At 48.6% G+C, this 70,508-nt stretch overlaps 3 protein-coding genes and 1 non-coding gene across 6 annotated transcripts in view; 3 read left to right on the forward strand and 1 right to left on the reverse strand.

Moving 5' to 3' along the window:
• The first annotated feature begins 8,022 nt into the window (after positions 1-8,022).
• LOC149858415 (uncharacterized) lies at positions 8,023-28,830 on the forward strand. Of its 2 annotated transcripts, none has more exons than XM_090061694.1 (7): positions 8,023-8,741; positions 20,629-20,791; positions 21,809-21,952; positions 23,007-23,129; positions 25,467-25,703; positions 26,055-26,180; positions 27,787-28,830. In XM_090061694.1, the coding sequence occupies exons 1-7, from the start codon at positions 8,605-8,607 to the stop codon at positions 28,078-28,080; spliced, it is 1,224 nt and encodes a 407-aa protein (XP_089917820.1). In that variant the 5' UTR covers positions 8,023-8,604; the 3' UTR covers positions 28,081-28,830. The 2 variants fall into 2 exon arrangements, with proteins under 2 accessions (XP_089917820.1, XP_089917821.1); XM_090061695.1 differs by having other exon boundaries at positions 8,615-8,741; positions 9,765-20,791.
• Positions 28,831-34,248: 5,418 nt separating this feature from the next.
• Positions 34,249-54,813, reverse strand: LOC149858416 (ras-related GTP-binding protein A). Its single transcript, XM_090061696.1, has 10 exons — positions 54,572-54,813; positions 53,970-54,003; positions 50,572-50,671; positions 47,782-47,848; positions 46,823-47,045; positions 42,579-42,674; positions 41,060-41,182; positions 38,610-38,701; positions 37,068-37,183; positions 34,249-35,510 (listed from the first exon to the last, which is right to left on the reverse strand). Exons 2-10 carry the CDS (start codon positions 53,994-53,996, stop codon positions 35,413-35,415), a joined length of 942 nt encoding a protein of 313 aa, XP_089917822.1. The 5' UTR covers positions 53,997-54,003; positions 54,572-54,813; the 3' UTR covers positions 34,249-35,412.
• A 315-nt stretch (positions 54,814-55,128) lies between these two features.
• On the forward strand, positions 55,129-55,200 carry TRNAE-UUC (transfer RNA glutamic acid (anticodon UUC)). The gene has a single exon. It is a non-coding gene; the product is annotated as a tRNA-Glu (tRNA).
• Positions 55,201-70,110: 14,910 nt separating this feature from the next.
• Positions 70,111-70,508, forward strand: part of LOC149858418 (regulator of cell cycle RGCC-like) — a 10,684-nt gene continuing 10,286 nt past the window's right edge. The window contains exon 1 of one of the 2 annotated variants that reach the window (XM_090059984.1): positions 70,111-70,304. In XM_090059984.1, the coding sequence (XP_089916110.1) occupies positions 70,274-70,304 (31 nt within the window). In that variant the 5' untranslated portion in view covers positions 70,111-70,273. The remainder of the gene's footprint in view (positions 70,305-70,508) is intronic. The other variant, XM_090059983.1, reaches the window with a different exon arrangement.

The raw sequence follows: 70,508 nt of genomic DNA on the forward strand, positions 1-70,508 counted from the left end.
GCTCATTGAACCAGGCCTATAATAACTGAAACTCTCTTCCCGGGGAAAGCTGCCAAGATGAGAGCAAAACCATTGCCCACCTCCTATAGCTCTGCCCATACACCAAGGGAGTGTGGAATAAGGTAAGCCAGCTCCTTGAAGAAGTGACCAGAGTCCGGCTGATGACATGGGAGGCGGCACTGTATGGACACCTGACTAAACATCAGGGGTCTGCAACAACCTGCTTCAACCAGTCTGTGTCCTGTGTCAGAAGTGCCCTATGGCAATGCAGGAACCTCCTGTTGTACAGAGACACTGAGCTCAAGGAAACAGACTGTTAAAATGTTTCTGAGCGAACTCCAGTCCTACTACCAGAAAGTGGTGGGAGAAGATGACAGTGCTAAAACAGAGCATGGGGGGAAGGAAAAGTCCCCCACTTGAGGGAATCCCCAGCAGAGATTTACTTGTACTCCAAGAAAGGCAGTTTTCTGTCTGAGCCCAATGCAATTGCTGTGGTGACCTGCAGGGAAATTACCTATATTTTAAAATCTCATTATATTGGTTTTACATAATCCAGCTGAATTTGTCCCCTATCCCCATGCAGCATCCAGTTGCTGCTTTCCTCCAGGCTCCTGTTACCAGTGCTTTTAGACAGCTCTCAGTGGCAGGGCCTGGTCTGGATTTACTATGTTATCTGCACTGACTGTGACCTAGTGGTACCAGTCTGGAATCTGATCACAGCTGGTCCATACCCAAGTTTCTGTGAGGGTCTGTCACGGAGGCACTGGGGTGCTCCGTGCCTAAGAGAGAGATAAGGTGAGCTGTCGGTCACCAGGGCAGCTCAGGTGCGGGTTGCTAGGGCAACCAGGTGGGTCAGGTGGCCAGAAGGGGGCAGGGCCAGGCCTTTATAAACAGCCCAGGCCAGTGCCTGAAGAGCAGTTTCCTTCTGTCTGCTGCAGGAGTGGGAGCTCTGTAGCAGAGCTGAGCAGCCTGAGCTGGTGGATGCTGCTGTTGTTGCGCTGGCTGGCTGCGATGATGCTGGGAACAAGAACACCCTAAAAGGAGGTAGGATTGAGAGCCCTGGTGGGGGCTTGGAGTTTATGGTTTGGAGTACAGGGATTTGGTGTTTGTTACAGCCAGATGGCTTGAGTCTCAGTTATAGTTTACACTGGAGGACCGGGTGAGGCTGTAGGGGAGCAAGGAGACCTCAGGGGAGCTCCCCAGCAGCTTGGGGGTCCCTAGTGCCCAGTAAGGGCACAGTGCCAGCAGGGCACGACAGTTGCACTGGAGAGGCATGGGTTGTGCCAGAGAGGTGCAGTGTTTGCCCAGAAAGCAAAAGACCCAGAGAAGGGTCAAGGGGCCCAGGCATGGCTGCAGCCACCTGAGCCCCAAGAGCGCGATATGAGCCCAGAGGCTGGGCAATGGCCGCAGGAAGTGCAGCGGGCGCCCTAGAGAGGGCCAGGCCCCAGAGGGGGCAAAGTGGGCGCTTGCCAGGCGGGTGGGGGTTGGAGCCCCGGGCGCTTGCCAGGCGGGTGGGGGTTGGAGCCCCGGGCGCTTGCCAGGCAGTATCGGCCTAGAGAAGGCACAGGCTCCGGAGCGGGGCAGCGGGCGCAAGAGGCGCGGCACAGGCCCCGGAGTGGGGCAGCGGTGGAGAGTCAGGCCCACAGACGGGTAAGGAGCCCGGGGTGATAGAGAGGGCATGCATAGCCCTAAGGCGGGGACATAAGACGGAGTAGGGGCAGGACACACTTACCAGTCACCGGGCGGGTAAAGGCAGCCTCCCATTTAACAGCAAAGTCATGGCAGGCGAGATTCGAGGGTGCTTGGACCACCTGAAGTGACGGTAGAGGGGTGCTAGGAAGTTCACGGCCACTCCTAGGCCCCACCCGCTCACAGGGTCACATCACTGTAGTGTCTGAGCACCTCAGTTGCTAACAGATCTATCAGTATCCCTATGAAGTAGGGGAAGAGCATCCCAATAATACAGGTGAAGCAGAGGACAGATTAAGTGATTTGCACAAAGTAATGCCCTGGGACTGCGAGTGCCCTCCCAACATTTTCTGATGAGAACTAGGGAACAGCCAAAATAAGATTCTGGCTGTTGCCCCATGGTTTTCACTTAGTTTAATACAGAGTGAGCTGGGAGGTGGAGCGTACAGTCTCTGTGGTGTGGCTGCCCTGTGTGATACAGATGTGATCAGTAAAGCTCAAAACAAATGTAACGCTCGTGAAAGGAAATAATTTTGGACAGTTACAAATTACCCATGGCACTTGCTGCTCTGAGGTCTGCTGGAGGCTAAATGATGCCTTCATGTAAAGATTTTCTCCTAGATGGTGATCCACCCATATGAGACTGGAAAGGGGAAGCCCCAAGGGAGACCCCGGTATGCTGGATGATGTCTTGGTGATCTAGAAAAAGATGTTTTTTCTTCTGCATTCATGCTGATCTCTCATTCTACAATGAGAACTCGCACATCCTCTCCAACGAGGGAGTATGTCCTATTCTCACGTCACCCATCTTCTAAAAGGCATTGAGTTCAGGGCATTGCCTTGCAACGATCACCCTTTAGCTTCTTGCCGCTTGTTAACAAAGACCTGTACGCACTCTCCACTGGGGCTGTTCCAGAGGAGCCCACATGCAGCTGTGCAGAGCCTGACACTGCATCACATGCTGTGGGGGGAACTTGGCAACCATTTGTTCTGGTGTGGTGCAGCTGAGCCCAGTTCTGCTATGCCAGGAACCTTGCCTTTTGGCTTCAAGGTGAACAGTCACTTCCCTGTTTGCATGCGACTGGGAGGTTCTGTGGGGTGGCTTTTAGTGCACAGCTGGATTTCCTTTGGAGTCCCCCCTCCCATGCACTTAAGTGCAGTCCAGAATCCCCACTGCCTCTTGGAAGCAGGGTTTGATAAGGCCCATCCAGGGCTGGTGGTAGGAGAAGACCATGTTACAAGGAAAACTGTAGTGTCCAAGAGGATCCAGAGCAGAGTGCCTGCTGTAAGTAAAGGACCTACTCATAAGCACCTCTGAGAACCAGGCTCTGGCTGCTATGTTAGGATGGCCTGCACTGAGATCATGTCTGCTTGCATATTCATACGACATGCTCACATCAGGGGGCACATCCTGTCAATGGTGCTGCTGTAACACAGCCTCGCAAAACCTCATTGGCAACATCAGAACCAAGGAGGCTAGAGGAGGGGCAGGGGACAGATCCATGAAATGTGGAACAGGGCTCTAAACAGCAGCTGAGGTGATAGCTCCAGGGAGATGGAGTCATGGGTGGGAACAGCTCAATTCTCAGTCAGGAGGCATCCCTTTGGAGCAGCCACTCTGGCAGTGTAAGGAGACCTGAAAAATAGGCAGAGATGGCTCCCTGAGCATACCCCGGGAGTTTGCCCAGCCAGCACAGGGCATGCATAAAGACGCAGCACCAATTCTTGGGACAGCAAGGGGCTAAGGAGCATGGGCAGAGAACATGACCCTGTGGCTGCCACTATTCTTTCCTCTATATAGAGTTTTTATAGAGGACCATGGAAAACTGAGGTGGTGGTGGGGGTTTTGTGGGGGAGGGGTTTGCAATCTATATCTATGTATAGATATAACTGTACCTCTAGCAAGCCAGCAAATTATTTCAGTCCCATTACAAAGTTTGCACTGCACACCCATGCACCCACAAGCCTGCACACCCATCCCCATTCCAGTGCTTTCACTTGTCATTGTTGTATTTGTCGTCATCATCATCCTCATCACTGTACTCACCATTGTCTTCATTCTCTTTTTCCACAAGGACCTACAAAAGGACCACAGAGACTTCACCTGGCTAATAGCACACCACGCTCTCCCAATGGGGGTGTGGAGAGACAGAGAGGGACGAAGGACTGACCCAACCATCCCAGGAAAACCTGCCAAGATGATAGAGAGACCATCAACCACCTCCTATGGCTCTGCCCCTATGCCAAGGGAGTGTGGAAAAAGGTAAGCCGACTCCTTCAAGTGATGGCGGGAGTCAGGCTGATGACAAGGGAGGCAGCACTGTATGGACACCTGACTAAACAGCAGGGGTTCCTAACAGCTCGTTTCAACCTGTTTGAGAAAATTGGGAAGTTAGATCAGCATTGACACTGCCCTAAATTGCACCACCACTTGGGTAGCATGAGGCGGACTCAAAACGACTGCTCCCAACCACACAAGGGTGGGATAACTCAGAATTAGGCCCACGTGGGGCAGGGTCTGGATTTCCCCCATGCTCCAAAAAAGCAGTTGTCTTCTCCTTTAAGAAGTGGGGCCCAAACACATGTTCATTGTTTTTTGTCCTGTTCCTCCACAAGGTGCAAAGCATGTCTGAAAAACCAAAGCCAGGGCACTTCCATCCTTCCCTCTGTTGCATGGCTAGAAGGCAGGGGGAGGGATATAACCCTCCCCACAGCTGACACAAAGGAACAAGTGAGGCTGATCTATTTATGGGCTGCCTATACATGGGGGAGTATTTGGGGAGAGAAGTTGCATAATAAACCTTGATCTTGCCCCACTCTGCCTGCTCACAAGGGTCTGTGGGCTGCAGAGACCTAGACCCTCAGCGTCATTCTCCAGCCCCTTCATGGCACAAGATTATTTACCATCACAGGCTGTCACGGGGCAGCAGGCACCAGGAAATAACATGACAAGACTGTTGTTCAGCAATTGGCTAGTGCGCTGGGGGCTGACGGGCTGGAAATTCCCAGCCAGGGCTGCTTGAGTGATGCAAACCCTCATGCTTGTGCCTGGGCGGCTGAGGAGGGAGAAAAGAGAATATTCTCACAGCAGAAGCTGGTGATCTGCCAACCTCTGCAGCACCACTGAGGGCAGAAACACCTGGCAGCAACACCACTGAGCCAACACCTGAATGAGTCACAGAAATGTAGGGCTGGAAGGTACCTCAAGGTCATCTAGTTTGACTCCCTTGCTCAAGGGAGGATCATCCCTGATTAAGCCATCCAAACCACATGTTTGTACAACGGGATCTTGAAAACTTCAGGACCTGTATCACTAACCCCAGATTGGGGTTCTATTGTGCTCAGTACTATCTAGTGACATAGTGAGTGAGAGACTCTCCCTGCCCTGAAGAAGCAGGGTGGTGCTCTGCTCAGGGCTGGCTTTGGAAGTGGGAGAGCTGAGGTCCATTATCTCTGCCACAGACTTCCTGCATGGCCTTAGGCAAATTCTTTAGACTCACATCCTCAAAGGGGCTTGACCAATAGGATACTGGCTAGTCTGGGATGTGGTGCTTTGTTTTCCTGGTGGAGCTGTTCTTTTTTGCATAAATTATTCAATATTCATTGGAGGAGGGATTTATGCTTTGTCTCTGTGGGGTGTTGACTGCTGGCTCTTCTCTCTGGCCCAGGGCATACATAATGGTCCATACAACATGGTGCAGCTCCATCTGGGGAAACAGAAAGAGCCACTCTGGAGCCAGCAATAACCCAGTGACTAGAGCACTCATGTGGGATGTGGGTTCAAGCTCCAGCTCCAAATCTGGTAGGGTGGGGGTGAGCTGAACCCAGGTTTTCCATGCCTGTGAGCACTAGCCACTGGCTATTTTGGAGCTGTCTGTCTCTGTGTGTGTCTGTCTGTCTCGCTGGCTCCTCCTGCATGGAGGGAGGTATCTATTAGCCCAAGACAGGCAACCTTGCACAAGTATGTTGCCCGAGACTTGGCCCTTTTTCCCCCTGGCTCCCTACACAGCTCCCTGAAAGTCCCCTCCTTGGGTACCCAACTCTCCTCATACACTGTCTAGGCTCTGGACACCTACCCTGAGCCCAGGACCAAGGGTTCCCTGAGGCAGCAGGGCACCACGCAGTCTGTACTGCAGCCCCTACTGCATCCTGGGAACAATCACCCAGCCCTACATCAGAGGGGTGAATAAATTACAGGCTCGGCTCAGTGGGTGTTGTGAAGACTGGGTAAGCATGTGGACTGAGGAGCCTACAGGGCCTACTAAGTAACCTACAGGGAAAGGATCAGAGCTTAGGAGGGTCATTAATTATTACTGTCCCCAGTGTCTTGAGGGGTAGTCTCAGCCTTCTGTTACTGTGGGGGTGTAATGTTGTCCTCTTCTTGGGCTGCTGGAATCCCTCATCAGCCACTGCATTACTGGGGATTTGCACCAACATCCTGGCAGAGAAAACCCTCTGTGCACCATTTCCTCGAGCCCTCTGGCCTGACACGTGTCTCTGCTCCATGGAAGCAGGACTCTCTTTCTTTGAGCAGTTCTGCAATCTGTGAAGAGAAGCTTTATCAGCATCAGTAGCTCACAAAAGGGAGGGCTTATTGGAGGACTCCACAAAGCTGCCTCCCTGCCCCTGCCATGAGGAGCAGTGGTGACAGCAATGGGGAAGCAGGGAGCCCCCTTATATATTTTTCCAAAAAAAAAAAAAAGTCTCTCTCTCTCGCTCTCATATATATAGAGATATAGCATCCCAGGTAAGCATTTTTATACAAAGCTTAAAACGCATTTAAAACCCACGCATCCATTATAATGGTCACCCGCATGCATCCACGCCCCCACACACCTGTTCACAGTCCTTTCCCTAACACAGTCTCTTAGTTTTCATCCTGCTGTTGGGGTTTACATTGTCTGCTTGTTCCCTGTCTTGGTTGTTTTCACTCTCACTGTTGCTTCCACTACTGCTGACACTACTATTGTCATCATTGCTGTGTCAAGGTCCGGTTGTGTTACTGTCGTCTTCATTATTGCTGACCAGTCAACCTCTCTGAGTGTCTTTGAATAGCCTTTGCCAAGAGTCCCTTTGCCAAGTGGAGTTGGCTGCTTCTTCTTCATCCTCTCCCACCACTTTCTGGTAGTAGGATTGGAGTTCACTCAGAAACATTTTGACACAGTCTGTTTCCTCGAGCTCTGTGTCTATACACCAGTAGGTTCCTTCATTGCCACCGGGCGCTCCTGACGCAGGACACAAACTGGTTGAAGTGAGCTGTTGGGGCACCTGCTATTTAGTCAGTGCCCATATAGTGCTGCCTCCCTTGTCATCAGCCGGACTCCTGTCACTTCTTCCAGGAGCCGGCTTACTTTTTTCCACACTCCCTTGGCATAGGGACAGAGCCATAGGAGGTGGTCAATGGTCTCTCTATCATCTTGGCAGGTTTCTCTGAGGTGGTCGAGTCCCTTGTTCCTCTCTGTGTGTCCACACTGGGAGAGCGCGGTACACTATTAGCCAGGTCAAGTCTCTGTGGTCCTTTTGTAGGTCCTTGTGGAAGAAGAGAATGAGGACAATGGTGAGTACAGTGATGAGGATAATGGTGATGATGATGACGAGTATGACAATGGGAAAGCAGGGAGCCTTACAACTTAACACAGGGATATGGCATAGAGAGCTCCCCCGCCAACCCCAACCCTGGGGGCATCAGAAGAGCTCTCCCCAGTGAGATAGCTGTAGCTCCCCCTCCGCTTTCAACCTTTTTTAACCCTTTCTAGTACCTACCCCTAGCACTGGGCAGTAGGGTTCTCATACAAACAGGCTGAGCCCTGTGTGTGACTGGTTTCATGATCCTCTCTGGCTGCTATGCTGCAGATAAGTTCATGTATGATCCTTGGAAACCCACTATCCCACTTTGCTGTGCAGTTGACTTCCCTGTGACAGACTTGGGAACTTAACGTTATTTCCAGGTGCTCACCTCATCTCAAAACTCCTTGTGTCATTGCTTGTTCTAGGGATTTGCAGAAAGTGTGTGTGTGGGGGGGGGGTGCATGTGTGTCAATCAAGAGTATGCCTCATTCTTCATGAGGTATAAGCTAAGGGTGTTTGTGGATCTAGTTTATAAATCAGTGGATCTCAACCTTTTTGGATTTAAGGCGCCCTACACTGGACTCAGGGCTGCTCTCTATAACTTTTGTGAATTGAGTGGCAACCAGTTAAAAACTGCCTTCTACATTACAGCGCTCATGCCCTCGCAGAGCTGCAGGATCTACTTATCTCCTCACAGCTCACTAATCTCCTCACACCTTGGCGCACCCTTCCAAAGATCTTCAGGGACCTGAGTTCAGAGTCACTGACACAGACGGTGTGCTTCTGTGTCTAGATTGTGTGTGGACCTGCACACCTGTAAGGCAAGTCTGCTCTCAGGTGGACGGATCACGCCCGACGCCAGGGGCGGATCCAGGGGGTGCACTGGTGCCCTTGCACCTCCCTTTGATTCCTGCTCCACCCAAAGTTTAAAACCAACTGCCTGGCAGTGGCAGCAGCATTTGTAGTCAGGCTGCCTGAGGGAGTCACTTGACTTCACGGCTCATTAAATTCTAGCTGATTCTTGAAAGAAAGGGGCATCAGTAGCTATTGCACGTGGGGGCGAGGGGCGCAGCCAGTGACCGAGAGCCTCCTCGACCTCCAGCGGCGGGGGCTGCCAGCGAGAGAGGGCAGCGGAAGAGACCCGGGCTGGGGCGCGCTCGCTCCCCGCCGCTGACAGGAGCCGGGGCAAGAGCGGCTCCGGCTCTTCCGTTGTGAAACGTCCTGTCTGGGTGTGGGCGACCCCCGCGCCGCGCCCCGCCCCCTCACGCCCGCCCGGCGAAACTCCCGCGGCGGCGCGGCGCGGCTCGGCGCACTTCCCGCTAGCGAGCGGCGGGGACCGGCGCTGCCATGGACGCGGGCGTCTTCCTAGCGCTGCCCCCGAGCAAAGCGGAGCTGCTGGGCGGCCCGGAGCCCGCCCCGGGCCCGGGCCTCGCCGCCCTGTGCCTGCAGCAGCTCGGCCGGCCCCAGGACGCGCCTTTCCCCAGGTAGGGCCGGGTGTCGGCGGGGCCGGGCGGGACGCCGGGGCCGGAAGGGCAAACCGAGCCCGGCGCGGGGCTGCCAGCGGGCGGCGGGGCTGGCCCGGCCAGCGCGGACTCGGCTCCCGCAGCGGAGACGCGCCTCAGCTCCGCTCGGGAAGGGACACGGCCCGTTTTCCTTTCGGGGCCTCTACCTGCTTCAGCCTCAGAGCTGCCCTTTGCTTGGCCAGGGGCACAGGCCTGTCTGGGAGAGGGAACTGCTTCTGCCATGAGGCTTTTCTGCTCTTCCTGCAGCCTGCAGCATTTAAGGTGCAGGGCTGTAGCCTGCCCTCCCAGGCTCACTAGCTACTGCTGCCCCTTTCCTCCAGGCATTTCCTCCATCCCTTTCTGAATCTAGCCAAACCAGCAGCTCTCCCCGTGCTCCTGGTGTCAGCTTTAAACTGATGGCCTGCCCCACTCATTGTGTGACCCCTCATTCTTGTAGCCCAAGAGGGAGTAAATGATGCATCCCCACTGACTCTTCAGCGTTTAGTACTTTGGAAACACTCCTTATATGCCCCCTCAGGCTTCTCCTTTCTAAACTGAACAGGCCCAACCTCTTCAGTGTCTCCTATGGAAGCTCATCATCCCCGCCGCTCTTCTCTGGCCCTTCTCTAGCTCCTTTCTGAGGTGTGGGACCAAAACTGTGAACAGTAGTCAACGTGCGGACACACCATGGATTTGTAAAGGGACATAAGGATACTTTCAGTTTTGTCTGTAATTCCATTTTTAATAATCACAAACATTTTGCTTGTCCTTGTGATGGATGCTTTCCCCCAGTCCCTCCTGAAAAATAGGTAGGTCCCTTTCAAACAGAAACAGAGCCTTTCATTCTGAAAACACAGAAATGAAGTGTTTGAGCGTCTCTGAAATCCCCCCAGCCTTTTGTCTTCCAAGAAGCCAAATGTGGTTACTGCTTTCATTGCAGTGATTTCACTCACCCCAAAACTGCATTTTGCACTGTCAGAACAAAGCCTTCTCCCCATTTCACAGATAAGGAAACTGAGGCACAGGGGGTCAAGAGCCTTGCTCAAGGGCACCCAAGAGACCAGTGGTGGAGCTGGGAAGAGGCATCCAGCCCAAAGATGCAGTTTAGACCACTTCACAATAGACTCTGCCTCACTATCCAGGTAGGATGCAGCCTATTTCTCCACCCCTAGAAACTGGTGTAGCTGCATTGGTTTCAGTGAAGCTACTGTAATTGGCACCAGTTGCAGATCTGGCCCACGGAGTTTTGGACACACCTTGTGCTGCTGTTGAAATAAGCCTGCTGGCCTGTACTGTGCCCGCTACTGACTTCATTCAGAACTCAAACAAAAAATGATCAGCCAAACGCATCTGGGATGACTGCACCAGCATGTTTTGCATAGCAGCAGCAGTCAAGTGATTTACATATCCATGCTGTGAAATACAGACCAGTGACTGTCTGTCTGTGGGCACATCCCAAGTTCTGCAGGCCTTGCCTTGTTCAGCTAGGTTGCTATTGTGGCAGGACACATGGGCTGGTCGCAATGATCTCGTGAGGTCCCTTCCTGCCCTAAACTTCTCTGAATCTGTGACACTGTGCAGATGGCCATATTTTCCTCAGCATATAAAGTCACCATGGATTTGTATCTATTTTGCTATTGTCAGGACTCTAGGCTGTAGAGACCATTGTGTCTGAGCAAGAGTGAGCTCTCTCAGAGGGTGGTCTAAAGCTGGGAAGTTAATTCCTACAGGAACAAAAGACTGTCAAAACCTCCTCACTGTCTGCTCTAAATACAAGACATCTTTCAGCCTCCTGCCTTCTTTCACTCCTCACTTAAATGGAGGCTGCAAGTGAGAGGAACAGTGGAAAAAACCTGGTCATGCCCAGTTCATTCTCCTTTTCAGCATCCACTCTCTGCCACTGTGTGACCCAGCTAACTGGGCAAGTTGAACCTGTGGTCTGACCCAGTACGGTAAACGGCAGTTCTTACGTTCTCCTGCTCCACACTCTCCCTCTTCCAAAACAAAACAACCTCTACCAAGCCAAACCACTCCATGGCTTTACACCCACAGGTTTCAGGTTGGATCCCTGTTACTGACAGCTCACACATTTTGAAAGAGAACCTTTTATCCTAGTGTAAGGAGATCCTTAGGAATGACAAGGGATTTGTCTACATGGGCAAAAAAGGCATTTGTGAGCCTCTGTGTTTGGCAGAAAGAATCAATGTGAGTTATTGTGAGAGACCCTACAACCATATCCAGGTCTCATGTAATATCATATAATCCTAGAACTCGCCACGCAAATCCCTGTTGATCTGTTTCATATTATAGGCACCAATATTTCTTACCATCACTGTTTTGGCTGAATCCTGTAGACATGGAAGTCATTTTTTAAGACTCTTGCCTACAGCCTGAACCGAACCTCACAACCAATCCAAACTCAGTGGGCTTATTTAGCACCAGAATCACTGGCCCACATAAAGGGTCCGGTTCCCAAATTGGATCAATTGATCCATGGTCAAAGGGGTTGTAGATAACCTACAGAACATGGTTAAAGATATAGTGCTAGCTACTCGTAAGCTAAGCCTGAATGCTTCGGGTAGTACTCCAAGTTACACAGCTACAACGAGATCACTGCAATTAGACTGCTGGCTCTGGCAATGGGAATTTCCCAGCTCTGGTTTCTGAGCCCGCTTGCTTCTAAACACAACAGGGATTCATTCACACAGGTGCATGCTTACCTGAAACTAGCGATTTTTTTTTTTTTTAGTTCCTTCTACTCCTTGGTTCCAGGCTGATGCATGCTGAAACTGATGGTTCCTGAACTCAATGGTAGTAGCAACACTTAGCACCGATACTGTGCTATGTTGCACATCTTCAAAATATGAAATGCCTCTAAATCTGGTACGGCAGAAACTCCTGAATACTAGTCATGTCCTCCTGATCATATGCAGTTTATCACACCACACTTCAGGTCAGACCCTGCAAACTTATGCACAGCAGTTGTATTTATATAAATGGAACTGTTTGTATGAAGGATGGTTACTCACTTGAGTAAGTAGTACTAGGCTGGTCCCAGGACATCACAAGAGTAGCTGATATTTAATGAACTGACACAAGATAAATGCTCTACATCATCTGAAAACTGAGAACTTCTGGGGGATATACAGAATTAAGTCAAAATTTTCACAAGTAAGCTAGCGTACAGGTGACTTGCTTGAGAGACCTTTGGCTCAGTCTTAACAAATGCTAAATACCCACAGTGCTAATCATAGTCACTGGGAGCTAGGCTGCTAAGCACTTTTGAACATTTGGTCCAAGGGCAATCAAACAACAAGCCTATGTCTAAGATGAGTTTAAATTCAGTGGTAGCTCAAAAGGGTTTAAGTTGGCCAGTTAATGTGATCAGAAAGATAGATAAAAACCTGATTTAAATTAAATTATTTTACCAAGACACAATTTAATTGCAAACAAGTTACCTAAGTTCGGGAAACTTAACATAAAGCCCTACATTTACTGTAATCTATTAAATTAATTCACATTAAAATAAAACAATATTCTAACAGTATGTGTTTAGAGATAAAATGTTAAAGAAAGTCAAATCACAACTGGTATATGCCCCTGAATAAACATTTAGCACCAGAATTCAGTAAAGTGAGACACTGGGTTTTGACTTCAGGAGTGTCTTTTGCAGGCCTAGAGGAAATATTTCATAGATTTCATAGACATTAGGGCTGGAAGGGACCCTGGAAGATAATCGAGTCCAGCCACCCACCCAAAGGGCAGGAAGTCAGCTGGGGTCACAGGATCCCAGCAAGACAAGCGTCCAGTTTTCTCTTGAAGGCGTTCAATGTAGGTGCTTGAACCACCTCCGATAACAGGCTGTTCCAGACCTTGAGGGCTCGGACAGTAAAGAAATTCTTCCTTATGTCCAGCCTGAAACAGTCTTGCAGTAGTTTATGACCGTTCAACCTCATAATCACTTGGGGTGCTCTGGTGAACAAACATTCCCCCAGGTACTGGTGCTCACCTGATAAACTTTTAGATGGCCCTCAGATCACCCTGAGCCTGCGCTTATCCAGGCTAAAAATCCCCATGGCTCTCAGCCTCTCATCATAAGGTCTGTTTTCCTGACCTCTGATCATTCGTGTGGCTCTTCTCTGGACTCTCTCAAGCTTCTCCACATCCTTTCTGAATTGTGGAGCCCAAAACTGGACGCAGTACTCCAGCTGCAGCCTCACCAAGGCCGAGTACATGGGGAGAATGACATCCCAGGATTTGCTCGAGAAGCATCTATGGATGCAGGCCAGCGTTTTGGTTGCTTTACTAGCTGCAGCATCGCATTGCAGGCTCATGTTCATCTTGTGGTCAATGATGACCCCCAAGTCTCTTTCTTCCGTAGTGCTAGCCAGCGTAGCACTGCCGAGCCTATAAGGATGCTGCAGGTTTTTCCTTCCCAGGTGGAGAACCTTGTATTTTTCGGTGTTAAACACCATCAGGTTCTCGTCCACCCATTTGCTGAGCTTGTCCAGGTCAGCCTGGATCACCCACCTGTCTTCTGGTGTGGATGCTTTGCCCCAAAGCTTGGTGTCATCGGTGAACTTGGCCAGTCCACTTCTGACTCCAAAGTCCACAGCATTAATGAAGATGTTGAACAATATTGTTCCAAGGGCAGAGCCTTGGGGGCCCCCACTGGTCACAGGGCACCATGATGATTGACTTCCATCAATTACCACCCTCTGGGTCAGACAACAGAGCCAATTTCCCAGCCAGCGGATCATGGTCAACCCAACACCACAATTGGCCAGTTTTGTCAAGAGGTGATCATGGGATACGAGATTGAAGGCTTTTTTGAAGTCAATATATGACATCAATCTCTTCTTCCTTGTCCAGGTGATAGGTCACCTGGTCATAAAAGGAAATGAGATCGGTCAAGTAAGACCTACCCACAACAAACCCGTGCTGGCTATCCCTCAGGATGTTGGCGTTGGCCAGTCCATTAAGGATGGCCTCTTTAATAAACTTTTCTAAGACTTTCCCCGGGATAGAGGTCAGGCTAATAGGAATATAGTTTGCCAGATCCACTTTCCTCCCTTTCTTGAAGATAGGCATGACATTGGCCTTCTGCCAGTCTTCGCACACTTCACTAGAGCACCAGGAGTTCTCGAAGATCCGTGCCAGGGGCTGGGCTATGATGCTCACCAGCTTCTTGAGTACCCTGGGGTGCAGATTGTCTGGGCCGGCTGACTTGAAGGTGTCCAGCCTCTCCAGGTGTTCCTTCATGAGGTCAGCATTGATGGAGGGCAGGGGATCTCCCTCACCCGGACCTGCCTGTCCCATAGCAGGCACGGGTGTCCCATGGGACTGATGAAAGACTGATGCAAAGTACCCATGTAATAGGTTGGCTTTTTCCTGGGTGTCAGTTGTCAGTTGTCCCACCTGGTTTAGCAGGGGTCCAATGTTGCCCTTGCTTTTCCTTCGGCTCCCCACATATCTTCATTTGCTCCATTTCAGTCCATTTACCTGGTTCATCAAAATTAAGCAATTGACTGGGTAATGAAAGAGCAAGAAGGCTGCTTTTCCTCTTCCAACATATTCGTTAAAATGAGTTATTAGAGGATGCGCTGTACTGCTTTTAAAATCTTGAAGGACAAGGTGACATTAAAATATCACTACAGTCACTAACTACAGATAATACTTTGTTTGCTATATAATTACTTATTGTGTACAGATACAGTATATTTTCATGGCTAGCATGAAGAATTTAGTGTGTTTAGTTATAAAACAACATGTTTTAACCAATGAGAACCAACCTTTCTTCCCACTTACCCACATCTGAGTTTGAACCCAGCTTAAGAAACTTCACTGCTGTACTGTATGTAGGCTGAATGCCTTGTATCTTCTTACACACAGCTAGAACACTGGCTACTCTCTGCAGAGATAGACTCAGGATACCAATCCTTTAAGCATCTGAACTGATTTCCAAAACCCCTAGGAGTAACACTTGGTTAGGAATGGAAATCAAATATAAGGCCTTGGCTGTGCTCATAAAATAGCCTATCTAGACAAACTAGGGCAAACCCCTAATGCAAGTGGTTTCCCTTTGCATCAGTAAGTTCTTGACTTGAGCTAAACTGTTATAACTAAGGAGTCCAATGGTCCAAGTGTGTCTAAAATAGGAATTTGTTCTGGTTTGACTAGATCAACATTTAAATATCACTGTATTTGGAGTGAATCATCCAGGAACTATACAGAGCTAATGAGGGTGTAAAGTTTCCCAGCAGTGTGAAGCTTCTTAGGTTCAACACTGGGATTCTCATGCCATGGATACTATCAATGTCACAGCTGGAGGAGAGGAGGAGAATATGGTATAAATATGGAAGCAGCAAGTTGGGTGAGAAATACATCGTTAAAAGAGGTTCCCCATACTGGCTTTATAACCCTTTGGGTGCTGAGCTTAAAGTATATGTGTACTTCTGAGCCACCTACTCCAACAAGTATCTGAAGCAAAACCCTGTCTGTCCAATCTATCCCTGTTAGAGTAACAGCATGTTCAGAAGTACAGTCCCCATTAGGCTGTCCTCTGTGGATTGTAATAGAGAGGCCATGAGCAAGGCAGTGTGAGTTGGTTTGGGTGAAATTAGAACCTCCCCTCAGCCTCTGAGCTCTGGTAAGAAGGGATGGCGAAGTTCAGTTCAAAATCCTGGTGGAATCCTGGATGTACTGAAGTCAATAGCAAAACTACCACTGAAAGTGGCAGGACTTGGACTTCACTCCCTATGTTTCCACAAGCAAGTGTACCACTTGCCCCGCCTTTGATGGCTGGAAACACCAGAATGTAAAGATCCAGCTTCCTTTCTGGCCCCTCAGTGCCTCTCTCTGCATGTCCTCCCTTTGGCTAACAATCTCCCAGGCTCCTCCAGGATTTATCTTTTTCAAAACCAACAGGCTGCACTTTTCACTTTACCCTTTCCCACCCTGGGTCCAACTCCCACCTACAGTTTATTGCTGGGAATAAAAAGAGAGGAACCGAACTAGGGTTTCCTGGCCATCTGGAATAGCCTATGCTTTCCACCCCGTTTGTAAACCCAGGATCCCATGGACCCATTATAGCAACAGACTGACAGATGATGAGAATGAACATGCGTGGCACTCCCACCACCCATGAAAGGCCATGGGAAAGCACATCACATTAGCAATCAGGGTGAGAAACTCACACCACCCACCAGATAAAACAAATTCACATCTCAGGTCCTTTGACTTCAGGACGGCTCTGTCACGTTCTCCCTGTTGGTATCACACACTGCAGGGGAGCAGCCACTGCTTTGGGAATGGTATCAGCCTCTGCACTCATTGCACTGAACAAGAAGTGCTCAGCCATCTCTCTGCTTTGCTCCTCTCCCAACCCCAGTCAGGACATCAGAGTCTAGTACTGAACACCCACCCATGAAGCTTGGAGATCTGGGCATAGTTTGCACTGAAGATTTGCCACCCCTAGCTGGCATAGCTAGACTGGAACACCTTTAGTATTGATGCAATCTGACCACCTACATCTCTTTCACTGGGAGAGATGCTGGGGAAGACAGGGCTGCTTACGAAGGAATGCTGCATCTCCACTAGGTGCTTTGCTGGGGTAGATGTCTCCACACCACTACTTCAGCCTAAGCCCTGGCATACAGAGAAACTCCTAATGATGGAGCATGCCACCAATCATTCCTGCCAAGTGAGAGTCTTGTCAGGCAGAGGCCTCCATGCAGACCATGAGCTGCCCAAACTATATGCTATAAGGGCTGATCTGGCAACTGGACAGAGTGTAGAACTCCCTCCTCCCTCTTGCATTTCTACACACTTTGTAAGAAACAAGCTGTCATGAAAAGGCAGTCCTGAGTCTAGAGTGCCCCCGCATAGAGACAGGGCTGCATGAGGAAGTTAGCTGGGGACTTCCCCCAGTGTGAGATCAGTGTAGAAGCTAGAAGGGGGCTGTGGGTGAGCTATCCAGGTAACCAATGAACCAGTCCATTTAGCAGCTCGTCCATTTACCCAGTGACCTTTCCATCCCAGTGGACTTTTCCCACCCACTTGCCAAGTCGGCCTTTAGCAACAGCTCTTCTAAATGCCTCTTACTGGAAAGGCAGTGAGAAGGTGCGCAGGGGGAGGGGGCGTTCTGCACCCCCCTGGGGGAAACACACCACCGCTCAGGTAACCAAGAGCAGGGTGGGTTTTTCAAGCTCGTCTCATGTCAGAATTTCCTGCCATCAGAGCCTACACTTCCTGCATCAACATCATCACTTCCTGCCTTAACACTGCTTGCCTTGTGAGGAAACTGCTGCCTCAGAGGCAGTCTTGGGCAGGGGAGGCTGAGACTCCCCCTAACAGTCTTCTCTGGGGCACAGGAGTGTGCAAAGACATGGGAAGATGTGGTTTATATTTCAGAGCTATCCAAGTACCTGCTTGCAAAGGATTTAGTGATCCTGGAGACTGTTTTGGCAGGGGCAGAGGGGGTCTTTTACAGTGCTGCCTCTCAGTGTGCCCAGAGGATCCAAGTTACGACAAGCCCCCTGCTACCAAATCCAGGCATCCATATGCTGGTAGACCAATCCCAAGCTCTGACTGCTGGCTGCTTTCCAGTTGCAAAATTGACCCTGGAAAGAAATGAAAGGCCAGGTAAATTTGTAGTTGTCAAAGATGCGATGTAAATGCTGTTTGGGTCTTAGCTGAAATGAAAAGAGGGCAGAAGGAAGCCTCAAAGAGCCTATACAGCATTTCAAAGTTCTCCAACGCTACCAAAGGAACCAGGAGAAAACTTTGCCTGACCAGCTGAGTGGTGGGACTTCAACAAACTAGCGTAAGGATGGAGGGGCTCAGATGTACCACACTCAGCTCATGCTGGTCAGCCAAGGAGCCTCACAGCAAACACAAAAGGTCAGTGGAAGCAGTGATAGGTGAGGTGACTTTCACACACAGGAGCTGCGCATAGTTGTAACTGTGTCAATGGACCGACTCAGTGAAAGTCCCTCTGAATCAATTTAGACTTTCTAGTTTGCATACTGCCAGGGGAGATGCTGTCCACACTCTTGTGTTATTCCAGTGAAGATAATATATGCTTTTTGGAAAGGCTGGGCTGGTATAAAGGGCAGCTGCAAATGGGAGGGAGATGGATATCCCACAGGGTAGCTCTGTCCATGAGGCATGAGGCAATAAGTCAAAGGGCTGTTCAGTTCCATTGAATCTGGCTCAAATATAAAGGGTGGTGCTCCAGGCACAGGAAACAGTGGAGGCTTCTTGGGTGGCATGCAAGAGTGATAACTTGTATTGGTGATCACAAGATAAACTGAAACACTGATGTGTTCTGGACCCTTTGCTCTGGTAGGCTGTTGCTCTTGTATGCTGGGGCCATTGGAAATTCCCCAACTCTCCTAGCTCTGGATATCAGAAAGCGTGTGATACAGATTCGTGTCTGGACAGTGGATGTCACCGGGGGAAAACCTCTCCCTGGGCTGAGGTCATCTGACCTGGCAAAACACCTGGCTAGGAAACCAGAGACAGCAAAAACCATCTTAGCAGCACCTAAGGTGTGGACGTGATACGTATGTCCCTGGGTCCTCCCATCCGTTTGCCTGCTTCAGAGTGATCCAAGGGGCAGGCTGTGATGACAGAGTGGTTGTGCTAGCTATTGGGCAACAAAGTCTCTTTACAGGAGGGTCTGTGCTTGATACTGTTGGGAGAACTGTACCTTTGCAGCTTGACCTAGGGTCTTGTGGGCCAGACTTATTACTGAAACAATGTTACAAGGCATTACTCCATGAACACCTAGGTGATACCCAATCAAGTAATGAGCTCCAAAGCCTGGAACGTGGTCTAGGATGTGAGCACAACCCAGAAAGCCCAAAGGTCCAATGACGGTTTCAACCTACTGCAACAAATGACGAAGAGCATGGAGAGAGAGGTGTGAGAGAATAGCCAGTCCCCACCAGTGAGCTGCTGGCATTCCTGGCTTTGTGGTGGTACTTAGCAGTCTCTTTCACATCAGATCAGTTGTGGGATAGCAAACTATAAAAATACCATCTCACTTTTCCTTTCAGACTTGGTGTCAGAGATCTGTAGATCTGCTCCGGAACCTGAATTAGAACCTCTCAGTGTTTCCACAAGATACAAATGCCCCTTTTTTATCTTCACTCTGCTTCCCCTTTCCAGTGAATGCAAGGGGGCTGTCTGAATCCCATGAGCCTGCTGCTGTCCTAGGCAGTTCTTGTTTCAGCCAAAGTAAAAGCAGCTAAGATAACTCAGTGAAGTAGGAAGAAAAGAAGAGGGAGGGGAGAAAGTGGGAAGAAGAAGAGCATGGCTATAAGGCCGGCAGTGATCACAGCTCCATCAACCGAACTGCTCAGAAAGAGGTTTAAAGCCCTTTGGTAGAAGCTATTGTAGATCAAATCCAAAACCGACAACATGCTCTTGAGGAAAAGCCTCCTTTTTTTTTTTTTTTAGCTAGTTACTTGCAAGTCTGGTAATTTAACAGAGCTATGAAATGACTGTGGTTTGAAATCCCTATGCTTGCGTGGGTGTGTGGATGCTGTTCTGGCCTGTTTGGCTTTGTTCAGCATTGTAAAACCGCATGGTAGAAAGCAACCCAGATCCAAGGGTGTTGGGTCTAAGATCAGGCGTAACGCAAGGCATCTGAATTCCCATGCCTTTTGGTCTGGGAGCTGCACATAGGACAACAACTTGGTAGGAAAAAAAAAAGGCAACATGGGAATTGCTAGATATTTTGCTTCTGGATTTCACTTGGCTATTGGGATGTGGACAGGGATGCAAGTTTGTGATTTGGATTAATCTGGACAAGAAACTAAGCTGAGATACAGTAAACACACAAACACCACCCTGGAGGTGTAGTCATCGTGGCTGAAATCAGGTACCATGGTTTGACAAAATAAGCTCCAGTCACTTCATAAAACAAAGTCTGCTCAGAATTTGGCTGTTTATGCTGACACCTCACAGCACAATTGCAAAGGCTTGGCTGTGGTACAGGTGGTGAAAGCTGCAGTAAGACTAGACTTTACCACAGCTACAGCCCCTGCTGAGAAGCAGGGCAGAAGCGCAAAGCTGCATCTAGTTTGCAGATTGGTGAGAAGAAATGTTGTATACCAAGGAGCATGTATTTTCTCTCTGGGGATCATTCAGCTCCACTCGTGAAAAGTCTCAGGAATAACACTTTCTGGTACCATACTGTCTGCTTGGCTTGACAAGCTGCTCAGTGGGGTCACTAAGAGACAAGAGGATTGGGTCCCTCACAGATCTGCTGTTAGGAGCTTGTTTAGGGTTCAAAGGCTTTTGGTTTCACATGCATATGCACTTTTCTAGCCAAAATCCCCTTCAAACCCCCTTTCAATGAAGTTGCTTATGCAAATCTGGTGTATGAAAATACACTTACCAAGAACTTCCCCAATTGGGTGAGATCTAGGCAGCTTATCTGCAGAGCTCTCCTCAGCAAGACAGCTGGGCTCTTGGCATTAAGTGGGAGCCTTAGAGGGCTTTTACTTCCAGCCTGCTAGGTGTGAATGGGTCATAGCCTGATATGTTGACTGCCAAGTAAAAGCAAGATCTCTTTCAGCATCAGTTCTGTACCAGCTGTGCTCTTCAGCTGCCACTCCTAGGGTAGCTGTCTATAGAGCAAGGGGCCACAGGCTAAGGCCATCCAGTGGATATGGCATTAATTGCGAGCACAGTGCATGTCCAGGCCTGGATGAGGAAAGTAGCTAAAGGATAGGTCTTCACAGAAGCATAAATTTTCTTGTTATAAGGTCCATCTGCATGAGGTGGCTTGGCATTAAGAGTGGAGCTGTGCCCTTGTGTTCCTCTGTCCTTGACTCCTTCTCTTCTGATGGCTGAGCAGGGAGAATGCTCCTGGAGTGCTGAGTGAGCCTGCCATCTCTGACAGGAATGACTCAGAGGAAGTTGTCACCTACATCTCAGAGAGCATGACGGTGACCTCAGCTGATGAGGAGAAGCTGATGCTGCTCAACAAGAACACAGAGCTGCGGCGCATCAACAAGGAGGTAAGCAAAGCCTGTACTGGGGATTTCTCCCCACCCAGCATGTAGGTGGTTCCTCCACCCCAGGGGAAGAGGGGTGGGAAAGGAATGTGCACCCCCATTCCTGCCATCTCCGCCACTGCTGCCCAGAAAGATCAGCACTCAGGCCCTACTCTCCATCTTCCTGTCCTGCTCCTGCATAGCTCCAGGCCACCAGCAGGTGAATTCTCTTGTCCCTTAAGGTTCAAGCTCCCTTCAACTCATTGTGTAGCAAAAGGGCAGGGCACACAGCACAGGGCCCACTGCTTACTCTCATCCCTTCCCGACCAGGCTCAGAACAGTCCTGCCCCATCGTGCTGACTGCGCTGGGTTGCCATGTCATCCCCTGCCATGCACATATTTGATTGCATTGCATCTATCCCTTCACTTGTAATCCAAGGAGCTAAGAGGCTAGTGCCTGGGGGGTGGAGGAGCAGTTGTACACTGTACTTGAAGGAGGGAGGCTAAAGCAGCATTTGCAAAATCAGGAGAGGGTCAGTATGGAAAGATGCTTTCTCTGATCAGGCTGTGGTCCTACCTGCCAGCTGGGTCACCACCTGAGCCTAACCAGAGTTGCCTAGCATGACAACCACAGCTTCTCCTACCATACCTTGTTTGACGTGGTGGTAGCTAGTGCAACTTAGTCACATGCTAATGGACAAGAGTCTTTCGTGAAGAGCAGCCCACAAGATCGCTACAGGTGCACAACTGAGCCCTGAGAACATGATGCCTCTTGAGCAGATGTGACCACTGAAGTGGCACAGTCCTATAATCAATCACAGTGAGTGGTTCCCTAGTTCTGGCCATGGTAGGGTTTTAGGCATAGAGAACTCTGGGCTGAGAACTCTGAGGCTGACTATCCCAGATCCCCAGCAACGTATCCCTCCCTTGGGCTGGGCTGGAACAGAAAGCAGCCTCTCACAGGAGGCTGGAAGCACAGCCACTACACCCCTGGGCACCAGCCTCCCACCAGCCCCTCACTGGCTTGTCTCTTCCTTGCAGCTGATGAAGCTGAATCAAGAGTGGGACCAGATTTACCACACCACATCCCTGGGGCTGCAGCAGAAGATCAGGGCCCTGCAGCAGGAGGTGCTCACCCTCAAGCAGCAAACAGAGAGGTTCTCCATAAAGTTGGAGCATGAACAGGTGAAAAAATAGCCACCCAATACTTTCTAAGCATGAGAGAAGGGGGGGGGGGTCATGCAGGGAGGAGCCTGAGGGCCAGGCCAGAGGTTTTGATAATAACCCAAGTTTACTTGTGGCTCTAACCTCAGAACCAATAGATCATACAGGAAAGATGAGCCTGATTTAGTGTCACCTCACAGCTAACTGGGCTGGAAGTGTCACTTGTAAGGTCAGTTTTTCAGTTCTTTAGCAATAGTCACTCTGGGGATCCTCCCAGCTTCCCTGAAACACAGCATTGCTGCACCACTTCACACATGCATACACCACTGGGAGGTAGAAATGAAGCACACCAAGTAGCAGGAGCAGCTTCATCTGGTAGGTGACAACACAGATTAAGTTCATTTGTCTTTTACCTGTGGAAACCCCTGGTTCAAGTCTGTTGCAGTTCACAACTGAGGTAAATTCTGATGGGCTAGAAGGAGAAAGGATACTTACTGCCCAGATCATTTTCCAAAGCTCCTCTCCTCACTTTGAACACTGAGTGGCTTTGGGGTGTATGGGGAAGCCACTCGAAAGAAAGAGCATGCTAGAGTCATGGTGACAAATCATTTGTATATAAACCCCTGGCCTGTAGCTCTACAAACACTTAAAAAAAAAAAAAAAAAAAAAAAAAAAAAGAAGTACCATTAGTCCCATTTCACAGATGAGGAAGCTGAGGTAGTTGATGCAACTTGCATGGGGTCGCAGCAGGTTGGTGGCAGGGCCAGGAACAGGATTCAGGTCTCCTCAATCCCAGATCAATGCTCTCCCCACTATACTGTATATTTCCACCAATTTAGCTCCTGGTAAAGGACATGGTGAAACAACAGAAAGAGTTGCAAGGCTTAGCACTTGCAGACACATTACAGCTCACCCTTTAGAGCTGGGTCTCCATGGTGTTTCTCAATAAGGCTCAATAAGTGGAAAAAGCTTTCATTTCCTGGATCCTGTTCTATGGACAAGTTTATCATCCAGGCCCTGCCTGTTCCGTTTAGGTAGTAAATGCCTCTTCTGATTGTCTGCCTGCCTGTTTCAGAACAAGAGGGAGTACTACGAACAAACCCTGATCCAGGAGCTCAAGAAGAACCAGCGTTTACAGGAGTATGTAAGGCAGTTAGAAGGCAATCAACACCATAGCAGGGAGAAAAGGACCTCAGCTGTAAGTCTGTTACAAACCCTCCTCCCTCTTACATTAGAATACAGGATTTTGGCTTGCATCCAAAGGCTATAGTGTTACAAACAGAGGGCTATGATTCATTGGGCTTCAAGAGCATAGCTTGGTTGCTGCTCAGAAAACAGACACCTCGGTCGTCGCTCGGGGTGGGAGAGGAGCCCTGTTATCTCCAGAACAGTTCCTGAGTTTTGGAAAGGCACCTATCCTGGTCATCAGCCTGCTGATTTGGGATGAAAGACAGCATCAGCAGCTTAGTGCAGATGCAGACAAGGGTTTTAGAATGTCCTAAGCCGTGCAAGCATAGGGAGCTGGCTACCATGGTCAGGTATCAGCAGCAAAACAGACCTACTCCCCAAAGACCACTGCTGCAGTTCAGGATGCACATGTTAAATGTGGATCTGGAGCAGGTTTTTTGAATTTGGGTGTCTATCTTAGACTCCAGCAAAGCCTTCTACACCAGGAATTGTTCTGGAAGAGTTATTCAGGCAAAGCTGTTCCAGAATAGCCATGTGTACCCATATACTCTGGAAATAGTGTGTACAAGGGAGTTATTTGGGAATCACTAGGATGCTTTAGATCAGCAGTTCTTAACACATGGGTCACAAGAACCTATGGAAGGGTTGTGAACAAACTTTAAAAATGGATTCCCCATTAAAGGATAAAACAAGTGGGAAACCGTGGCTTTTTCCTTGCAGTCTGGCAAGAGTTCCAGCCTGCAAAGGGCTGCTTGCACCCCCACCCATGCCCCACACACTGGGGAGCTGGGGCCAGTGGGCTGGGAGCAAGGGGCACTGGGGTCAGGACTGGTCAATGTTTACAAATGGGTCCTGGTGCAAAAAAAGGTTGAAAACCACTACTTTAGATTACATCTCACCTTAATCCTAATTCATCTTTAAGTGTAGACAAGCCATTAGAAGGGTATGGGACCTTGTCTGAGCAGGGTTAGACAGCACACAAAGAACTCACCACCTGCAGCACAGGGGATAGAACAGAACAGCAGAACAACTGCTGTCTCAGTGAAAACCAAATTGTAGTCTTAGGTCATATGACCTTGCCAGGCAATCAGCACTCAGTCCTCTTTCCACTGTACCTCCCAAGGTCTTCCTGGTTGATGTTGACTTTGAAGAGTGACACAGCTTGGTTACAATTGTACTCTTTGGGCTGTCCAATAAGCACTCCACTGTCCTTTGTTCTTAATAGGAACCTATACTGGAGCCTTGATCCAGCTTAAGTCAGTCCCACTCTCCAGCAGCCAGTTGCACAGTGCTGGAGAATCATTTCAGTGCAACCATACTGAAAGCACAGGTTTCAAAACAGGGTGACAGTCACAATAACCACCACACTGTTACCTGTATTACAGCAACATCTAAATGCCCCAGAATGATATAGGGTTCCTGTTGTGTAGCAAGCACCTCTACTCTTAGGATCTTACAGCTGAAGCAGACTAGATAAATAAAGGGTGGTAAGAAGAAAAGCTAATACTTAAACAGGAAGATGCTTGATTGATGTCATATAATGGGTTGTCTCAGAGGCAGGAACAACCCATGTTTCCTAAGTGCCCAGTGCTTAATCACTGGACCATGCTGTCATATCAAGACAAAAGTCCTAGAACTGTTGTTCCTCCTATCTTGTTGCTATCAGCCACTCAGACTTGAGTGAATTGAGTACCCTCCTTACAGTAATCATGACTCAAAATTACCCCAAATAAACTGGTGCAGAAGATACCCAATTTTACTGTAATGAGACAGCCAGGATATCTGCTGTAGTCTCTTCAGTGGCAGAGTACTCCCTTGAGAGCAGTTTGGGTACCATGACTCCTTAGTTTTGTCTTTACACTTTTCCTACCTGCTGCCTCAGGCACGGTCCAGTCTTCTATCCCAAGTCCCATGCCAACAATACAGGCATGACTCAGGACTTCCATCGACTAATACACTGTTCAGGCACTCAGAACTGGCCTGTCCTGCTGCATTCCAGCAGGTTGTGAGCTGGTTCCTGCAGTGTTGCCTGGGAGATGCTGTGGAACAGCTACAGTGGCCAGTGGGACCATTCCTCTACCCAAAAAGATCCAGGTTACAAACAACAGGTTCAACAGCAGATATTTCCCACACAGAATCCCTAACTCTGGCTGGTAACAGCAAAATGGGACTGTTACTTTGACATGGAACTGCAGTTAGCAGTGTACACAGTATCAGGGAAAGGAAACAGCAACCCACGGGACCAGTGTTAAATTGACCAGCTTTTCTAAGATACTAGTCATTTTTGAGAAGTGATGATGCTGCTGGAGGATGCTAAGAGCTGACCTTCAAGAATTGCTTTCCTTAGGGTGCAGATGTGTTTTCATCCATGCCCTGGGAGGAATTCCCAGATTTCCAGTTCCCACTTCAGAAGAATGTGAAGGAGAATTCTCCAAAGAAACATGAAGCAGCTGGTCCAAAAGTGCAAGGCAGTGACAGCTGCAAGCCCAGGAAGTGTCAGCACTTCCCACATTTTAATAGCAGCTCAGACCCTGAAAAAGAGGTGACAGACCTGAAGGACCAGCTGGAAGCCCTGAAGTGCCAGGTAACTCAGTACAGGTCACCTGAGGTGCAGGTGCTCCAGGGGAAAGTGACTGGGGAGTGGGGAGAGGAGAGAATCATGCTTAGATATTTGCTGTGGCTGACACCTGAGGAAGAAAGGGCCTGGCTAATGTCCATTTGCTGTGAACTTCAGTGCCCCACAGGAAGAGCCGAGTGGTGATCCATATGCCGCCAGCCCAGGGCAGCCCTGCAGCATTCCTCTAACACTATCATTATACATGGAACTGTCAGGGGGAAAAGGGGGCCCTGACCCTGCATGAGAATTGCTTTGCAGCCTTCCTTACCAGGGAAGGTCAGGCAGACTCCTGATAGACACCTCTTCCTGCTTTCACAGACAGAAATTTATGAGGCAGATTACAGGACAGAACACAAAGACCGGGAGCGCATCAAGGCAGAGAACGAGAAGCTGCGAAAGAAGGAGGAGGAGATGAGGCAGCAGATGGCACTTCTGCAGGAGCAGGTGGGTCCCTCTCTGGATGGCCTCCCTGCCAATGCCACCAACCTGCAGAAGAATGGAACAGCTGAACAAGATGTGCATGAGTGTCCCAATCAGTGCAGAACAGTAGGGCTGTGCAGAATGGTACCGTTCCATTTCGCCTTGAATTCTGAGGTTTCAATGGAACAGCATTGTTTCAAATTTCATTTCGATTCGAAACAGCTGTTCCGTTTTGCTTCATCAAAACAGTGAGGCTGCTTCGACATTTAGCCAGATCAGGCTGGGGCCAGGGAGTCACCCAGCTGGGCTGACTCCCTGCGCCCTGCCCCATCTAACACTGGGGGGATGGGAAGTCAGCCCAGCTGGACTGACTTCCCATCCGCAACGTTATGGTCTAAACATTTCGACTAGCCTCGTTTTGTTTGAGGCTGTATCGACGCCCTTTGTTTTGTTTTGATTTTGCTGCTTCAACCTCAAAATGTGGTGTCAAAATGAAACAGTGTCAAAATGAAACAGCCAGTGAAATGTTGCACAGCCCTACAGAACAGATCTAGGAGAGCAGGTTTGCCTTGCTAGATCAAAACAGCCCAAGCTAGTTTTGGCACTGACCAATTCCCAGTGCTTCTGAAAAAGAGGGAAAGACCTGCCTAAGTGCTCTGTACAAGTTACATAGCACATGAACTGAGGGGGGCATGTAGGGGAGTTCTTTCTGGATCCTTTGTGAAGTATCCCAACTATGACATTGGATTCTTCATAGGATTGGGGTTTGCAGAGTTACAGCCATTAGCTCCCTACTCTGACCTGCTTCAACAGCCAACTGCTGGACATTACGGCAATAGGCTCTTTAAAAGAATTGAGAAATTAGATCCAATTTTAATGACAAAATATTTTGCTACAGGCTCTGCAAAGCCAGCACAGCCTGACCCCCACACCTCAGCAGCATGTTTAAGGAAGACCAGTGGCACATTCTGCCTTCAGTTTACAGCAGTGAGCACAAACAACAGGTTCAGGGAAGAACAGTGCCCGACTTCCCAGTCCCAAGAGAAGGTCATTGAACTGGCAATTCAAAAAACATCCCGCTCTTGTGATCCCAGTCAAACACAGCTGGCCAGCATCCAACAGCCACAAGCTATTTAAAAGAGCATTGCTTTTTGAAAGCAATGCAAGACACATTCCAGGCAGTCATGCCCAGCTTGTGTAAACTCCCTGATCTCCAGGCATACCAAGTTAATTTCCACCCCTGCAATAGGTTCCTGGTCTCCAAGTAGATGGCACAAGGGTCCCTACCCTCAACATCCCAGAACACTTGCTCTGCAAAGTCTGAGGATTCACACTAGTCACGTATTGGGCTCAAACACTTAGCCTCTTCCCATCCTGTGTTCCTATTTATAAAGGCAGCTAATTGCCAGGCTGAGGACTAGATAGGTGAACAGCTGAAACTTTTTCTCCTGCTCTTCTATAGAAAGCCCTGGCCTTATAGAGAAGAGGAAATCAGGGCAGGAGATAGGAATGAGTCCCAGATGGGCCCGGATAGGGTTTGGGCCATGTTCAAAGCTGGCTTAATGTCTCAGTTGCACAGACCTGCCTTGAGATCCCTGCATCAGTTCTCTTTTTATTTGCTTCCCCATAGCTCAAGATTTTTGAGGACGACTTCAGGAAGGAAAGGTCAGATAAGCAGCTGCTTCAGCGCCTCTTGAAGAGCAAGTCTCACCCCAAAGAGCCCATCCTGGTTCATCGCTGCAACAGCCATGAGAAGCCACCAGCACCCATTTCCTCTGCACACAGCACTTCTTCCTCCACACCCAAGCAAGGCACCTGCAACAAGCACTGTGAGAAGCATGGCCCCAAGACAGGGGAGCAGACCAAGCATCACCAGCCCCTAGATGCTCAAGCACAGGCCTCCCCTTTCAACAGAGACTACTAGGAAGGAAAGACACAGAAACAGCAGACACAGAACTCCAGGGCAGTCTCTTTTAAGCTAATACATCATCTTCTGCCATCATTTCCAGCTGGGTCCATGTTTCTAATGCAACTAGGAACTAGTTGTAGTGCTGTTCTGCACCAAGCAGGCAAATCACCACAGATGCTTTCAGCTGTCACTACTGGTTACAGCTCAGACCAAATCAGGGCTTGAGGGCTGATCCAGTTCCAATGCAGCAGAAGCCCAGATGAACTGCCTTGCTTCCTCTCCTGCCTTTTGTCCACACCACTGAAATAACAATGGAGTGTTTGTGAGCAGGCCTTGATGTGAACCCAGCTCCAAAGGCAGTTCATGCTCCCTTGCTCCTAGACCACCTCCAGCTTCAGGCTAACTTCCAACATACTCTAGGGAGATAAAGCTTGAAGAAGCACATTGTCCCACACATCAAGAAGGGCACTGAGAAAAAGGATGCCTCAAGGTAAAATTAGGTGACGCTTCTGTTTGCATCTGAAAAGGGGTCATTGCTCCTGTCGCTGTAAAAGGACTTCAGGCTCCTTTGCTATATTTTGTCCTCAATTAACAGTGTCTTCATTAAGTCTTGGAGAACTTCAGCTCTGCTATAGCAGCTCTCACTTGCACCAGAAACTCAGCCAGAGAAAATCAGGGACAACTCGTTTTTATTTATTTTAACCTTTTCCCCTAGATTTTATTGATGTGGAGCTTTGCACAATCTATTAAAAGTACATACAAATACCTTGGTTTCTAAGCGCCTATCAGACAGGCAGCAATATGTTCTTTTCTTCATTAGAAACCAATGGCAGCTGACCCGGTAGCTCTGGAGATAAGTAAAGGTTTCTGTCTTCAAGGGGGTGGGGAAAGGTATAATGTCTGGCCTGCAAGAGAGGAAACTTCCTTATATTTCTCCATCTGTGCCCCAAGAATGGGGTGAGGAGCTCATTCTCATGGCCTCAGGAGCAGTTCCATTAGTTGGTTGTGGCAACACCAGCCAATTTGTAATGTAGACTGTTGTCCATTAGGAACTGGGCTGAATGCAACTAGTCACAGGTTGGACCCTCGCTGCATTCAGACAGTGACCTAGAGCTGAAAGCCCCCAGATCCAAGCAAAACCAACCTCCTCAGTAGGTAACTGTTAACAACAAAACTGTGTTGCTTTGAAAGGCAACCTAGAAGTGGGCTGGATACCCACTTTGTTAAGCATCTGTGGGAGGATATGTTACGTTTTATCTGATGCATGATAGACACATGAGCTTGTGTGGTTAGCCAATGCTTCTGCAGGCATCAGTGCTCAGACACCAAAGTTGTGTGGCATAAATACCTAGAGCACAGATAACCAGCTCAGAAATACCAACATACTAAGGTTACAGCCACCTCAGAAATCCAGAGTCATTCTGGCATGAAGAGCTTCTACATAGAGATTTATGAATCCCTAGGTTTGGCAGGTTAGTAACTGGGTCATGAAACTCTGAACACTTACTCATAGGAGAAATGGGAAAAGTCTTACAACCAAAGTCTGCCTTTAAACTCCAGTAAAAAGTCTCCAAATAAGGAAATTTTACTGCCTTCCATACCAAGGGGAAATACCAAACACCCAGTCAGCAATACTGTCCCTCAAAGGTTTACAACAAACCCAAAAGAAAAAGACTCAGCGTTAGAACACTCTCCTTAAAAGAGGTCTCATGTCCCACAATTTTATACCCAAAGACTACACCAGGGGATCTCAAAGCAGAGGTTCTTCCAGGCAACACATTTCGCAAGCATTAAGGCTCACAACACTGCTAGAAGGCAAGTTTTCCCCAGACAACAGATGTGGTAAAAGAGGTCATGTGATTGGTATGTCGTCACACAGCAAGACAGTATCGCTGGGAAATGGAATCCCAGACTGACCCCAAGGCCTATAGCAGATGTTTATAATGGTACTCTACCACGCAGTTCCTACCAACATCCCCATCCAGACCCCACACTTACTGTGGAAAGGATAATGCTTGGTTATATGAGGCAGTTGCATTAGAAGACTTGAGAGCCCACAAATGAACATGCATCAATCTGTAGACTCAAAAAATATAAAGCAGGTGTCAAAGATAGGGCCCCATCATCCAGCCCCTGGTGCTGGCCCTGGGTCTTGAGTGGACCCACATGCAAGTCTTCTAATGTAACTGCTTCGTATAACTAAGCATTATCCTTTCCACAGCAACAGTGTGTGGTCTGGATGGGAATACTGCTAGGAACTGCAAGTCACACATGGCATCCCATCTGGACATTAGCTGTACGTGGCACCTGTTCCAGGACCCGTGCTGCATGCAGCACCCACACGAGGCCAGTTTGAGAGGTGGGGCAGAAGTTGTCGAGCAAGGGTACCAAAAAGCCTTATAAGAACTCCATTAAAGTCACAAACCATGCAGAGCGTGGAACTCCAGGAAAGACCAAGGACTGGATCAATTTCAGTGGGATTTCAGTGCTTTCAAATGTAATTCTAACCATCAACCAAGCTCTGATCCACCCAATTCTTAGCCCATGAATCCAGTGGTGATCAACAAGAGCATTGTGGCTTTTAAATAAAAGATGTACAGGGAAACAATCAGCTCAGAGAGAAGAGCAGCCTATAGCAAGTGTTGCTGCAGGGGACACTGCTAGTAGCAATTAATCCAACAAACACAGCAAGTTGCATGCAAATCTCCCATGTTGAACTGTTGACACACCAGCATATATCCACCAATATTAATCCTTCTCTACTAACCTAGCATCTCTCTCAAGTGCTTCTGGGACACGAGCTTTTCCTTCATATTGCTATTATCTTGGACTTATAGTCAAACCTTCAAGTAAGACATGCAGCAGCACTAACATACCATCTAAATACAGAATAACTGGTGTACTGTATATTGGTCGTGCCAAGGATTTGCCCTTTCATTAGAGTAAGGCTGGTTAAAATTAACCTTGATTAATGCTGTTTACCTGTGATCTCATATGATGTCTGACAGTCTGTGTAGACCATGAGTTAAGGGCATTTAGCATCAGGTCAGTTAGAATGACTCCTGACAGTCATGGGCCTCACACTATACTGAAAACAAGGCCAGAGTAGACAGGGTTAATGATTTGAGTTCTTCTGTAAGCAAACACAATTACAGGATTTCAATCCTCAAAAACCTTTTATATAAAACACCTGACAGTCCTTTTGCTCTTCTGTCAATTCATCACTAAAACAGCAGCTTGAATTTCCCCCCTACCTATACAGATGCCACTGCAATGTTCAGCAACAAGATGCTTCCATGGTTATTGATTTAGGCCCAAGAGTTCCTGGCACAAGTATGAATGAGATTCAGTACTAGGACAAGCAGCCATGATTGCTCAGAAGCAAGTGTCCTGGGCAAGATCTCGATAGAATTAATGTGTAAGCACTCCATTTTCCAATGTGCCAATCAAATAGATGCTAGTCTTTTGGGGAGTGAGGGAACAATGCACACAGATTTTCTAATCTCACACTCCAATCAGTAGAGGAAAGGGAGTGGAGACACCCAAGAAACTTTTCAGTAGGCCTTTGAAAAGGGTGGTTGTATTAGGAAACAGGAACCCCATACTTCAAAGTTGTTTTTGATATGTTATGCCTTAAATCTGAAAGGCGGCAGAGGAATTAAAACAAGCAGGTTAGATTTCTAAGTGAAATGCTAGCAGAAAAGCATTTCAACTGCGCATGCCACAATTCAAGAAATGTGTCCAGCCCTCAGCTGCTTAGCATGTACTGCCCAAAGCTCCTTACCATGCAGAAGATAGGGGACTGCAACTTTATAAAAGGACTTCAAATGCCAGTAGGCTGCAGTTATGAACAGTTGACCTCAATATTCCTCAAGGAAGTGAAGATCCATTTAATAAATCAACCTTTAAAAAGGGGAACAGTTCTCATTTTAAGACCAACAGTAGTCTCTTTCCTCCATGCTGCAGCTTCATTCAAACAGCAGGAAGGAAGGAAATGGTTACAGAACCCCCCCAGGAGCAAAGGGCAACAGAACAGACTGGCACTGGGAGGCCATTACAACCCGTCTTCATAAATTTACAGATGCAGTGGTGAGCTAGCAACATACCCCACCACCTCTGCCCTGGCAGAACTGAAAATATTATGGGTACATTGCATTAAAGCAGAAAGATTATTTGGGAAGAAGAGACAGTGATGGGAACTTAGCCAGCAAGGTATGCTGGGGATGTAAAGTGAAGATTAAGAGTGTTTTCATTTGGCCACTGTTGGAGTGGTTAAGACAAGTAGCGTGGCATTCACCTCAACACTTGTTCCTTGCAGATGCAAACATTATGGTACATCACAGTAACATTAATCCTGCATGTCTTTGGGAGACAAAAGAACACAACAGGACCCCGTTAAAATTTAGTTCTTGCAACATGAAATTACATTTACATCTTGCCCCTAAATCTTAAGCTCCATTGACAGAAGATCGAGATATGGCTGTAATAAGTAATTAAAACGTAGATTTCTCCAAACCAGCCAAAAATAGGACTTGCTTCACATCCCATTCCCTGCTGCTTGATGATGAATATCAACAGGACTTCTCTCAGGGCTGCAGGAACAACCCTGTTAGCACTGGTCTGTAAAACACTGCTGGTGCTAAAGCAAATCCTGTGGTGGAATGTTGATCTCGCATGCCAAGGCTTCTTTGATGCCAAAACTAAACACTGCCCTCTAATGGCAATGCCACTCTGCAGCTTTAGATCAATCTGCTACTTCAAATAAATACCAAGCAACAAACTATAGCAAGGAGCACAATTCCATTACAAGCTTGTCTTTGAAAGCAACCAAAACAATGCTCCATTCAGAACAGTGAAGAAAAACAGTTTAAATCTTTCATCACAATGCTGTGCACCAAGTTAAACAGCTGGTAAACTGACACAAGGGCTGTTCTAGCAGACTCATCACATGGGGAGGGATACTCATCTCACGCTGGAGGCTGTGTATTATAAACAGCCAAGGACCTGCTTGAAAAGTACCCAAAACAGGTGAGCACCTAAGATACTAGGTGCAGCTGTAATATACATACTAGTTACAGCAGCCCAGCTAACATGCTTTATTAGCCCATGAAATTGGGGAAGTTTAGACCATGAAAAGACACAATGAAAGAGTGAACTTCAAGTTACTACACCAACGTGCTCCACAGAAGACACAAGTGGGATGAAGAAAGTCTACATCACACAACAATTTCCATGGTAAGTAATATTTTCAGCATTATTCTGCTTTGCATCTTAGCTACTGAAATTTTACTTCGAGGACATAGCAGCTTGCAAACTGCTCCAAGCTGCTTCCCTTTCTCTCAACACATGGTATTAGAAAATTCATTTTTGCATCCTGCAACAGTAATGTACATCTTCCTACTTCTATGCCTCATTTAATCATCTAGCATCCTACAGGTAAAGCATTCAAACCTGCTCCAAACTGCAGCTGTCATAGGATGGTGAAATTAAAACCAAAATTGCAAAAAGAGGAATGGATGCTCAGAATGTGGAGGGACAGGACATTTTCTGTTTTCCCCAGCAGTATTTGAGGTTTGAGAAAGCATGGATGACAAGAGCAGAGGGCCAAGAATCTTTCCTGGTAATTGCCTGGATGCTTCTATAATTGAAGTCCCCTAGATTCAAGCAGCACACTGGAGAGTTGCACTTGGAGATTAAAAAAACAAAACAAAAAAACCTTAAGATTTCTATGGACTGAACTTCAGAACAGGAGCTCCAATGGACAGGGATTACTTGAGGGGAGCTTTTGTTGTTTCACTCCCCCTTGTTCCTGTATGGGATTGATTTGGGTTGGTAGCAGAGGCTGGCCATACTGGCGTATCCCATGCCATAGCATGCACCACACTAGTCACCTCGGGAGCACTAGAAGTCTCATTGGCTTATATAATCCACTCAAAAAACCTTCCATGTGATGAAATGTCTGCATTTTTAGTGCACCTGGGTAACAGGAAATTTCACTCCTGCTGAAATGCTGACTCCACAACTCTAGGTTTCAAAATAACCCTGACAGCAAAGAATATAGATGTGCCCTGTGAACAGGCTTCATGAGGCACTGATGTTCAATAACGTATAAATTTAGAAATGCTGGACAATTCTGGGGGTATTGTGTTGGGCTAAGTAAAGACAAGCACTTCACACTTCAGACCCTGTGAAAAATTTGCTTTTTACTAGTTTGTCTTGGAAGTAAAGTGATAGGTTGAGGGAAACATGAGGAAAGAACAAGTCAAAAGTGCTGGACTTTTTAGACTCAGTACCATCTCACTCTGCAAACACCAACACTAACCCCATCCAGTTCATCACCTTAGAGAGTTCCCTTAACAACAGCGCTTTTCATTTTTCCCATGTTTAATGGAGAAGCGAGACAAGTCCAGTAAAAATAAATTAGACAGTAATGTAGAGTCACAATGGTGTGCAATACTGTCAGACTGGCTTTTTGCAAACACAGCTAACTTAGCTCATGCACACATGATCCAGTCAATGGGACAGACATTGTTTCTCCTTTCCCTCTGCAGCACCTCGTATGGATGGAGACCTGGAGCACAAGGACCATTAAGAGGAAGCAGTACTTTCTACTCTTTGCCTTTAAGAAGGATGATCTTTTCCCCACACTGTGGCAAGTTTCAATCACAGCAAAAACATTAAAATGACTGAAAATGGCTTTATGGCTAAAATGCCCTTTGATCAAGTGAATTCTGACACAATTAAAAAAAATCCCTCTCAAATGAGGATCTGGAAGTGTCTGATTAAAAAAAAAAAAGACCCAAACATTAAGAAAAGAGAAATGCAGCTACTAAATTTCTTTGCCTATCCCAATGGCAAAGCTGCCTCAATACAGAACAAGAAAACCACTTCCAGAGCTCTGGGAACTGAAATCCCTGGTAGCAAAAATTTATTTTCACGACTGAAGACAAGGAGAAATTTATAAATGTATTCTAGCAACTTGCTGATAAAATAGTAAGTATTCCATCCTTGTGATTTATGTGGTCATCTGGAATACAGCAAAACACCAAAAGGCTTCGTTGTGTGTGACTATGGCAACCAGCCTTATCAGACCACGTGCACATCACCTGCCCTCACATCTTCCCAATCCCTAATATGCCAGGAAGTCTCTTTTGAAGGTCCACAGTATATCCAGACGTCATCTGAGCGACTAGTGTCCAACGTTAAAAGGAGAAAAAAAAAACGAAGATTGCAGTGGTAAGCAGCACACTCATTTCAAAGCCCACAAAGACACCCACACTGTTAGATTCTCCTAGAAAATGTAGTTCCAACTTTTTCCCCACAAGGATCATACGACTTGGCCAATGTTCAACGCATAAGCAGACTGTGCTTTGGTCCATCCACTCTCTCCAGCTTCTCAAAGTGCTTTCTGGCATTGCGGATGTTGATCAGTGTAGCTGCAGAAGCTGGCAAGGAGAAGAGGGAAGAGAGAGGTTTGGGGAGGAAAAAAAAACCCAGAAGGTATGTAGGTATGGAGAGGATCGTAAGTTAAGAACTGCCTGGAAAGGTCAACAAAGAAGTCTCCCTGCTGTAGTTCTGGCTCGCAGCAGCAGGACAGATGCTACAACATTCTGAGTGGCTTGGTTCACATATTCACTAATGCTTTGCATCTCTGGGTTTCGCTCTGTGAAACATGGCAGCAGATAAGGGACTATCCTACAGGCTTCACCATGCCACAATGAGTGACAGATTCTTTACTGACCAGATTTTTGGGAAGGTGACTTAAAGGATAGAATTTCTCTGCCTAAAAAGCATTACCTGTAGGAAAATGTATCAATACTCTGGAAAGTGATCTGCCCTCAATTAGCTCTGCTCTTGATATGTGGAAGCAATAAGTAGATCTGGGCTCGCTGATCAAAGAATAACTGTCAGAGTCAGAGGCAGCTGCAGTGAAGCAAGGTTTGCTAATGGGTTGGAATTATGGAAGGAAGTTGCTTTAGCTTCTCAACTCCCCTATGTCAGTTCCTAAAGCACAGCAATATTGCAATGGCCAGCAAGTCCACAACGTGGTTGGATTAACTGATGGGAATGATCAAATACAATAAGGAAAGTATTTGCTGTTCTTTAGGGAATTGTTGCACTGAAACCATGCTCCAGCAGGTTGTACTGCACAGCACAGCACACCACAAGTTTTAGTTAAAGTTGTCAAGCTGCATAACAGACATAGCCCAATGCAAATCTTTGTGTGTTATTGAGTATCTAAGAGCCATCACACCAGGCTAGACATTTTCTGAAAAATGTAGATGCATCCAAAATTGCTTCTGTGTATGAGGCCCAACTGATACAGAAAGTGTACACGGTTGAGGTGCTCCACAAAAGCCTCCACAAGACAGCAAAAATGTTTACTCTGTGCTGCTTTAGTGAAACAGACTTCTTAATGGGCACTGACCAATTTAAACTCCCATATTCACTGTATTAATTATCATTCTGGATGACATCACTGAAGAACCCTATCAGTGGTTCTCAATCAGGATGCCACAGCACCCTGAGCTGCCTTGAGATCCTTTCAAAGGTGTCACACTATTAAGCGTGCAAACACGATTCACAAGATAAACCCAGAGATTTCAAATAGGAATCTATCGTTTTAAAACCATACTTCCTTGCTGTAGTCTCTTTCCGAGTCTTTTGCAATGGAAAAAATGGCTCTATTGCTTTTCTGTAGTCAAAAAACAAGTGGAAACCAAGAGCCGGCATTTTCCAAGGGGCATCTTCAGTCTAACACTGGGTGCCCCAAGTCTAAAAAGATCAAAAACTACTGAACTTCACAGTCAACACTTGATGCTTTCTTGCACTGCAAGACCAAGCCCTTTTAACCATGCTTGCAACCAATGAGACAGCATGGTTAACACACAGAACCAGCCTAACCACCATAAAGTATAGATGGGAGCTCTTTTAAGCCACCCAATTCAAATATGAGCTAATCAGCTTTAGAACCCCAAAAATGTGTATAGTCTCAAACTTACGTATGGAAGGATCTGACATCACCACCATCACGTATGTATTCGACGTAAAGATATCAATGAAAGCAGCAAAGTTAGAGTTCCTGACCTCCATGCTCTGGAAAGAAGCAGCCAGCTTACTGTAAGGGGGAAAGAAAAGCAAAGTTAGCTTCTGCCGAAAGAACATTTTCTTCCAAAAGTAAGCTCTTCATTTGCACAGCATCTCATTTCTAAGGACACTTTTTCAGATCACAGTTTGAAATCAAAAACTTTGTTTGCACAGTAACAATTCAGTCACTAGGCTTTGATAAATTCCAAATGCATGGCTGCAGTTCTCACTTTCTAGCTACAAAACATGAAAATGTATTAGATTCTTTTTATTCAGTGCTGAATAACTAAAACTTTCTTTGCACGTGGAACCTAATAAGAAAACTCTACATATTGCACATTCAATTTGTTCAAGTTTGCTACGCTTAAGTCAGCGTCATTTACCCAGCGCATGCCATCGGGAATAATTCTGGGGATAAGGAACACAGAACAGGAGGAAACTAAAAACTATGCAGGCAGCCTAAGCCACAGAGTCGCATGTCTGTTTCCGCCACCATGTTCCAAACCTCTGTGGAATCTTGGGGCGGGGGACAAAGATGGAGACATTTTGAAAAAAAAACTTTTCAAATCTTGTAGTGCATCTTAAGCATTAACTTCCAAATTGTGACTGCTACTACATTTGCTTTAGCAAGTGCTTCCTCTCAAACCAAATTTTTGGCTCTTATAGTCAAGCTCGTTTAAGTTTACAGTACCACAAAGTGTTGTCACCAACTGTCATTAGGTCACCAGCTCAATTCAGTAACTTCTGCAGAGCGCAGGGAAAAAAAATTGGAAAAGAACAACTGCCATTTCAAAACATGCCACTTTCAATGATTGGCACAAGGAAGTTATGAAAAGCAGGGGAAACTGAGTCATTGTTAATATGATACACTGCAGACACCACTTTAGATAAGACATCTTCTTTGGAGGCCAACTATTCACAGCATTATTCCTCGTATCAAGCCTGAACTGCACTACAGAAGACATTAAGTACCAGCTGTGCCTGGCTGGGCAGAGAGTGGCCATTTATCTCTAATCAGAGCTGCAGTAAATCAGTACAAAATGGATCCTCTGAAATGGACCTGGAAACCCCAGAAGGACCTTCCAAGAGGGGTGGATCTAGACTGGCCAGCAATTCAATGCTTGAATTGCCTGCACATGCAAACTGGAAGATCAAAAACAAACATAATCAAATGCAACTACTCTAATGACATGAATATATGTGAGTGTGGTAAAGTGAAGACGATGGAGCACATTGCTCATTCGCCGACTTCTTAGTGAGACTTGTACGAAGGAGGACCTTGCTACAACAATGGAAAGAGCCATCACTTGCGTAAGATTCTGGAAAAACATGTAGTTTATGACAAGGACACAAGAAGCAGCAGAAGCAGCATGAAGTGAGGATTCCAACTCCCACTTGCATGCTGAAAACTACATGTGCTTTTCAATGTTGCTAAAAAACCTGATAATCCATCTCACCTGCAGCTCAGTTTGAACTGTTTGATAATGTTGCTAATTTTCTCAAATCTGTGGATATCACGCTGCTCTTTACATTGATAGTGGGAAATGACCTTGGGGGGGAAGAAAAAAGAAAATCAATAGCAATTTAATCAAAGCAGAGGTTACCACCCATATTTCCAACAGATAGTCCTGTGGATCTCGTCTCCTTCACCCTGCCATTTTCCAGAAGTCAAACCACCCCCATACTTGAAGCTACACTGTGGCCACTTCAAGCGACTGTTTTAAGACACTTCATTCCTATTCGAGATCTGACTGCACCAATTTTCTGGAAGCATTTTTTGTCCAAGGAATGATACATTTTGAGGAAAATTAAGTTCTGCCTTAGGCCTGGGTAGGGAACACTAATTATGTGGCCATAGCTACACTTGATTCTGTCTTAGATCAGGGCTGTCCAACTGGTGGCCTGTGGGCTGCATGTGTCATGCAAGCAATTAACTTCCAGCCATCTGGCTATGTGCCTCTATTGCTTTCAAGGAAGGAGATGACCCATGTGCCAGCAATAGAGCAAGGGGTGGGGGAACCTACCTATGTGCACAGTACAGTGGAAGGAGGTCAAGAAGTGCCCTGGTGCACACAGCGTGCAGCCTAAAGGGGTTGCGGCCACTTCCCGTGTCAGTGGTAGGGCATGTGGCCCCCAGTGACTTAGGACAGGGCTGCCCAATTTCTAAGTGACTGTGGTACTTCATGCATTCTTACAGACTGAAGCCCAAATGGTCAGTCATTCTGCTGCAGGAAGGCTGTCATGCATTAGCTCTTTCTGGCTTGTGTCTCTCTTCTTGAGAGTATTTTAGGACAACATAATAGCTTATGCATTAAACTTGCAGGAGTCATGGAACAAGCTGTGGTATCTGCAATAAGAGATGTGGTAGTAACAGAGGACACTGGTAAAGGTCATTAGGCTCTTCCTTTCTCCATGTGGCATTATAAATTAGGGCAATGGTTCTCAAATCATTTTAGATGCAATCATTTCAACCAACTTAGACTGAAAAAGGCCAGCTTGGTTTGCTCCTGTCGATTACAAAAACAAAAGACCAATTCTTCTGTTGCAAAGAACCTGGAACACAACAGGTCAAGGTGCTTTTAAGCACTGTGGATTCCTATATGAAATCTCTGACCTTATCTTGTAAATCATGTTTGCATGCCTAACAGTGATAACATTGTGCAGCACCCTGCAGCATCCTTGAATGGATCTCAAGGCACCCCAAAGTGCTGCACCACTCTGGTTGAGTATCACTGTACAAAGGTTATGTGAGAACTATAGCATTCAAGTGCCTGAGGTAGATGCTTCTATTTAAAATATGAAAATATATCTTATTTTTGAATCTGAGAGTGTATTCATCCAGATGTGCACATATCTGGACTAGTGGAATGCTATGCTAATAACAAATAACATGGGCAGTACCCAATTCTCAGATAAACATTTGAGTTATTACTGGGTTTTGGATCGTTTCTACAAATGTGTCAAAGGGCTTTCTCTCCCAGGGACTGTAAGTCCAGAGGAAATTTGGCATTTCATAAACATGAGTGAATGTTGTAAAGAAGCCCCAAAATGCCATTTCTGGTTTTTGAAGTCATGTTTAAATTAAGAATAACTTAGTTGCCTGCATCACAAACAGTCTGAGTGATAATACAGGCCTTAGAATGAAATGCTGTCAGTCATTAGTGCAATACTAATCTTGCGTTGGGAGGGAAAGAATCACTATTTCACATGAACATGCTGAAAAATGAAGAGGCATGAATTCCCCCCTACATTTTCAGTTCTTTCAAAAACCAAATATATTTTGCTTGGCTGAAAGATGGAATGTTTAACGCAAAGTGAAAATATTCCACGGTAGTTTTTTTTGTTTTGAGAAAGTGCTCTCTCAGGGAAAGTTCCAAGAGAAAATTTTCACCCTATTTTAGAAATTGGGTGCATTGTGACCAAGCACATGACAAACAAGGAACTATGGAACAGCTCATGCATTACCTTAGGAGAAGTGAAAACTGGGAGATTTTCAAACCCAATTAACACTGTATCTCCTCTCATTCAGAAGAATGGAATTATACAAAAACTCCAAAAGCAGGCTTCAGAACAGGGATGTGAAACACCCTTCAAGGACTGAAAGAGGGGAAATGTGAATCAAGCATTTAGTGCCAGTCATAGATGCACTGCTGTAAGTGGGAGTCAGGGAAACTTCACGCAAGCTACTGTTTCATATTGAGAGGTGAAAATTACTTTCAGCATCATAAGACATGGACTGAAAGAAGTTCTGCACCTTTGATCTGCCAGCAACTAAAGGGTTATACCTGCATATCCTCTGCATTTAACAGACTTTTCACCTGAGACTCTCTATGCATGTTACAATCTTTATATCAGAGAGACTATCCTATTCCCTTAAGAAATAAGGAACAGGGACAGCAGTTCTCACCAGAAAAGTGGCTCTTTCAAATAGAAGAACTTCATCTGCCTCAATAATCTGAGCAAAGTTCCTCAGGTTCATTTCCAGCTGCTGGACATTAGGAATCAGCTGATATACTATACTGGACCAAGCCTGTTGAAAGAATGCAAAGAAATGCTGAGGACTGCATGAGTTCACTTCCTCCTTCTCTTGCTGTGCAGCATTCATGAAAAACTGTATTCAGGCTATAGTTGGTTAAAAACACAAACAAGAATTATGCAAAGTTCTCTCTCATAGCTGTTCATACAACAGAACTATGTCTGCGGGACCTGCTAATATTCTCACCCCACACCTCTTTCTGAACAATATACTTGCCAAGGCCAGTTGTAAGAGGAATAAAAATAATGTAGGAACTAGGATATCAAATCGCCAGCTGGTGACTAAGCCGAATTTGAGCCCCCATTCCCAGAGTAGAAACAAACTACTTTCAGCTTGAAGCCACTTTAGTTTTCTTGATTCCTAATACACACCATTAGAATCCCGTATCAGTGACAGCAAAATGTTTTCATCTCTTGTGTTCTGAGCTTATGAACTGACACTAAAGGGAACTAAACACACCACTGCAACCGAATCACAGGTATTTGTAACCACTTGGAATCAGGCCTTCAATTTATACAAGCTTTACCTCACTCCCTCTTCCCAAATAATATACAGTTCTACCCAGATTACAGTTCCACCAAGTCAGGAACCCATGAAAATCCAGAGGATTTATCTATTTGAGAGGCCCTTCTGTTAAGCTCATGGCAGAATTGGAGGTTTGAGCCCTGCCAAGGGCTGAAGATTCAAAATATTATCTCACTTTAGAGGTCTGATAGAGCTAGCCCTACTGTGATGGAATTCTACTTATGGACACTTCCATACAAAGTGCAGACTAATGGAGAAAGCCAGGGCAAATCAGTACAATTCAAACTTTGAAGTCCCTTATTCAGGAATTAAGCTTAGCTAGGTAATGCACAGTGAGTCTTCTTTGAGAGAGACAGTTAGCTGCCTGCAGCATGGCAGCAATTAATACATATGGAAGGATTATTTAAAAGTGTGTATCCTGGACCAACTCCATTCAGGCATGCTGTAGGCTGAGAAATTCTCTAGATTTACAGACTGTAGGAGCTCAAGGTCTCTGAGCTCCTCTGAAGTCACTGTAACTGCCTAACAGGTTCTGCCACCCAGGCAGCTAGTCTCTCTGCTCATTAAGACCAGACTTGCTTTTCTGAACACAGAATATCACAACCATCATTTGATCTCTACTTGGCTCAGGTAGTGCCATCACACCAATGTTGGAAGGGAAAGTAGCCCAGCATTTTAACTGGCATCAGGTCCCTGCCTTGAACTGCCTGCATGGAACCCACCCATCTCAGAAATGATTTCCAAGTTCCAGAACTAGAAGCATTTAGTCCAGTTACATAACTTCACAGCAACTGCCCACAGAATTCACACAGAAAAAGAGCTTGCAGGAAGACATGCCCTAAAGAGGAAAGGAAGCCATACTAACCTTGTAAAGGGTTTCATCCCAGATAGATGTTCTAAAGCAAGCACATTCCAGGGGACGGGATAGACGCCTTAGGTCCTCCTCTCTCTCTTTAAAAATCTGGGAGAAGAGAAGTTGATTATTTCCAGATAAGCAAATACACTACTGCTTCTGGTGAATATTCTTGCTGTAGTAATTTCATTATATTCATCGTACCAGATTTGCACTTCAAAACACAGCACAAGTCTGTACAATACTTTCAGGGCTGAGAAGACTGAGGATCCTGCTGGCCAGTATGGAAATATACCGAGAGAGCTATGACAGGGACAGAGGACTAGAATAGCAGGAGCTATAGAGGAGAATAGCGGCTTGGGCCTGGAACAGCAGGTATTACAGATCATATGTAAAACAGACTAACAAAACCATACACGCTCAGTCTCCCCAGGAGCTTCCATGCTGCCTGTACTACCTCTGGCCACTATAATGATCTGTTGCGTTAAATTGCTGGGATTCCAGAAACATTCAACCTTCTGGAGCTGAATAATCTGTGGGTCCAAAGACATGTCATAGTAAAGCCAATGAAAGGAACTGTTGTTTTTGAACCCCTTAAAAGAGGGGTGGGCAAAATGCGGTCCGTGGTCCAGATGTGGCCTGCTCGGCCATTCTATTCAGCCTGCGGGGTCCCTACAAACATTTAGAAAATTAATATTTACCTGCCCCTGGCTGCCTGTCATGTGGCCCTCAATGGCTTGCCAAAACTCAGTAAGCGGCCCTCCACCTGAAATAATTGCCTGCCCCTGCCTTAAAAAGTGCTGCATTACTGAAGTTGACATAAGATAAGTACTGTTGTACCCATGATGGTCTAGACTCTAAGGAATATGCCAGAAACATATTCCTCTACATATTTGGTTTTCAGGCAATATCTTTTACTATACCAACCGTACAGTTAGAACCCAAGGAAAAGCATTTTGTGCCCAAATGCTGGTTTAATAGCTCTCACATTCCTATAATTGGTCCAATTAAAGATATCATGTGACAATTCTTGCTGCTTACATGAGGTAAATACAACCCACTCCTGCAAAGCCCACTTCCATTCTGCTCATAACTAATGCTTTTATTCTGACCTCAGTTATTTTTAAACTTTCCAGGGCATCAAAAAATACAAACAAACAAGGGAAGTGTAAGGAAGGGGAAAACAGCTATGTAAATCACACAAATGGCCAGGTCCCATTGACTTCAACGTTAAAGGCATCAGTTAAACCAATTTAAACTTACCTGCTCCAAGCTATTTGTACCTTATTAAGGTTCCTTTCCTTGTTACTAAGAGCCCCTTGCCTTTAACAGCTCTGACATTGAGAGGACCTAGTCACTTTCACGTCAGTTAACAGCACAGCCCCAAGAGCAGCTAAGATGAGCTACACAGTAGTCTCCAACCTTTTTAAGTAGGAGATCACCTTTGGCATTTAAATGCAACCCAAGATCTACTGTGCGCTACTGTCCCCCACCCCCTGGCCAACAGGTAAGTCTCTGGGGAGGGAAGGGGGTGCAGATCAAGGCAGAGGGAGAAAAAATTATTTAGGGGCACACCTTCCCAGTAGGCAAGTTCCACACAGCCGGAGCCCTACTCAACTTACCCCTGCTCCTGCCACTGCAGCACTGCTCCTCACTGCAGGGGCTTCAATTTAGCCCCTGTCCCTTCCCTCCTCCACAAACTGACCTGCTAGGCTGGAGCTTCACACCTGCATGCACACAGGCACTCAGCCCCCCCACCACTCCCGAGCCTCGGATTGACTGCAAGAGGCTCCAAGATATACCAGTGGATCGAGATCCTCTGGTGGGTGACCACTGGGCTACATGGTGAGCTGCGCATATAAAATCTTCCAGAAGATACCATATTAACAAATTAATAGATAAAAAAACAAATTATAAACTAAAATCAAATACTTACTATAACATTTTAATTTTATTTAAAAAAATAATTTTTGTCCTGGTTTGTTTTTGAGTATTGTATATAAAGGTGATTGCATAATAGCTCAAAATAAAGTCTTACTCTTGTATATTGTGTACGTGGAGGGGTGGGTGTGTGCCTGCATGGGGGGGGAGGGGCTGCCTGCATGCTAGGTCCTGGGAGCCAGCTGGGGGTGAGAGGAGGGAGGGACAGGGGATGCTTGGAGCAGAGCTTACCCCACAGTGCAATCCATTCCCCCTCATCCAACTTGCAGCTGCCCTCACAGTGCTCCATATGCAGCCAAAACCCTCTGGCACTTGCTGCCCTGGCTAGAGCAACTCTCCTGCCTACATCCGCCCCAGGCCTGGCCCCAGCCAGCATGCAGCTTCCTAGCAGCACTGCTCCTGCAGCCACCCTGGTACTCCTTGGCTCCTCCTCCCCTCCAGAGGCAGCTCCTCCTGCCTGCTGAGCCACAACAGGCAGCAGATAGTGCAGAGAAGCTGCTGGGATGCACTCCATACCCAGCTAGGCAGGGGGGAAGCTGCAGCTGGGTAGTTCCTGCCCCAGCGTGCAGGGCTCCAGTTCCAGCTTCTGGTTGCCTTCCAACCACTGGCCACCTGCAGGTGGCTGTTCATTGCACCAGGCAGAATGGGTGGAAGGCGAGGTGGTTGGGAGCTGGAGCCCCATGCCTTGGGGCAGACACCACCCAGCTGGGGACATGGTGCTCAACACACATCCCCAAAGCTTTCCTGTGCTACCTGCTGCTCAGAACAGCGCAGAAGGGGCAGGAAGAGAAGCAGTACTCAGGTGGCTACTGTAGAAGCCCTGCCAGGAAGCTGAGTGCACTGGCTGGGTCTGGGGCAATGCCACTGCCAGGAGTGGGGAGGTACAGGAAGGAGCGTGGCGTGGACTGCCCTGGGTGGGATGTGGCCCCAAGTGAAGACCTGCAGGTGCAGCTGCAGCTGCAGGCCAGACATGATCAACTGGCAGGACAGATCTGGCCCGTGGGCCATATTTTGCCCACCCCGGCTTTGTCCACATTAAATCCAGTGGACAAAAATCCAGCCTGCTTGTTTCAGCCATGTTTATAGGACAGGTAGTCTCAGAAGTAGAAGCTGGCAATTAAAGGCAAGAAAGATGACAAGTGGGTGGCGGCCAGATCAGCTATCTGGTGGGGATCAAGAACATTTTGATTCCTCTGAGGTTTATTCAATCTACAGAAATGTCCACTTAAGGAGGGGGATTCTTAAGACATATTGGCCTGAAAATGAGCCCAACGTGAAAGCCAAGCTGTACCACAGCACCTGGCTTCCAGATTTCTGAAAGGCATATACCACCACCTTCTGCCTTCAGTGGCAGGGAGCAAATATTCCCCAGACACCTCCTGAACTGTTGCATAACAATGTATATATACTGTATCTGTTGGATACTAAATATCTACCATGTGATTTGGGACTGCTTTCAAGTTGGGTCAGTCATTTCAGTCCAATTACACGGCACCTCTGACCCAAAATAGTCTAGCAAATACTTCAAAGCAGTTCTTATAAGAGATGCAGTACTTCCAATTCATGCAACTGTGTGACTTTACACTTCCACGCTCTTATCTCAGGGAGTGGCTAGAATGCAATAATACCAAGATCCATATGCAGAAGATTTAACAGCTACTGGATCATAGCCTGAAATACCAGGCATCATGGCAAAGCACAAGTGTTTTTTGCTTAACTAGTTCCACGTCCAAGACAATCCTGAATTCTGTCTAACCCAAGCAGGCTCGCTTGTTGTTTTACGCACGGGGCCACCTTGCTTTATTCAGAGTCCTTCTTTACACAACTGTCCAAACAGAGAGAGGAACACAAGAGCGTTAGAGCTGAACCAGCAGCCTAGAAGTGAGGGTCTCTATCCCTCACAAAAAACCCAGCAACCCTCTATACCATCTAGCCCTCTAAAGTACTACAGCAATACTGAATCTTCTGGATTTCTTTCCCTGCAGCGCTCCCAAGAGCTAGTAAAGATGCTACAATCGGGCATAAAGTAAAGACCTGCCAGGAGGTGGATTAAAAAGAAATTATTAATTTGACTCTACATTACATGGGCCAGCAGTATCTGAAATGGGCAAAGAGTAGTGTGGGGAAAGTACACTTGGAGGTTGCAAGCAATTCAAAACATTCAGAGGCTTTCTTTAAACAGCTGAACAGAGTCTCTGGAGAAAGTGTTGGTAAGGATGCATTCAGAAAGAGATGACAACAGCATTGTGTAAGATAATAACGCCAGTATGCTGTTCCCAAGAACTTGCTAATAAGGCAACAAGGAAGCTCCTCACCAGATCACGCTGATCTTCCTGTACCAGATCCATCTTGTGCACTAGGCAGAAGATCTTGGCATCGGGAGAGTTCTGGAGAATGGCCTCCAGGCATGACTGGTAGTAATGCATGTCCTTCTCCAACTCGCGGCTCTCCACATCGAAGACATAGATCAGGACTTCCACATTGCGGAAAATGTTATCCCGCTGGCTGGTGAAGTAGTTCTCCATAAAGGTGTCCTGTCTGAGAAAGAAATGCATAGTTTCCAGTTACTTTACCTGTGGCTGAATTACCCAGAAAGCCTACAACATCTGAAGATTTAGCTATTGAGACTGCAGCTGTCAGCACCAAAGCCCTATACTTATCTGCAGAGCAAGTACAGCACAGGTAATATACTCTTCTCCTAACAAGATAGGCTCAATCCTGATCAACTAGCATGCAATTTATTATTTAGGAGACCAACTCCTTCCATCAGAAGTCTTTAGCCTGTATATATCCCTATTGATATTGCCAGTAAATGGAACTGTTCATGGGAGAGCTGCCCACTAAGAGCCAGAGGTTTGTTACCACCCACCTGTTCATTTAACTTACTATTAGTTTGGTCCAGTTTGAACCAGTGACCCAGACAGAAGTTCTACACTCTATTTCTAATAATCATCTCTCCAGTCTAGAGTTTGCCCAAACACAAAGCTAAGGTGTATCAACATAGCAGAAGGCATCAGTAGACAGTCTTATTGCCCATCACACAGATTCTGGGTCATCAAGCTAGCTTCTTCTACCCAAGTTCATGTGTACATTTTGTAAGCTGCTACTTACAAAACAGATGATGTAAGCAAGTAAGTCATCATAAACAATTCATTTAATTTGTTCAAAAAGAAGAAAGCATTCCAGCACCATTGCAGATAAAAGATGGGCCTCCTGCTGCTTGGTGACCAGGGCCACCCCGACAGTTTTCATTTGGGAAAGAACAAATACTTACCCACCACAGTCCCACAGATTTAACACCAAGTTTCCTAGAAATCGAACATGGGAGTGCTCGACATCAACTGCAAAGAGATGATAAGCTTATAAATGGTGGCACACGCATCAAATACACAACAGATGGAAGTGGGGGTGGGGGCAGGACTACTGGTTTGCTACCATCCCCCATGATAAAGAAGTGATACAGGGCAACATGAAATCTTGTACCGCAAGAATGAACTCCATTTAACCGGCATTATTGGGTGTATTCAGCTGGGGGGTTAACACCACAGGTGTCCACACCTCACTGAGTGAACTCAGGGCTGCCTGCCTTAAACAGGGATCCAGGGATTCCCCAATAAAAAAAATTGCAAAATTCTTTGATTAAAAAACCTATGAATTCTCTGATAAAAAAACCCCAAATCCATGATTAAAATTAAAGGCCCTCCACAATCTCCCCAGCCCTGCTGGTGCCCTTCTTCCCCACCATTACAGCCCCCCCTGTCCTCCTGATGCCCCTTGCCCCCCATCCACAACCCCTGCCCTCAGGCCTGCTTGTGCCCCTTGCCCCCCACCCACAGGCACTGCCCCCCAGCCATGGGGCCAGGGACCCAGGTCCACAGCTCCCTGTCCCCAACGGAAGAAGCACAGAGCCAGCTCCCCCACCGTTGCCTGCTGAGGGCTCGGGCAGGAGCAGGGCCAGCTCCTGGGGGGGCCATGTGCCCCCCAGTTCTGTGCAGGGAGCAGGCTGCAGCTCCCACCCTGCGTCCCTCATGCAGGGCCTCTGTAGCCCTGCAGGCATGAGCCGGCATGGCTGGGAACAGCAGGGCCACATGGGGATCTCTTCACCCCCACACCGCCCTGGAGACATGCCTCCTGTGCCTGTTGCCACTTTGAGGGGTACAGCCCTGTGCCGCTTCCCCCAGTGCAGCCCCGTGCACAAAAGGTGAGTCACTGAGGCAGTACAGGGTGAGCAGCTACTAAGAGATCCCCATGCAGCTCCTCTGTCCTCATCCATGCTGGGTTGCAGGGGAAGGAGGCAGGGTGGCAGGGAACAGTGGCAAGCAGCCACAGGATCACTGTTCCTTGCTTCCCTCCCCCACAACCCAGCTTGGCTGAAGACAGAGAAGCAGCCTGGGGATCTCCTAGCAGCTGCTCGTCCAGCACCGCCCCAGCAATGCGCCTCCTGCACACGGGGCTGTACTGAAGGAAGTGGCGCGGGGCTGCACTCCTCAAAGTAGCAGTAGGAGCAGGAGGCACATCACCAGGGCAGCAGGGGGGCAAGGAGACCCCCATGTGGCCCCACTGTTCCCAGCCATGCAGGATCGTGTCTGTGGGGTTGCAGAGGCCCCGCACGAGGAAAACAGGGCAGGAGCTTGAGCCCACAGCCTGCTCCATGCAGAGATCTGGGAGAGCGGGTCCCCCCCCGCCTCCTGAGAGTGAAAAATATAGTGCCCAGCTAGCTACATGTGGACTGCCCACAGCGCTATCGACTCAACTAGGCTCAGCACCTTCACGCGTTGCTTCCCTTAAGGGCCCACAGCGCCCCTAATGGTCCACATGCAGCTGGCCGGGCACTCCATGTCTCTCACCAACACCTCCACGCTCCTGGCCAGACTGCCCGGCCAGCTGTACATGGACCGCGAGCAGCACTATGGGGCCTTAATGGAACCTGCACATGGTGGTGCCGAACCCGGTTGGGCTGATAGCACCGCTGGAGGTCCTATCCAGACTACAGAGTGCTTTGCAAAAGCAGGAATTCCATGGGATTCTCTGCTAAAAAAGAAAATCCATGTTCTCTCTGATAAAAATGGGAAATCTGTGGTTTTCTCTGTTTTTCTGTGGGAAACGGAAAACCCGGATCCCTGCTTATAAGATACCAAGATACTGCTCTCTGTGGAACATTCAATATTTAATACCTTAACCCCTTTAAGGGATTAATACCTTAACCCCTAAATTGTGTTATGCTTAAAACCAGGGTGGTCTGGATAAGCACAAGCAGCTTTAAACTGATAGTGCTAGAAGGGAAATGTTAGAGAAGGGGAGGGGGAATAATGGGGCATTTAACATTTTTTAAAAGATCCCATCATTCTGACATATGAGGAAACTCCACTATAAGTGTATGCATCTGTCACACAAGACTCTTACAGCTCTTCCCCAGTGAGGACAGTAGATGGAAGAAAGCCATACTGGGACCAAGAACTGCTTACAGATCTTTAAATTAATGACCCTACAAAAAGGGGAAGACAATATACTAACACGGGCTAATGAGTTGCGCTGCAGAAGTCAGAGGTCCTTATGTCGAGACCACTGATGCTATCTGCATAAGCAGCACAGCTACTGCTGCCAAAGAGCAGCATGCTGCCATGGAGAAGTTGGATCCTTCCTCCTCAGCAAAAGCCACCACGATGAACTTCTGAACACCTTTCTGAGTACAGACAGGGTCAATCGAAAAAATCCACCTGCCTCAACATTCAAGTCATTTTCTGGCATACAGTTTGGAGGGAAGGATGAGATGAGTCCACTGACATATGCCATCTTTTATGAACAGGTAGTGCTAGTCTCTAAATTTGCTGAAAGTAATTCCCAAGCCTTTTCTTCTTCATTTAATCTATTTTTGCTCAGCTTTTAGCTGAGCCACCCTGGAGGAGCCTCCATTTGCAGGAGATGCCCTATTCTACTGCATCTACAGAAGAGGGAAAGCAGCATTCTCAAGAGGTAATGGCCTCACACCCATTTACAGATGGTTTTAAATTCAGCCAGAATTCAAGAGCTGACGCTGTATGATTCAATCAGAGAGAGATCTTACTTGTAGCACCGAGACGCCGCGTATCCCTGGCGATGTAGTTTGCAAAGATAATGGATCTCATGCTGGTCTTACCAGACCCACTTTTCCCCATCAACAGCACCTGGGTAGGGAAAAAAAGAAGAGTTCTTCATGAATCACTCTCTCATGACTGAGACACTAACACTGCAGAGACAAAAGGCCTCAACATGCAATTTGATTTGGTTGCACTGGAAAAAGATGGTAAAACTCTTCAACAGCTGGAGGCAGTGTGGTCTTAACTCCTTTACATCGTATTAATTGGTTCATTCATTGTATATAAGCTATGAACGTCTATAGCTTATTGCCAATTTATATCCTGTCCATTCACCCAACGTGCCTTGGAACAATTCCCTCCTCCTTGGGTTTTGCCTTTCTTCTCTCTCCCCAGTCAGGTCTGTCTGTACAAGCTGTACCCACCGCTCCTTGGATGAGGTGCCCTAAGCCAGAGATTAGTAACCTATGGCCTGTGGGCTGGATCCAGCCTGCAGAGTTGGGGGGTTCTGCAGCATTTCTAGAAGAGGGGGCTTCACCTGGGCAGCAAGAAGCTGGGGTGGGGAAGGTAACTGCAGCACCAGCTCTGGCAACACAGGCTGGATTGGAAGCAGCCAGCACTTGGTGTTTAGCTCTGTTAAGGCAGCTCCTTGCACACACCCCTCCCCCAACTCCCACTGCAAAATGTTGCTTACCGCTGCCTTAGATCTAAAAGAACAAAAAAAAAAAAAGAGCCATTGAAAAGTTCTCTCTCATTTCACTTTTCCCGTGATAACCCCCAGCTTCCCCTATACAAGTAGCCATGGCCACACCAATCAGCACTCATTTCTCCTACACACACGGGGAGACAGCTCTCCACAAAGTTTACAGCTAGATTTCCAGTATCCAATGAAGATCTGGGTTTATTTTTTTAAATAGCTTTTAGTCTTTCACTTCCCCAGACTGTTCATGCCCTCCCTAAAGGCACTAACATTGAATGTGAAGCCTGGCTATTCTCAGTCTGAGCACCACAACTCAAGTAAGCCAACAACAACATAACACATTCCAGACGTTTACAAAAATTGCTTGACTACATATGATCATGTGCCTATTCAGTGCCCTCTGTCACTGTGTCCCTTCTGATTATCTTGTCCTATTAGTTCAAAAGACTCAATTTCTTTCCCCAAATGAAATGCAATTGAAGTCTTGCTCTTAGCTGCAAGTGTTTTAGAAAATAAGAAGTACAATGTGTGTCATCTACGCACCTACTGGGTAAGTATAATATATGTGCCTTAGCTGGTATTTTGCAAGTTAAGACAATTTCTTGCCTATCACTTCTGTTGCACCAAACTTGATTACAGGCATATACCTTAAGTGCATAAATTAGTTAAGTGCACAACATCTGTAGCCTGCTGTATAACTTTGCTGTGCTGCTGTTAACTGTATATGAACTACCTGCCTGCTTTGTAACAAGTTCTAGTTCTTTAACTATTTCAGAAAAGTGCAGGGGAAGCAGCTGTCAAAGGGCTGCTATCATAAGCCTTGAAAATGGTGGAGCTGGTCAGTTTGAGGGCTGCTAACCCCACAGCACTGACAGCAATGTGTACTCACCAAGAATTAGTTACAGCACTGTCAGTACCTTGATATTAGCAGGACCCAAACGGTTGAGTTCCCATCAATTTCAAGGCTTTTAATATTAGCCTAGAAACTGACTAGTAAAAGCTTTTAAAATGAGGGGAATAATGGTCAGTTTCAGGGCAGCTAATATCACAGCACTGTGAACGTTTGAAAAATGCATAATGTTATCCACGTTGTGTACATAATGTGCATCCCTTCCATTAAATTGTAAGTCACTCCTGAAGTGATGCACTTCCACAAGAGTACACTAATTTGTAGGCTGGAGGGCCAGTGCAGCTTGAGAACTCTAAGCTACTATACAGATTCAGTTCTAGTTTCTTGCTTCCAAAGCCCCAGGAGAGCAAGAAGCAGCATGCTCAACTTATAACTGGAAGGTGGGGGAAGAATGTAGGAGAGTCACTTGAATGGCTCTGCATATTGCCTAAACAATTTTAGAGCAGCAGAGACTGGGTCACAATGTCAAAAGAACTGCTGATTGAGTTCCAGTTGCAAGGCCAAGCTCTGCCTTTGACCCTACTCTGAAATCCTACTGTAAACAAAGGGGTTATAAGGGGCCAACCAGGCTGGATGTGGCCTGTAGACTACATGTTATTGGCGGCAGAGTGAACACCAGAAAAACAACCACTTGACTCTCAGATTCAAAAGTAAGCTTGCAGAGCTAGCAAGCTGAAAATAAATGCATTAAACTGAGCCATTTAGAATCTCACTCTGCTAGTTTATAGTCACTTCCTTGAGCAGTTATAAGTGAGGCTCAAGTTCTCTCTCGGTAGTTCTGAACTCAGTTATGGTACGGAATTGATTCATCTACTCTCAAAGCATAACAGAGTTCAGAAGAGCTAGGGATGACAGGTCTTAGTGGGCTTTGCAGCTGGGGAGCTATTTTTTCCACGGACAGACAGGATATGGAATACCTCACAGCTTTCCTGAAGGAAACCTCTCAAGTCATAGTGCATGTTCTCTTAGCTACATAAGGGATGACAAAAGATAGAAACATTTCTGCTTTCATTTGTCACAACGAAAGACTCCTTCTGGTGCAGAAGTGTTTCTGTGAACCTTAGGCTGACAGTAGACACAGACCTATCTAGTTTTAAAAGAAGCCTAAGCAGGTGTTAGATTTCACCATCACCCTACAGTGACTTTTCAAATGGACATGTGGTATTGACATGTGGTAGAACATATGATATCTGACCTAAATATCATGTACACAGTTGCATTCTTCTAGTAGGTCTTTTGAGCAATTCTTGCATGTTTGTCATTGATTGCCTATACCTCCAGTTGCAAGTGGAGAAGCTATTTCCACCACTGGAACCTGATGTCTCCATAACCAAGTCACGCTTCCACACCCCATCCCTTAAGGGAATTACAGCTCACCAATGCACATTCCTTCATTTGTAACTTATCAAGCATGTTTCAACAAGTACCCAGGGACTGGGTCTTGACACACCTACTGTCCTTACACAGGAAGAGGCACACAGGAGGTCAGAATTCAGTGTCATTTGCAGTGGCTTCACGCATATTTTTGGAACAGTCACCATGAAGGGTTATGCTGTGCAGAAGTTCAGTTGTTCTGGTTACAAAATTATTTGATATTCAATTTAAATTTTGCTATATGGGCTAGTCAGCCGATAACCAAAAAGATGACATTGAACTGGTGCAAGAATACAGTGCATTGACTTCTGCAAAAGACAGTGTCTGACAAATATCTGAATCAATTTCACCCACATTTGCTAATCTATAAAGCTAGAAGAGAGAGGGGTCAATTAAATTTTTACCTTTTTCTTCATGGCTGTGCTGGGCATCACCCACCTACAGAATAACAAAAGACACAAGCAGCCTTGTTATATTGCTCTGCTTTTCCTCCCACATCCAAATCTCATCTTACTGCAAAGCACGAAGAGATCCTTCAGCAAGGGAGAATTTCTCACGCAGCACTGACTACACAGCCGGTCAGGGAGGGCCGCCACAGTTTCGCCCTCCCTGAGCAACACTGGTGACAGCAGACTTTTCCCAAGGATCCTATTTAAAAGAAGCTCCGAACACACCGGTAATAAACACATCCCTTAATTAGACAATTAAACTGAAGCCAGTTCAATGGAGCCTGAGGGAAAGTAACGCCGGCGTGCTCTCAGTCCGCAGCAGCAACCAAACCTCCTCCCACACAGGCTGAAGCCACCGGTCCCCCGCCCCGCCGGCCTCAGCCAGCTCTCAGCACTGCCCCCGGGACGCCCCGCGCCGGTGCACGGTGCGCTACGCGCTAGCCCCGCCCCCCCATGACCGGTCACGTGCGGCCCCGCACATTCGCCCGCTGCCCCCGCCCCGCTGCGCAATGCCCGTCGCCCCCGGGCCCGGAGCCGGCTCCCCCGCCCCCGTTTACCTCCGGCTCCAACAGGCGCCCCCGGCCGCCCCCGCGGGAGCGGGTCCGGGCGGGCGGGCCGGCCGGGGAAGGGCCGGCTCCGGGCCTGCGCCCCGGGGAGGAGCGGGCGGCGGAGGCTGAACGCTAGTATAGCGCCTCGCGGGCCGCTCCTGGGCCCAAAGCCTCGGCCCGGCCCCAGCCCCCGCCCCCGCCTCACGAGACCCGGGCTGGGCGCTCCGGCCGGTCACGTGAGCGGCGCCCAGCGCCCAGCCCCGCCCCGCCCGTCAGGTGACTGGAGGCCGTTACCATAGAGGCGGGAAGCTAGAGCGACCGCAGTGAACTGGCGGGGGAAGGGCGCGCGAAGCCGCGGCGGCCATCTTGCATATGGGCACCGTTGCTCCCCCGCCGGGGGATTTTCTCGGGGACCCTCCCCGGACTGGGCTGAGAGCGAGGGTCCCTCCCACACGCACATCCACACCCACACCCACACCGCGGGCAGGCGGGCCGGAATCATGCAGCAGCGCTAGCAGGCGGTGTAGAGCCATGACAACGGCAGCAGCACAATTGTCTCTAACACCTCCCATATGGTCTAGCGGTTAGGATTCCTGGTTTTCACCCAGGCGGCCCGGGTTCGACTCCCGGTATGGGAAATTACTCTTTTTTGCTCCCAGGTTACCTGCCTCTCGCTGCCCCCGGCACCAGGACAGGCGCGTCCCCTGAGCACGGCTCCGGCTCGGGCACGGGCCTCAGGGGCAAGGATCAGCGCTGGCCCTTGCCGGGGGCAGACTCGCGGCTGCCGCCATCCCAGCCGCCCGGGTGCGGGATTGCGCGGCCTGACACGAGCCCGCACCCCGCACGTCAGCCCCCGCTAAGCCGCTGGTGTCTTTGCAGCCAAATTGCCCTGAAACGCGGGGCTGGCGGTGTCTGCAGGGACCCGGGTTTCCGTTCACCGCAGAAAAGCGCTGGAGGCAGCAGGCGTCGCCTCGCGGGCGGGGATGCGGCTCGGGCTGCCACCCTGCTGTCCTGTCCCCGGGAGCCTTGCGTGGCCACACCGCCATAGCGAGGCTGCCCTGCGTGGGCAGGGGCTGCCTCGCCACGGGGGGCACCAGTGCAAGGCTGCGGGGGCAGGCGAGCCGGGTGGGGAGCCCCGAGTCCGCAGCGGGATGCCCGCATCCGCCCTGTCCCCACCCCGGGGCTCTGCTCAGCTCTGCTTCGGCCATGCCTGGGAGAGGGCAGGGCAGGGGGCGGTGGGCGTGTGTGCTGGGCGCGGCCCTCCAAAGGCGGCCTCGCCCGTGTGGAACAGAGCAAGAATCACTGCCCTCGATGTGCGGGCAGCGCGCCTTCTAGCGCAGCCCAGCGTGCGGCTAGCCTTCTCGGCCACAAGGGCGCACTGCTGACTCAAATCCATCTTCTTGTCCACTGGAAGCCCCAGATCTTTTTCTGCAGAGATGCTGCTCAGCCAATCAGTCCTCAGGCCGTAGCAGCGCATGCGATCCTTCCGTCCTAAGTGCTGGGTTTTGCACTTGTCCTTGCTGAACCTCACGAATTTTCTTTTGACCCAATCCTCCAATCTGTCTAGGTCAGGGGTGGGCAATTGTTTTGAGCGGAGGGCCGCTTACTGAGTTTTGGCAAGCCATGGAAGGCCGTATGATAGGCAGCCAGGAGCAGGTAAATATTAATTTTCTAATTGTTTCAGGGGCCCCACAGGCTGGATAGAATGGCCTGGCAGGCCACATCTGGCCCCCGGGCCGCATTTTGCTTACCCCTGGTCTAGGTCCTTCTGAATCCTAGCCCAACCCTCCAGTGTATCTACTACACCCCTCAGCTTGGTGTCACCTCACTAAGGGTGCACAAACTCACTAAGGGTGCACTCTGTGCCATCTTCCAGTTGGTTGATGAAGATATTGAAGAAAACCAGGCCCAGGACTGACCCCTGGGGCACTCCACTTGATACCAGCTCCCAGTTAGATACTGACCTGTTGTTACTATCTCCTGGGCCTGACAATCCAGCCAGCTTTCTATCCACTGTACAGTCCAGTCATCCAATCAATACTTCCTCATCTTGCTTGCAAGAATGGTGTGGGAGACGGTATCAAAAGCCTTGCTTCAGTCAAGGTATATCATGTCCACTGCTCTCCCCATATCCACAGAGCCAGTCATCTCATCACAGAAGGCAATCATGTTGGTCAGGCACAACTTGCCCATGGTGAATCCATGCTGACTGTTTCTAATCATCTTCTTCTCCTACAAGTGCTTAGAGATGGATTCCTTGAGGACCTGCTTCATGATTTTTCTGGGAACTAAGGTGAAGGTGACTGGTCTGTAGTTCCCTAGATCCTCCTCCTTCCCTTTCTTAAAGATGGGCACTACATTTATCCTTTTCCAGTCATCTGGGATCTCCCCGATCACCACAAGTTTTCAAAGATAAAGGGCCAGTGGCTTTGCAATCACATCAGCCAATTCCGTCAGCTCCCTCGGGTGTACTGCATCCGGGCCCATGGACTTGTACATGTCCAGCTTTTCTAAATAGTTCCTACCCTGTTCTTTCATCACTGAGGGCTGCTCATCTTCTCCCCAAACTGTGCTGCCTAGTGCAGTAGTCTGGGAGCTGACCTTGCCTATGAAGACCAAGGTAAAAAAAAAGCATTGAGCACTTCAGCCTTTGCCTCAGCATGTCACTAGGTTGCCTTCCCTACTCAGTAAGGGACCCACACTTTTCCTGATCTTCCTCTTGTTGCTAACATACTTGTAGAAACCCTTCTTGTTACCCTTCATGTCCCTTGCTAGCTGCAACTCCAGTTGTGCATGGCCTTCCTGACTTTATTGCTGCATGCCTGAGCAATATTCTTATACAGGCAGTCATTGGACTTACAACACAATTTGTTCCTGAAAATGGGGTCTTAAGTCAAAACACTGTAACTTGGAACCATGTTCTCATAAGAAACAATGTTGTAAATGTGGGATTGGTTCCTCAACCAAGGCCCAATACTCTATTTTCACAAAAAATACCCAGAATTTTGTACTTGATCAATTATAGATGAGCAGCATAGCTACTTTAATGTATTTATATTGTAAATAGCAATCACATTGATTTGGAAGGACTTCTTTGAGGTGACTTTGCTGGGCTTTTTGAAGGGCTCTTGGCTGGAGTCTTCTCAGGAGTCTTGGCTGCATTTTTTCTGGAGTCTTGTCTGCTTTCTTACAGAAAGTGCCCAAGGAAGTTTGGACAGATGTTCTCCAGGGAGATCCTTGATGCAGCAAACTTGTTTGCTGGTACGGCGTTGCCAGAGCCTGCCGAAGGGACTTTGATCCCAAAAGCTTGCAGAAAAGGACAATTTTCTTGCCATTTTCTAGTTGATCTAATAAAAGGTATCATTTTGGAACCAAGAGTTATAGATTTTGCATTTCCCAGGCTCTGTGCATTTGTGTACAAACACCTGAGGTGACTGGCAATTGCTTTACTTTCTCAGGAAGAATGAGGCCTCCCCTGCTGCCCCCTCCTGCTTCTGCTTCCTCCAGGCCTCCCACTTCCCCACGTAGCTCAGGGCTTTGTTCTCCATCCCCTAGCCAACCTAGCTTAAAGCCCTCCTCGCTAGGTTAGTGAGCCTGTCTGAAAAGATGCTCTTCCCCCTTTATCGGGTAATCCTATCTCTTCCTAGCAGGTCTTCTTGGAACAACATCCCATCATCTTTGCTGGCAACACCACAAGCACAACCATGCATTGATCTGCAAGATGCACCCACTTCTGCCAGGGCCACTCCCCTTCACCAGAAGGATTGATGAGAACATGACCAGTGCCCTCATCCCCTTTCCTCTTGCACCCAGAACCCTGTAGTCACTCTTGATCTGCTCAGGGTCACTCCTGGCAGTATCATTTATGCCCACATGGATGAGCAGCATGGAGTTATAGTCAGAGGGCTGGATGAGTCTCAGTAATCCTTCCATGACATCTTGGATCCAGGCTCCAGGCAAGCAGCAGACCTCCCAGCAGGGGTGACACTTAGGGGGTACATGTGGTTGCATGTGCATCCCCTGAGCATGGTGGTGCACCCCCTACAAACAGGCACTGCTGACACTGTTGGCAGTGCCTGTGGGTGATCACCACTTACCACCCCACCACCAACACCGCTGGTGGCGTTTATTGGTGGTCAGCGATCCTTGGTAGTGACAGTGCCTGTGGCATCTGCAGGAGCTCCTGCTTACAGACACCGTGCTCCTGCTGACGCCATGCTCCCCCAGGGGCATGCGTCATTCATGCCTCCCAGGACAACAGGCAGATTAAATCCTCTGTCCTCTTCAGAAAGGAGTCTCCAACCACCACCCCGTCGCTTCCTCCTCATGGCAGTGGTCTCGATCCTCCCTGCCTTGGGGATTGCTGTCCTGGCCTCTTCCACCAATGGAATATGCTCCTCTTCTTTTGCAAAAGCTCCTTTGAGGTAATTTTCAGTTGAATGACTGTTCTGGCCTGTTTTGATGCAAGTCAAAAACCCAGGACAATCAACGCTGTATTAAACCACCTGTCTGTTTTTAGCTGAAGCGATAGCAGCAATACTTCAGTTGCGACAGTGACAAGTAGGGGTCTGCGTGATGTCAGCTGTCCCAGGGAAACCACAGAGTATGTGGCCTCCATACTGAAGGGTCCTCTGCCAACTCCGTTTACCCAGACAAGAAGGGACAGCTGTCAGCAGAGGCAGATTAAGATTTATTGGGGCTCTGGGCTCCAGCGGGGGAAGGGGCCCCTTCCTTTCCTGGTGCTGCTGCCAAGGGTGGGGTGGGCTTGGGGGAGCTATAGCTACCCCAAAATTCCCAGTGCCACCACTCAGTCACCCTGTGCAAATGACCCCCCAAAGGTGCAGCACTCCCAGCAAGGGCGGTGCCAGCCTCTTCCCAATGGAGGGGGCTAGGCTCGGAGTGGGCGGGAGCAGGGCAGGCTCACCTGCACAGGGTGGGTGGGCAGTGGTGGCAGCAGTCCTGGGAGGGGTGGCTATGGAGGGGGGCTAAGGTGAATTTTTGGGTGGCTATAGTCCCTTCAAGCCCCAGGCCTGGCCTGACCCAGCTCAGACCTAGTCCAGCCCCCACACCAATAAGAGGCTGGCACCCACAGGAGAGGCTTGGTGGGATGTGGGCTGCTCGCTAAGGGTTGGGTGCTCTTCTCTCTGCTGCCTTTGCCCCAGGGGCCCTGTGCTGGCAGTGTGCCCCCTGCCTACCCAGCAGTGGGAGGCATTATTCACCGCCCCCATGGCTGCCAGATGGGCAGGGGATGCACAGGGGGTACAAGGCCCCAGGGCAAAGGCAGCAGAGTGGAGAGTTCTGAGCCCACAACAGACAGCACACATCCGCCCCGTGCAAAAATCTGGGAGGGCACATGCCCTCCACCATGCATCCCCTGGGAGTGCATGCAGCAGTGGGGAGACACCTGCCCCTCCTCCACCTGGACAAGCCACACGCATGGTTCCATCCCACTCCTTGCCCTGGGTCCCATGCACTGCCCTCACTAGGCAGCGTCCCCAGCCCCTGCCCTACTCCTTCTGTCACTGTGGGAATCTCAGTCTGCCCTCCCTCCCCACACATACCCCTTCCCTCCATACACTTACCTGCAGGGATCTGCTCTCCATGCTGCCTGGCTGTGTTCCGGGCCATGTGTTCGTGTGCGGCCGTGTACGGGCACACTGTGCCTCCTGCGTCTCACTCCCAGCAGCCCCAAGCAGTCCCTTGCAGACTACAATGCTGCCCACCTGCAAGGGGAAACTCACTATTTGTAGCAGGAATCCAGATACCTGGAGGCCTCTGATTGGCATGGGTCCCTAGGCCCAGTCCCGGCCGGTCTGTGCATTGATCCACCTATGGCTGTCAGATGGAGAAGTCCCACTGAAGGTACCTTCACACCCTGTTCCAAATAAGGAAATAAGGCAGCCCAAGAGGCTGACCCATGGGGAAAGCCTGCAGCACACCACATGGCACATTCTTCAAGGAGGTAATAATGAACGCCCAGATGCAATGGCTTGGACACATGGCTCACAGGGACACATGGACAATACATGAAAGCCTGAAGAACTCCTGTAGGATGAATTGGAGTGTGAGAAGCAGAAGCCTTGTTGCCCAGATACGCACCTGAACAATGTCCTAAAGAGGTCCTTTCTGAGTTCAACCAATTCTTTTGCACTCTTAGGCTTAGGTAGGCAGCACTGGAATGCCAAGGTTTGGGAAACTGCAGGCCTTTTTGAACAACAGAGGCATTCCCTTGGGCAAGAAAAATGCTTAAGGTGATGGCTGCATGACCACCCTCCTCTTCATCATTGTCATCAGCAGCAACCTGGCTCACATGCTGAGTGAGGCTGCAAAGTTCCTGACAACAGGCAGTCATTGCACACAGGCCTGTACTGTCATGGGACTATCCAGCATGTTTGACTCCGACCCCTAACTGTGACATCATCATCCTCAAGTTAAAGGGGCTCACTGTGGTACCTTTCCTGACCTATCAGCAATGTTCTCCTAGCATCAACCTGGCTTGAGCCTAGGGTTTGTTTAAAGCAAGGAGTGAGAAGCCTTGGCTGATGTGGGAAAAGTTACTACTGAAAATGCCAGCCTACTATCTCATGGCAGGTTTGCGTCTTGGGCTTGAGAGCAGGGTGTTAACCATGAATCCAGTCCAGTGGTATTGGTGGGCTCTAAGCTCCAAAAGACACTGGGTGCTTTTTATCCATAGACTACAATCTGGTATTAAAGAATGAGCTGGTTTATAGATTACCTCAGTCTTTACCAAAGTGTCCTTTGCCAGCATGCACGAGAGCTGGTATGAAACTCAAGCTGGATTCTATATGGATGATTTCTGCTTTGGCTGTGCCAAAATCCTTGTTTTGAGCACAGAAGGCAGTTGTTTGGGGTCATTGTAGCTCCATAATCTCTGGCAAGGTGTTGCAGCCCTCATCCTAGCATATGCAGTTCCTTCAGAGGGGCTGGGCAATGTTAGGAACAGCCAGAACCCATTGCCTCAAAAGCTGTTTAAGAATCAGTACATTGAGTATCTAGCACTGATTTCCTGGTTCCCTGATAAACCTCTTGTAATCCCAGCTCTTACTGAAAGTTCTTTATTCATCTCCTGCAATAGCTTTTGTGTCTTATGCTCAAGGTCTTCCAAAGCTTCTTATTCAAAAATGAGCCACATGCTGAGAGTACAGTAACCACACTGACATACACAGTCTCTACCCTGGGCTCAGCCCCTGCTCCCATATGGCCGCAGACCTTGAATCTACCGCAGTGAGTGAAAGGCTAGGTTCCTCCCTTCCACCGGGCTTTGATTTCTGCCTGGGCAGGCTCCAGAAGTGCACCAAAGGGACCAGAGTGCAGTGTCTCATCTAAGGGGTGATGACCCTAATGTCTTCTCTAGTTAGGTCTAAGGAGACCTTGCAAGTTGTTTCACTTGAGCCAGAATGAGAATGACCATCCTGGATCCAACAGCTGAGGTGCACAGAGACGGGTTAGTATTACAGTGGGTTTGCATTTGATGAGTTGTGGGAAATCAAATGCAGTAAACATCAGCAGTACTTGGATGTCACCCCCCAACAAGAGTCCAGCCAGCATGAGCTTCAAACACCAGCTAACTCAGCAAGAGATTCCTGTGTGCGCAGCTCAGGGGCAAAACTTTAGCTGTACCTTAAATTAAGAGAGCAGTGAAGGCAGAACAGTAATGACTGTTCAGCACAGCCCATATCTCAATCCCTTTCCAGCTGCTTTGTCCCTAACTTTGACCCATCAAGGTCCTAGATAATTCTGGTGACCCAGCTAGCCTTAAATCAGGAGAGCATCTCTCCCATGATTATAATGGGAGAAATCCCCTACTGATATCATTCAGCAAATCTCCATTGGAATGGATGGGTTTATCCCTATTTAAAACCAAGGAAGGCTGAGTTACACTATGATGCTTTGATGTGCTAATTCACAATAGTGAAGCCCTTACTTTCAAAGAGCTGGATGAAGCAGGAGTTATGCAGTAACTTCAAACTGTCCTGGAAATGGGGATGGTCTAATTTTTCTCCATGTGCAGCCTGCTTTAGAGCTCCAGAGGGGAGGAAAAAAAAGAGTAATGTACTGTAGCCTAAGGAGGAGTTATGTGCCCCATTTGCCACAAGGGGACAGAGTTGGACTGGGAGTAATCAGGAATTACAGATGGCTTTTACAAATGTCCAGGTGCCCCCTGGAGGTGTGATCTGGACTTTTAAAAGTCCAGAAGGGATTAGGTAAAGGGTTGGCAACCTATGGCACATGTGCCGAAAGTGGTATGCGGCATGCTTTTGATTGACACACAGACTGCTTCCCACCTGGAGGGGCAGGAACAGCCATGTCCAGATGGAGCAGCACATGGCTGCCCGGGAACAGCCTTGCACTGCTGCTGACCCCAGCCGGGTTAGAGCCCCTGCCACCAACCTGCTTGGGCCGCAGACCTAGCCCAGCACCACCACCGGCACCTGATGGCCCCGGCCCCAACACCACACTGCCAGCAGGCCGCAGCCCTGCCCGCCACCACCTGGTACCACCTCTGCCGCTGGCCCCAGCTCACTGCTGCCACCAGGCCAGGACTGTCCTGGCACTGCCAATGGCCCTGGGCCCGGCCCCAGCCCTCACCACCGCTGCTGCCAGCTCCAGCCCGGTGCCGCTGCCAGGCTGGGGCTCATGCGGGGCTGGGGCCGTGGACCTGCGCGGGCCCCATCCCTATCCTGATGGCCCTGGCCTGGCAGCTACACTGTGCTGGGGCCAGTGGCCATGGTGGTGAGAGCTAGGACTGGGCCCACCGGCAGCTGGCACCACTGCTGCGGCTGGAGCCTGGGCCCAGCATGGCCTCTGCTGGTTGCCAGGTTGGTTGGCAGTGCTGGTATGGGGACGGGGCCTGAGCAGGTCCACAGCCCCGGCCCCATCCCGGTGCTGCCGACCACCCCGGCCTGTGCTGCCAGCGAGCCTGGCCCTGGCTGGCACCACGGCCGCTGCCCGCCCCAGCCTAGTACTGCTGCCGGGTCAGGGCTGTCAGCAGCACCAGAATGGGGATGCGGCTGGGGTCCGTGGGGGGCTGGGGCTGTGGACCTGCGCAGGCCCTGGCCACATCCTGGCGCTGCCGACTACTCCAGCAGCCAGCTGGAGCTGGGCTGGCCCAGGCCCAGGCCCTAGCATTGGCAGTGGTGCCAGCTGCTGGCAGGCCTGGCTCCAGCCCAAGCCCTCACCACCGCCACTGGCCCCAGCACAGTGCCGCTGCCGGGCCAGGGCCACTGGCACCTGTGGGATGGGGCCAGGGCCTGCATCAGATCCGGACCCATCCTGGCACTGCCAAATGCCCTGGCCACATGCTGGCAGTGGGCCCCGGCCCTGCACTGGCCCATTCCCAGCTGGCACCACCCACCAACCACTCGAGCCCTGCATGGCCCTGATCTCAGCCCGGTGCCGCCACTGGCTGCATCCTGACGCTGGCGATGGCCCAGCTGCAGCTGCAGCCCCATGCTGCCAGTGGGCCCTGGCCCCAGCCCCATGCTGCCAGGCAGCCCTGGCCCCAGCCCTGCGCTGCCCACAGCCCCAGCCCCATGCTGCCAGTGGGCCCCAGCTGCAGCCGCATACTGCCCACAGCCCCAGCTCCAATGGGCGCAGTGCCGGCACCTGCTGTTGTCTTCCCGGAGCCCGGGGCCAGGAGACAGCCGGGGCCAGGATGGGGAGACAGCAGCTCTTTGCAGCCAGCACAGGTTCGAGGTAGCTGCTGATAGCCACTGAGCCTGGGCTGCTCCGAGCAGCCGGCTGGGAGGGTGGAAGGCCTGCTGCAAGAAGCTCAGGCTCTGTGGCTATCAGCAGCTACCCAGAACCTGGGTTGGCTGCAGCGAAGAGGCGACAAACAGCTGCTGCCTCCCGGCCCCGGCCCCAGCTATCTCCCAGTCCCAGATCTAGCCCTGGGCTCCAGGGAGGCAGCACATACCGGCGATGCTCCCCACTGTGCTGCCCTTGCTGCCGCTTCTTCAGAGCAACATGTGAAACCTGGCATGGCAGGACACGACAGGGGGCGCAGGGAAGCTGCCTGCCACTCCGAGCTCTCCGCTGCCCTGGCCACACTTACCCTGCAGGCAGGTGCAGCAGCAAGGGGCTCAACCCTGCATGCTGCCCATGCTGCTCCCATCCACACAGGGGAAGTGTGACCCGGGCAGCGCAGAGCTTGCAGCAGCAGGCAGCTGCCCTGCGTGGCCCCTCTGTGTGCGGCCACTCTGGGTCGCATATGCTGTGCTCAGGAGGGCCCAGGGGAGGGCAGCAGGGCCCGGCGTGTAGTGTGTGTGAGGGCAGCACAGCGCAGAGCATCGCCACTATCTGCTGCCTCCCCAGAGCTCAGGGCCCGTGGCCAGGGCGGGAGGCAGACCTCCCAGCTGCAGCTGGTCCAGGTTCAGGGTAGCTACTGATAGCCATGGAGCCTGGGCTGGGGGGCAAGGGGCAGCAGGGGCACAAGCAGGGCTGGGGGGCAGGGGCTTTGGGTGGGAGACAAAGGGGCACAAGCAGGGCATCCTGCCATGTACCCCCTGCCCTTGTTTTGCTTTTCTGGCATGCCGGCACTCCAGCACTTTCCAAGGTAGGCATTGTGGGGGTTTTCAGCACTCTGGCCAAAAAACATTGCCTACCCCAGATTAGGTAGTTATAATGAGCCCTGATGCCAAGTGATTCCCTCAGCGCAGCCTGACTAGAAATGCTGCTGCTCCTGGCCAGGTGATTAGTTTTAAACATTGGGTGGACCAAGAATCAAAGTGAGGTGCAAGTGCAGCAGTGGCCCCCCAGATCTGCCCCTGCTGGGAGGAATTAGCCCTAGTTCTGCCCTGGGGAGCTATATTCTCCAGAAATACCCTTGCCATTTGATGAAAGTTGTCATTTGTCACTACCCCTCCTAAATGTTACTGCTTAGTGTTGCTGTTGCAGAATGGCTGCTGTGTTCCCCCCCAGAGGTGGCTGCATTTGAGAGCTGAGGGAGTGATATTTTCATATTTAGCTTACAAATCACTTTGAGAACCTTCTGATTTAAGGGTGCTCTTTAACTATTATAATGGATAGTCTTGGAAAGGATTCAGGCTACACCTTTCCTCTCCCTCCTGCATCTCCATGAAACAGATTTTCTGTTGGGATTTTCTGAGCCAAGTATATAATGGATAGTGACTTTCACTAGGCAGTGACAAGGCCAGGGCCCAATGCTAAAGTAAACCTGTGATCCCTTTGAGCTAGTGTGGGTCATAAAAGAAGATCCCCAGGGTGTCAGTCTGTCTTAATAGCCCTGCTATGCCAGGGCCTAACTCCCCATAAAGAACATATATATTGTGATGCAATGTGAATCATTTCCTGCTTCACATTTTAGGGCACAGTCACCCCTCACATCATTCATCCAGCCCCAGCGTCTGCCACTTGTCACTCATGCTAGTCACCCCTGGCCTCTCTGCTTATAGTCCATAGCCTTTTCCTACTCCCTTTTTGTCTTTTCCCATTGCAAATTCAGTAGTTCGGGCAGGCTCTGGACACCACTCAGCACAGTGTAGGCCACAGACCATTCAAGCCTTGGTCTCTCTATTAAGGCTGACAATTTGGATGTATGTTGGAATGCCAATGCCCCAGTACCCAGTAGGGCCTATATACAATATGGAGAACACTGGGTTGCTTCAGCAGCTATTCTGAATCAGTCTGAGTCTGGCCAGATGAAACCTTTACACCAGCTGGCATTACACTGATGTCACATTGTTACCAGATTTGCCTGTCACTTTGGGGTGCACTCATTATTAGGGGCATGTTTCTGGGGTCTCTGTAATTCTATCAATGTGCTGCTTGTGTTACTTGTGTTTCTATACATAGCTGTATCTCTCCTTTCTGCAAATCCGCACCTCCAGTGCAGCTATCTTGCAGGACTCCATTTCAGTGGGGCTGAGTTCCTCTAACCACCGAATCAGTCAAACACATATATGCACATACACACACAAATTAACGGGCCATGCCTGAGCCAGGCCAGGTTATTTAGCACTGACAGGCTAACACCCTCATATGCCTTGAACTCAGTTCATCAAGGAAACAATAAAATGCACTCAGACACAAGCACCAGGGTTAACAGAGCACATCGGAGTCAGGCCAGGTTATTTAGCATTGACAAGCTGACACCCTCACGTACCTTAAACTTAGTTCATCCATTTCAGCAGGACAATAATAAATGAAGTTAGACACACATACACACATGCTAACAGAGTATGTCTGAGCAGGCTGGGTCTGATCAGCATTTTCAGCTAATATCCTCATGCACCTCAAAACTCAGCACATCCCAAACTCTTGTCACAATGGTCCTAGTAGTAACTCCTTTGATGAGCAGGCACCACCATAGTTTTGGGCATTACAGGGATCTTTGGCTTAGATAAAAAAAAGTGTTGCTGCAGAGCAAATGGGGAGGTCAAGTGAGATGCAAAGAGAAAGTATAGCAACCAGCTTGACCATAAAAGTTATTTAATGCCAGGTGTATGAACTTATGATGAAACCAATAGTAACAGCCATATGAGAGAGACAAATAAAACAGTTATGATATTACATAGTTTCAGTTAGGTTTTTGGGGAAGTCTAGCTCAAGTTTGATCAGCAAAATTCCAATTTAGAAAGCTGTGCCTGGAGTAAGAGAGAGAGAGGGAGAAAGAGTTAGGATCTCACCACTCAGTGAAGCTTGAAGTCGAGGTTCCCAGGTGTTTGTTGAAGGTTGCAGACAGGCAGAGCCCTCAGCACGATCAATGGAGGGATTCCAGGCAGAAAAGGAGTGGAACTGGTGCACCTTTTGGATCCAAGCACCAGGACAGAAACTTGAGCTTGGGTAGGGGTTTTTGTAGAGAACTAACAATGGCTCAGGGGAGAACACTAGGTTTGTTTATGGCTAAACAACGGCTCATATGTTGGATAATAGGAACTGAGCACTCCTGGCTATGGGTGGCATTACTCTGAGGGAGCTCACAATACAGACAGGCAGATTCAGTGTTTTGGGTACCAATAAAGGAGTCATTACTAGAATTGGTCTGATAAATGCTGAGCTAGGTGGGTGTAGAAGTGGGTTGATAAGCATTTGGAGCAGGGATCCCCCATCATGCAGTGCTCTCCTGCTTCTCTGGTCCCAGAATTAAGTGCCTTGGAATCTTTTTTTTTCCATCCTGAATATAAATGAAGGTGCTTTCCTGTCCCATGTCAACGAGACCAGTGGAGTTGCTTCACTCCTATCACCCTTGTCTGAAGGGCTTTAGATGCATCTCCCACTGCATCTTTATTGTCTTTTGTAAGTCCTTCCTCCAGTCAGTTCTTGTTCAGGCAGAGTTGGAACCAGAAGCGGGGAGGTGAGTCCTTTGTGAGTCAGACAGGCTGCATACTGTGCCAGGGTTCCCCAAGAACATAGAGCTGAGAGGTAACAACATTACAGATGTGATGTAGCAGACAGATGACACAAACCTCTAAGAAGTGAGGGTAGATATGCACCTTGATAGACTAACTAAATAAGATACAAGTTTTGGTGAACTCAAATTCACTTCATCAGGTAAATACCACGAAACCAGGGTAATTTCACCCAGTCTGGTAATTTCACCCCCAAAGAATCAAGGATAAAACTCTACCAGTATAAGTCATACTAGTTTATACTGTCTACATACCTCGTGTGATAGCAATTTTGCTTAGGCAGGCACCTAATTCACCCCCTACCCACCCCCATGCCTGGCAGTGAGGCACTATACTAGCCACCTACCAAGTGAGTTCCCCTGGTAGCTGCACATCTGTCTGCTTCTGATGTAATTTGCATCCATTTACAAAACCAAAATAAATCACATTGCAGTGTGTATTCCTCTGTTCAGAGCTTGAAACTGGAAAAGTTAACAGCTCTAGGCACTTACTTGCACTGCATATGCTTTGCTTATGCTACAAGAAAAGAGAGACTAGCAAAACAGATACAGAAAATGCATTTGAAAGAGCCATATTATTTATCACTGTTATCTGGACCTTGCATGTTGCAGCTCTTGGTATCCCTTAATTCTGCCCTAAGTTATACTAAATTTATATTAATGCAGTCTGGAGCTGTCCAACCATTCAAAAGTCAGTTCTCCCCCTGTCCATATGTCACAGAAATTATGAGATCAGCTGAAAAATCACAAGATTTAAAAATAACAGTAACTCTGCTTCTTTCAGTTTGCCTCCTGGCTCTGAGCTTCAGAGTGTGTTCTGCTTATTTTAGATTTTCAAACTTTTTTTTGCAAACAAGAGTCCTAGAGCATACTTGTTCTTTTTAAATGAGGTTCTCACGCAACCTCTTGATTCCAGCAGCTGAGCAATATACCTGACAGGAGAGGTGAAAACAAACTGCCAGAACTTCTGACACGGTTGGAGTAACTCCACTGAAATAAACAGAATTATATCTGCCCTAAACTGAAGAAAAGGGACATTCTTGTGAGCTTTTAACTGTGCAAGGATAGGCTGCCTAAACATCCCTGATGATATGATAGGTGTGTGTAAACCAGGGACGTGGGAAAACACAGACCTTGCTGCTTTGGGACACCTAAACTGTCCTCTCTGCAGCTGTTCAGCTCATGGAACTACTAAACTCTATCTTCAACCCTTGAAAATCCTCTCTGCCCCCCCTTTGTCCTGAATGTTTAGGTCTATTTAACTAGGATTAATACATTACATTGTACCAGGGTGACTACAGCTCATCTACCTGGATTAAAAAATTATACTAAACACTCTGATCTGTGTCTTAATTACTGGCAAAAGACACACTAGGGAGGGAGGCATAGAGAACTGATGTTTCTAAACAACATTTACTGGTGGAAATAAGAACTGTAATTTGAGGGGGAGTCGGAGGGAAGCGGAGGGAGTGACTGCTGGGTGGCTGGGTGACTGCTTGGCTTGCCCTGGTTTGTTTCTGACTGTTTGGTGCGTTGCTGGGGTGGAAGGAGGGGGCGAGACCAGCGTGACTGGTGACCGCGGAGCTTGCTCCCATCACATTCACACACACGTGCACCCCCCGCCAGTCACCGCTCATGCTTCCTTTGTCACCCACCAACACCGCATCTAAATGCTACTCAGTCCCCCCGGCGCTGGAAAACTATTGGTTTCCCAGGTTATTGGTTCCTCAAGAGTTACAAGGCTGCTATTTTCAGACACCACACAGCACTAACAAGTTTTTCTTCAGTCTCTACACACCCCTTGATTTAGCTCTTTCCTGGGCATACACAGTGCGTGCGTGTATGTATGTGTGGGTGGGGGGTAGTCTCTTAAACCTTGCCAATAACCGTGCCTGGCTTTCTTCCCTCTTCCCATGCAAGTCTGAGCCGCTGAAGTAACACACCTCCTCCCCGGAACCCCTGTCCCTGCTCTCCTCTGCGCCGGCAGCCGCGCCCCGTCACCACTCGACCCTCTGCGACTCCCACGGGACTCCGCGCCGCGCCCCGCCCCGCCCCGCCCCGCCCGCCCGCAGGCGGCCGCCGGACCGCGGAGGGGGCGCGCACCCCCCCGCGCGACACGTCCGCGCTGTCCCATTCACAAACCCCTGCTGGGTGACGTAACCTTGTAATTTACTGGGCACCCCCAGCGTCCCGCTGATTGGCTAAGAGTAAAGAAGAGGCGTGACCGAAGGCACAAAACTTGCGGCGCGGCAAGTCCTCTCCGCGCTCCGTCGGTGTTGGCGTGTCCGAGCAGAGCCGTCCCCCACCCGAGCCCGCTGAGCATGGCCACGGCCACGGCCACGGACAACTCAGGTTAGTGCCGCCGCTGCCGCTGCCGCTTCTGGTAGCTGCATCCACTCGCTGCCAGTGATTACAGAGATCCCTGGGGCGGAAGCGCGGTTCTCTTTATTCCTGTAGCTGACCTTGCAAGCACGTGCAAGCGCTGCTGGATCTTCTCTGGGTACCTCGTTTAAAGACGAACAAACACCTCCTGGCTGTTTTGTATTGTATTCTGTA

The sequence above is a fragment of the Crocodylus siamensis genome, chromosome 8, assembly GCF_052110815.1.
Source record: "Crocodylus siamensis isolate JL-2025a chromosome 8, ASM5211081v1, whole genome shotgun sequence".
NCBI lineage: Eukaryota > Metazoa > Chordata > Crocodylia > Crocodylidae > Crocodylus > Crocodylus siamensis.

What these genes read in the sequence shown, in the direction of transcription:
- LOC149858416 (XM_090061696.1), bottom strand. Translation starts at nt 53,996, where the DNA reads ATGCCCAGCACAGCCATGAAGAAAAAG. An exon ending in AATCTGTGGGACTGTGGTGG is followed by an intron (nt 47,046 to 47,781) that starts GTAAGTATTTGT and finishes TTTCTTTCTCAG; the next exon opens with ACAGGACACCTTTATGGAGA. An exon ending in CAGTTCAAACTGAGCTGCAG is followed by an intron (nt 37,184 to 38,609) that starts GTGAGATGGATT and finishes TCCCCCTTACAG; the next exon opens with TAAGCTGGCTGCTTCTTTCC.
- LOC149858415 (XM_090061694.1), top strand. Translation starts at nt 8,605, where the DNA reads ATGGACGCGGGCGTCTTCCTAGCGCTGCCCCCGAGCAAAGCGGAGCTG. An exon ending in TAAAGTTGGAGCATGAACAG is followed by an intron (nt 21,953 to 23,006) that starts GTGAAAAAATAG and finishes TGCCTGTTTCAG; the next exon opens with AACAAGAGGGAGTACTACGA. An exon ending in TGGAAGCCCTGAAGTGCCAG is followed by an intron (nt 25,704 to 26,054) that starts GTAACTCAGTAC and finishes CTGCTTTCACAG; the next exon opens with ACAGAAATTTATGAGGCAGA.